Raw genomic sequence first — 72,089 nt, 5'->3', positions numbered from 1 at the left:
AATTGTCGAAAATGACAAAGATATAAACAGTTTGCCAATGCCTTTCCTCTGAAAGTGAAAATGAGGTCGATTCTAAGGGAGTGGGGTACACCGTGTAATTCGGAAATAGATACCTTGTGTTATTATTAGTACTAAGGTTTAAATTTATTTCCGAAACAAAGTGCCTGAATGTGATCTGCGATGAGTAGTTGCTGAGAAAACTGCGACCAAAATTTGTTGCGGACAGACATATAGACATATGGACAGACACACAAGGGTAAGACAGTATACCCCCTCTCCTTCGTAGCGGAGGTATAAAGAGTCTTGGCGTTAAGTTCCATAATAACTGAAATCATAAACTCCGTATGAAGGTGCATGGAGAAGGTATATTGCTGCATAAGTAAGGGAAGTTTACGATAGAAAAGTTAAAGTCATCACGTTTATCACAGAGCTTGGTTGTTACCATTAACGTCTTTTTCGAGTTCAATATCCAAACATGAAACAGATGTGTCAGACTCTGTAGTATCTTTTATCTCAGGCTCACCGAGATATATTGTATTGACATAATAATGAAAATTACCAGTTGTTAATTTGACAGTACAGTACCGACCAGACACAACCTAACACCAGAGCGAACCCGAAGCGGACCCCGGGTTCTCTTCGCGGGTTCGTTCAGGGTCCGCTTTCAGAAATTTTAGGACCGCTCTGGGTGCGCCATGGGTTCGCTCGGGGTCAGCTCGGGGTCCGCTAGAGCGAACCCTAAATATTTAAATATAAATAAATACAGGAAAAATCAAGACCCAAAAAAGAGATCGTTACCGTAAACTCTATCATTAAACTGGTTTTTAATACTAAAGCCGGATGATTTTCTTGGGGTAAATTTATATGAGTCGTCCTCCCAATTCTGTACTCGAATTTTTTCCATAAACCTGAAGCAGTTATTTTTTTTCAAATAATATATATGCAGGACGATGTACATGCACATGGATTTTTTTCACGCCCAATAAAGAAGATCAATAATTTTGAAGTAAATTTTGATTAATTTGAAGGAAAATGTAAATTGAAACAATGGAAATAAAATAATTGAACAATGGGCACGTACAAGTACGCTCGAAATATTCTTGTACTGTATCTTGAGACAATGAAATTATACAATTTTTAAAGACCAGTTATTTTTCTTTTCTCCTCTTTTTTTAGTGTAAAAATTGAAATGCCAATTATTATTTTCTTTTTTTTTTCTTTTACGCATTGAGTGATATAGTTACCCAATTTATATTAAATTTTATCAACGGACTTTAAATACTGGTATAAAAAAACCTAAAGAAAAAAAAAACGTTATATTGATGTAACATTCTACCTTGAAAAAGCTTTGCTTGTGTGTACAATGTTTGGAATTATATCGAGAAACATCACACATTCGATCTTTTATCCCAATCGACAGATCAATATGCCAATTTGATTGGTCGACGCGCTGATTGGTTAATCGCTCATCCTGACTGACAGCTTCGTAAAGAAATACCGAACGTGCGTTCGCTCTCTGGGTCCGCTATTGAGTTTGGGGTTTGCTTTCTGGGTCCGCTTCGGGTTCGCTACGGGTTTGCTCAGGGTCAGCCCTAAACTATCTAAACCCTACGCGGTCGACTCTGAGAGCGATTACTCCGGGGTTATTTTTGTGAGATTGTGTCCGGTCGGTACTGTACGTCGTCGATATAACTAAATGTCGAGTTAAAAGCCACAGCAGTTGTTTCTTCTTTTCACGCTTAAGATTTTGCACAAATATTGCTCTATATGAATGCAAAAATAGGTCTGCTAATAACGGGACACAATTGGTACCCATGGAAATTCCAATAATTGGAAGACCTGGTCTTCAAAATCAGCATAGATATTGTCATTCAGAAACTCAAGCATCTTTCTGATGTCAACTTCAGAGTACTTGTGTGTACAAGAATGTTTTAACAAAATAATTTTGCAAATGACCAATGTTAAAGTAAGTTCCTTTTTTATTAAAAAGTCAGCTGTCTATGATATCAAAAAGCCTGAACTTTAATTTATCGTTGGGAATGGATGTGTATAAAGATGATAAATCTTAAGTTTTTAAGTTGTCGACTTTGGTAAAATAGATTTCAAATTGTCCAAACGTTCCTTGGAATTTTTAAGTACCCACATCTGATTTACACCAATTGAATATTTTCTCAAAAAGGTTTAATCGAAAGAATTTTACAGTTGAAAATTAATCATTCTTTATTTTCCTTTGAAAAGAAAATCGGGGGAAAAGCTGAGAAATATCCTATTATTTGACAAAAAATTGCAAAAAATATTAAGTTTTCTTTTTATTTTTAAATTTTCATTCAAAGTGATTACGATAAATATGACCATACGTGATTGATTCGAGAATTTTTTCACTTTTTTATAGACTTCAACAAATATTGGTGGAGTTTCAAATTTAGACGGTTGCTCGGCACTCAGACCAGTGAGACTTCTTTATCGTGCCAATGCTTTGGTTTTAAGGTCTATTCCGAAAAACTCAATACTTTCGCCTCAAACTATCTATCCCTTGGCGAAGAAACAATTGCTACCGTTTTTTTTTCGACTTGGGCTAGTCGCGGCCGTGATTCCAACACACGACCTTTCGATCACGGGGCGAGCGCTGTACATGTACCCACTAAGGGACGATTTTTGTTTTTTTTAATCCCTCTAATTTTTGTACAACTTGGAATAAAATGGAATAAAATTCGTAAAGTGAAGCTAACAGGGGCTATATTTTGGCGGAAATTCGGCGTTTATTTTCTTTTCTTTTCTCTGCTTCTTCAAAATACTGCAGAAGAGTGATTTTAGATGCTCTATAAAAAGAAAATTAAAACTTTTTTCTAAAAATAAAGTTATTTTTATGGTTAACGTTTTGAAATAAAACAAATAGATTAAATTTTATAAAATAAACTACAATCTTAACAGCTTTTAAAAGCTTTTAGTTTTGGTCTATTTCAACACACAAGTTTGAGCAAAAATCTGTGTATCGGTTTTTGATTTCGTGAACGGTATTTTTGAAAATCATTTAAAATGTTCTCTCTACAGTTTTAACCCTAAAAAATTTTATTTTGTATATGTGTATTTCATTTTGTATTTTTATACATCTATTTAAACATATGTGAAAATAAAATTAATACAGGAAATTTAAAAGCTTTTAGTCTAAACAGATTTTGACAAAAATCAGAAGGCGTTTTTTTATCAGTTTCAATCTCTTATTTTTTTGAAATCCATTCAAAATGCTAACTAAGTGTTGGTCTTTTTAATTTGTATATGTTTTGTGTTTTGGATTTTGTATTTTTATACAATTTAAATTGAAAAATCAAAATTTTATGGTGAAAATAAAATTTTAATACAGTTGAAATTTATGAAAACAGCTTAATCAAGGATCATTAATCTATTTGTTGCTGTAGCCTGTAAAGTTTTAAGTCCCACCTGCTACTTTTCTCTTTCTTTATTATAAGTACAAACCAATATCTATTTTACATAAAACTTTTAATTTGTATATGTGTTTCATTTTATATCTTTATACATCTATGTAAACATAAGTGAAAATAAAATTAATACAGGAAACACATAAAAAAGCTGTTCTTACGGAAAATTCAGAAAAGCCAGTATCTATTTTACATATATTTTAATAGTATCATTTTAAAATTGGAATACATTGAATCTGATAATTTCAGTAATTTTATAGACTTTATATGAGAAGAATCACTGATAAATAACAATGATTGTATGTCGGTATTAGTAGAAGTCAGCCTTTTCATTTTCTTATTATGGATTTGATCCCCAAGCTATAACTAAATTTCTTTTTGCAGTAGAGAAAATTTTACGAGGAATGCAGTAGTGTGGAGCAAGATTTCATACTATATCCATGTTGATATTAATTGCGTAAAATTTGACTTAAAAGTTTAATTAATGAATTTTTTAGTAATAGAAACCATACTAATTATTTTAAATGCCCTTTTTTCTGGCTTTTTCGAAATTGCATATCTTTATTATCTTACATTGTAACTGAATAGAAAATACGTGTACGTGTGATTTTATGTATATGAGAAATAGCAATAGTTATTAATCATAGTTAATCGCAGTAGTCATGCATTTTGTCACTGTTCCATATCTTTAATATTTGGATTTAATATAATGCACCAAAAGATGCATAAACATAAATCTAATCAAAATTGAAAATTTCCTTTAATAATGTTCAAGTGAATTCATTTTATAGATGTTTAAAACATTTTGCGCCGGAATGCACGTTTTAAAGTTGTTAGGAAAAAAAGCAAACACATTTAAAAAAGTATCTAAAAAATCGTATATCCAAAATTTACGTTTTCTATATTAAAATTTAAATGGCAGCATATTAAATTTGTTTATATCTTAAAAGTTGAAATGGAATAAAACAATTGTAATGTTTTTTCCTTCAAAATCGGGATCATAAAACAGTTATGATGGTAAATCAAACTCGCATTATTTCATAGATGGTTTCAGAGATTTTGGGCGGGTAATAGGTAAATAAATTATCATTTGGGGACAGAAATACATATATGTACCGAAAGATTGGAAACATTCAATGGCGTTGTCGTAAAGGAGATTAGTGGCAGTTTGAGTGATATGAGACACTTTTAAGTTTGTCTTATGCTACTGTTCAAAGAATTTTGATGAAGGATTAAATTATAGATAAAGTGTACAATTGGTGCAAATTGTTTTTAAAGAAAATAAAATATGTGAATGTTTTGTGAATATCATTTTTTTTTAATAAAACGATGGGAAGGCGTTTTTAAAAGTTCGTGACGGCGCATATCCGTTTTATAACGTTATTTAGGTGCGGCGACTACCATAATCGCACTTTGTGTTTAATTCGATATTTTGAAAGTATAAATCATTTTAATTTGAATTTTTCAGGACTGATTTAAAAGAAGTATAGCTTTCATCATATAAATTTTTGTTAATTTACGTCGACTAGGAGAAATTTTATCGAAGTTGTGACATTACATTTGGAATCAACCCTCGTATATGCGTAAGTGCTCAAAGATAGAAGAAAAATGCTTATTTTTCCGATTCAAAAGCATTCAAATACGTTGCATTTTCTTAATATATAAATTTTCTTATCTATCGCAAAAATTAATATTGAATTTACTCAAAATAATTTAATTTCCAAATGATAGCTGGTGCGATGCCAACAATATTCTCTCCAGTCACACGTCTTAATTCATGACTTTCACTTTTTTCTCTTATATTTTTTAATTCTCATTTCATGTTCTTAACTGTTTATTAGATTCATTAGGTAAAATTTATTCCCTACAAATAAGCGCTTTTACAACGAAATAATAAACTTTGAATATTTTTTTGAGCTTCAAATTCATGTTATAGAAATTCTAAAAGATGTAGTAAAAGCATATTTTTATTATAATTTTTAATTATCTTAAAGTCATATACGCTATATGAACGCCGAATTTTGTGTGAAACAAAATGATTAATGATTTAAAACACATGAAGTGTAATGAAAAATAATACTTTCCACAAAATTGTACTACAGATGTCGTAGTAATAACAAAACAATTTAACATATCTAGGAATTAAGAATTCAATCTTTTCATGAATATTGATAAAGGAAGTGCGTAAACCATGTAAACAGTAGGTCTAAATATAGAAACAAATGTCCACGGGAAATCACAGACAACGAGGTATGTTGCATTTTGACAACAATTATTAATATAAGGTCAATATGCGTCATAACAGAAAAGATAATTGATACTGAATACATTAAAAGATAAGTACCATTAAGAGAAAGACGCTTGCCATCCACGTCAAAAGTGAGTAGTATCTCAAACGGCCTACCTTGTTTTCTTTACGCCACGTGTGTTTATCAATCTAAAAGTAGCGACGGTGTCATGTGATGGATTAATTTAAAAATAGCTATTTTTCTTTCCAAATAATTATAATTTGATAACTTTGTAACGCGTTTAATTTATATGGTGTAATTTACAGTATTTTCTTAACTTTTATTGATAAACAAATGATATCAATTTCCAATCGTATTTTAACTGGCGCAAGTTATAGCGTGTATACTTTTAAAAATGTTTTGTTTAAAACAGGATGTATATCAAAATACATCTATTATCCTCACACGATTAATATAAATAACCAATTACTATTTTAATTTCTTTATTTAAAAAAAATGAGAAAGTTTATAAATGTCGTAAATCGGGACCTGTCGTTTGTCAACTGTTGTACTGTTTGTGAGATAGGATATTGGCCGCCTCGTGAACTAACTCTGTAATTGGATTCTGGAAGCTGGACAGCGTCAATGTTTGACCGAAAATGAAGACAAATCGTATTCACTAACTTAAGAAATAGGCATCGATTTGTGTCCATGAAATTAAAAGTGTAGAAAGTGTCTCGTTTAAAAACTCATCACTGGTTTATATATAGAATATCGAAGAAACTCCCACTTGGCTTCGTCAAAAGAGGTGCTATAGTTTTTAAATTAAAACGAGCTTCTATATGATATAAAGAATAATGGTATCTTTTGACGATCGATTCTTATTATCTCTTGTTTAAATTCAGAATTATCAGTTCCTGAAATGATTAATGTCCTAACACTATGCAATGAATATATTTTTATTACACTGTACCACTAGAAAAACAATGTTTAAGTTGTATAGAAAACGTTGACATGCATTTCTTAAATTTATCATGCAGAATGACTGTGAATTTTCTATTGGCAATTAATTAAATTTTGAATGGTTACTTTATGTTATAGAAATGAAACATGGCATAAGATCATCAGTTATACAACCTTCTATCTACTATGTCATTCCGGGTTAGGATACAGTGTCGAGTTACACAGGAGTAACTTGAACATCACCCTGTACAATCGCAAGATTTGTGAGCATTTAAGATCGTCTTAGATCTTTATACCAAACTTGGAAAAAATGAAGTGTTAATTTATGGTTGAAATACTTTAAAACGATTTCGCAGAGGATTGAATATCAAGCGAACTGCAGCGACATTCAATTTTTTGGTTAATATCTTCTGTCAGATTGGGACTGAAAAAAGGAATAACAGGTGCTTAAGGGAAATTGCGTGTTAAATGCCATCTCCGCTCCCTGTTATGACCCCCAAGGACAGGTGAGAGGGTACATCCCATTGAACGCCCAGGGGTCGTGTTTTACTCTTTTCCAGTGTATCACTCGCAGACACGTGTCATCTGCTCTGACAGACGTGAACATTTAACAGAGGCTTACTTTACTAAATAGGACAACAATTTACCAATTTCTTATTAGTAATTTAGAATGTTGCATAATAAACAATCGAAAAAAGATTGTCCTGATTAAAGCTCGATTTACGTTTACCATACTTATATTAATAAGCATTCTGCATCATTTATACAAAAGCTAAATACTATTAGTGTGTTCCCTATGTTACAGTTTAATTTTTGATAACATTCAAAATAAAAAAAAACCCTGAATATTAATTTCTGGAATGTAAGTTGCAAAGTCAACATTTCCAGTTCATGGATAGAGAGCATTTAATTACAGTATATTACAACATGACCATTGGAATTTGGCATGATTGCAAGTTAAATTTCATTAAGCGTAAATTGTTCCAGAACTTACAGAAATTATCTATGAATACTTATTTATTGCATGGTAAATCCATTAGCTGCATGTCTTAATAGCATCATTGAGCATTATACCTCGGTATTAATATCTTGTGGTGTACTGTGCTTTGATAATAACTGATGAATAAATAACTCCCTCTTTATGTATAATTACTTCTGACAAAAGTATCTCAAAAAGAATCTATAAAAATGCCACATTTAATAATTTTAAAATATAGATACTAAATTCGAAACTGATTTAATAAAATAACTACATATATTTCTAATTTAATATACGTGTATTATTACATGTAGCAGTTTGACAGTGATGAAAAATATCTGTATTCTTTAGGTAGCGAAAGAAAAGTAACAAAAGCATAAAGAGTGAAATCTTTACAATATACAGATATACATTACAATATAGCGTTAATAAAACTTCGTTTGTAGGATCTCTTGAAACACGTACACCGCCGATACCCTATACTGACTTAGGAATATAATTACTAGCAATGCAGAAGGCAAAGCAGCTAATTCAAGGTATTTTCTGATCCTCTTGTTGACTTTAACTGATATAAACTTTTTTACTAGGAAAAAAAATAACGTTGAGCGAATTTAAACTTTTTTTGTTTCAATGTGCATGTATGCAAGTAAAGTAAATCTTTGTTGCCTAGTTAACTCTGTTTTTAGACTGTTTTGGAGAGTGGATGAAAAAATTTAAAATGTTTAGTGCTCAGGTACATGTATTATACATGAGAGTTGTAAATCAAATACGAGTTTCATGTGATTTGGTAAATTGTGCATTTATTTTATAATATATTTTACCTTCTAATTTCTTTAAAAAAAAAAACAAGACATAAATTACGTATTTGTTTTGTTTTGCTAATATTAATGGTACAGTTTTTTTCTTTCCTTCGCCCCTCTACTATTTATTTCATTTTGATGTTCGGAGGAAAGGAACACATTAAATTTCACTTGTAGTGAAACACGTACCACATAGTGTTAATTAGAGGGAAATGGATCACCCGAGTCCCTATACTGGACATACATGTAGATAATGTCATCTAACAACTCGCTGTTCTTCTCTTGACAGAGATTAAACCGTACACACAGTTAACTTACAAAAAAATAAATTCTAGAAATCTTTAACTGAAAAAGACAATTTTATAATAAAACATACAATACGCATTATATAAATACATTTTTGTAAACTGTTCATTATAATTAGTTTGTATCCTACTTCGTTAGCCAATAAGCAAGCATATTGTCCTTTTTAGATCTGATGTCATACAAAGTAAATATTTTTGGTGTGATTCACCTAATTTTTTATCAACCGCATTGAATGCTGCTATTAAATTCAACATTGCAAGGTAGCCATTGATGGTGATTCAGATTGATGAATGGCGTTTGGTGTTTTTGGAATTCAAATTCCATTCTTAATTCTCATTTAAATGAGTTTCCTAGATAAGACTCCACAGCAGAGGTAAGAATGTCTCCTTGAAAAAATTATTCTTTCTTCTGTGAGCTGTAAGGTTGATTCTCATGATATCGGGCAAAGCCTACAAAAGTCTTATAGACAAGTGCATTACTTTCCAATTCAATCTTATTCCATTGCATAGAAAATGTAATTGGAGTAAACAAAGTTATCTAAATAGAACTTCTACATCTGTGCATTAAAACATTTAATATTGTTACATCTTGACATACATGTGAAATACAGTTTATTTAGATAAAAGTTTGCTTTTCATATAGATTTCATGTGCTTTTTTTTTAAATATTGCTGATTTACATTTGAATTACACCTCTGATAGAATAAGATGCACCGCAGTATGTCTGGCGTTTCTTTGTTAGTATGTTTGTATTGACAAAAGACAGAGGATTAGTAGAGCTTTTGCTCAATCAAGCAATGCACCTTTGTAAAGGGGTTAAGGAAATTTGGGAATCCAGTAAAAGTATGGTAAACTGATCCATCTGACTGGAATATAAGTACATGTATAAACACTGAAATGTGATTTTTGGAGCATTCCATCCTTCGAAAATTAGCTGCGAGTATAATCATATTGGATTTCCAGACGTCAAATTAAAACCCAAGTTCTTCCAAAATAATATAATAATGAAACTTACGATCAAAGATATTTCAATATTGCTATATACAAGCATAGTTTGCAATATTTATGTTGTCTGTTATACTTGATGAAGGATATCGAGATAACCAACAGTATTTAATATCAAAGTCAGATATCATGGAGGAGTGAGAATCCCCTGCTGACCGGTCACACCCGCCTTGTGCTCCTTGTCATGATAGGGAAATAACGGAAAAATCCGTCGTCAATTCAGTGTATAAATAATGGACTAACAATTAGTATGAAAAATGTATTTGCTGACAAGGTCATTGTATCGACCAAATAACTTACGAAATGATGACTTTAAACGAAACTGTCCGATATTCTTGTTTCATCAACTTGTTTGTCAATAATTTGCCTCGTTGTAGAAATTGTTCATACGTAGAGCATGCTCTTGCTATCGAATCAACTGAGATATATAAACGCTGTATGCAGGTGATGAAGGTATATTGTTGCATTAGTGAGGGAAGTTGACGATAGAAAGTTAAAGTCATCACGTTTATCATATTGCTTGGTTTTTAGTTGCGTGTGCTCCTTGTCATGATAGGGAAATAACAGAAAAATCCGTCGTCAATTCAGTGTATAAATAATGGACTAACAATTAGTATGAAAAACGTATTTGCTGACAAGGTCATTGTATCGACCAAAGAACTTACGAAATGATGACTTTAAACGAAACTGTCCGATATTCTTGTTTCATCAACTTGTTTGTCAATAATTTGCCTCGTTTTAGAAATTGTTCATACGTAGAGCATGCTCTTGCATATCGAATCAACTGAGATATATAAAAGCCGTATGCAGGTGATGAAGGTATATTGTTGCATTAGTGAGGAAAGTTGACGATAGAAAAGTTAGTCATCACGATTATCATATTGCTTGGTTGTTAGTTAACCATTAACGTTTTTTGCAAGTAAAATATCCAAGTATGAAACACATGTGTCAGACTCTGTGATATATTTTATTTCAAGTTCACCAGGATATATCGTATCGACATAGGAATAGAAATTATTAATGTTTATTGACAAAACCTCGTCGATATATCAAAATTTTCAGTTGAAGGCCACAGCAAGTGTTTTCTTCTTTTCACGCATAAGATTTTGCACAAATTCTGCTTTATATGAATACAAAAAAGGTCTGCTAATAACGGAGCGCAATTGGTACCCGTGGGAATTCCAATGTTGATCCAGTCTGAAAGTGTTCAGGTATACCTTTTCTATTAGGCCAAGCTTCTAATATTATCTTCGACAAATTCACACGCGCTCCTTCACAATGGTTGCTCGGTCCTCTTTTTCAAATAGTATATTTTACTAGCAATGACGTGTTAAGAAAGGTTGTACTATAAAGTAGAAGACGAGTGTAAACCTACGAGGACTTTGATTTAGATGTTCATTTCTAGGCACTGTAAGATTTCTTAATCATTCTAAAGTTTAAAGGCAACAGAAAGAAAATACCTGTAAGAAATGCAGGGTGCCCACCTTCAAATAGGGCGAAATGCAAGACATATCGTTTTGATGATGAAGAAGGGTATTACAGTGTACCTAATATAGTTTGCGTAGAATTGATAATCGCGTAACTTCGCGACACGCGACATAAAATTATTTTTATGGTGTTGTCGTCTTTTTATAATATCTTCAACAACCGTCATTTCGCATATTATTACTGTAGATTCCTTATTTTTATCGCGAATGGTCTCTTCAACGTCTAATCGCGAAAATAATAATTAGCAAATGGACGGTTGATCAAGAGATTTTACCTAGATCTCAGCACCATAAAAATAAAGGCGAGTAATTTTATTTCGCGTGTGACGCATCTCGCGAAATTATGCGATACTGTAAATGTATTACATTTAGCGTGTACGACATTTGGCGGAAATTGAATTTTGAATAAGTTAGCGTAGATTTGATTTAGCGCATTTCTTCATATTCTTATTTATGTGTTTAGGAGCGAGACATTTAGCGTTGTACTTGATTTAGCTGTTGTTGCATTCCGCCAAAGTCGCTAAAAAGAATACACCGCCAAATGTAATACGTTTATAGTAATTAATTCCACACCAAATGACATTGAGGAGCCCTTCCACGATAACAGGTACTCGCGAAAATACGGAATCTAAAGTACGTTCACACCTAGCTTGTAAACCGTCAAGGTGACTGGTAAAGCGCATCAGTGGTGGGTTCAATAAAAGCAATGAAAGCCAGTGTTGCCGCTTTACATAGCATGCCTCAGAAAACTTGTACCCCATGGGCCTATTTCACGACAGGTTGTGCGAAGTTAACGAATCCTCATCGCTCAAAAACAGGGGCTTGTGTAGAGAAAATAAATCAGAAAATTGGTACCTTGGAGAAAAAACACAAGGGAAGACGTCATTTTGGATACCACCTCGCTTCATTACAGTCTTGGTCAATTTATAGCGTAAACATCCAATATCGACAACTCCTTGGCTTCTGCAAAAAACGACAGTATGTCATACTATTTAGAGAATATGTCGTACCATTTGCCAGAATCAGTCAAAGAAACCATTTTTTTTCAAACAGAAGAACGATGAAATGAAATACCAGTCATTTATGAAATAAAAGCATCTGAGTATTTCAAATATTTCGGTTTTAGTACTTGTCTGTAACTCATCTACTTTTACCTTCATTAATAGTAAAGCTGAGACAGATACTAAGTCACGTGACATACTTCCGTGTTCTGCAGAAGCCAAGGAGTTGTCGATTTTAAATGTTTACGCGATAAATTTACCAAGACTGTAATCGTAAACAAACATAGATTAAAACTGCAAGTAAGACCTTAAAGAAAAAAAATTTGTTAAAGGATAAAGGCTCCTGAGTGCCGAGTAAATGTCTGAATATGAAGTTCTTCAGCGGCATATGGTGATGTCTCTGTATAAGTAATATTATCGAACAGGACATAAAACAACGTACAATCAATCAATCGTCCATAACAAAATGTCAAGCAAATGAATAAACTTTTGTCCGTATGTGATGTAGACCTAATTTTTTATTGATGAAAGGCAATAGTGAACTAAAAGAGACATATTTTATTGTTTAATCTATGTTTGTGATACGCATACGTTTAGATGTTTCTTTTCTTTAAAAAGTCCCATCGTATTCACATGCGAGTTGTTTGAGCGAATGAACTGATCTCCCATCATTTATGTCGTCTTTGCAACCATAAGTACAGGCCATGCTTATATATACAAATTGAGATCCTGAGTTGGATGAAATATTCCCCCAGTTGCCAAAATAAGTCGTACAAGTCATGTAGATTGGGAGTAAACCAAAAAAATGCGATAAAAATGTCGCTAATAACAGTTGGTTTACAGTATATTTTTCTTAAACCCTAACTGAAAAAAGAGTGGTCAGGAAAATGGAAACACTAATAAAGATGTAATGGTTCTCATTGCTTATGTTGAACATATGCCACAGCAATAAATTCAACGTACATTCGATTCCATACACAACACCTGAAGTTTTACAAAAATTTCGAGTCTATAAATCTTTGAATGTATTAATGAAGCATGTTTTTGTGGGTGACGGTTGAAATTGACATCCATCCAAGGATTATAAAGAATGCCAAAAAAAAAAAATGGAGATCATCGCTGGGTTTACGTCCAGAAAGCTTTTAATAAACCTCTCAGTTCTTTCTAGAAAGCTTCAATTTTTTATAGTTTATGTAATACTAAGGTATTTCATTTTCTATTGTTTTGTTATTTCTGCACATGCTCGCAAGCTACTTTTTTGTTCATTGTTTTCAATCACGCTAAACTGGACACAAGTTTTGATTGACATCAAATTCATACGGTTTCATTCAAACTCAAAAATGACGTTAGAATTCGAATGAAATTGACGAATCGTACGCGCATAATTTAAAAACATGTGACATGATCGTTGTGTACATTCTAAAGTGTGAAAGGAATGCTGAGGGTAAAGCTACTTAATAAGATTTAAATATTCAAAGCGAAACTGTGGCGCACAAACGGGGAAATTGTCAAACAACGAATTTTTGCATGACTCCTTCAAATTTTGGTCAATTTCTAAAAGTATTAAGTTTCCGAAAATTTCAGGTTTCAGAACGTGAAAAATCTACTGTTATGGAGAAATAATATAATAAAAAATTATTGGTGTTTGTCTCAACACGGAAACACTGCTCTTCCTTCCTATTGTACGCGTGCGCAGAAATGTTGAAGTAATAACCGTGGTCTCAAATCAAAGAATGAATGTCGGTAGACCAAGAATGTTGAATCAGATACAATCTTTTTTTATAAAAAGATCATTGGAACATATTTCTCACCTTCGCATACTCCAACTGAATGTTGGAAATGTTGGTTACAAGAATCAAGCTAAAAATAAAGGTGGCGTGACCTTGACATACACGAAAACTATGAAAAAGATACATGTACCTGTATAACCCTTGTCTTTCCTGCACTGATATAATTGTGCAGCATTTTCTTGCTTAAGGTAGGATTCTTCTCACACAAAACTGTATTTCTTGTATTTAAAAATTATTGAAATTTTTACAGAACAAAGAAGACAATATCACTAAGTGATGGTATTAGTTAGATTAGTTTGGACCGTTTTTTATTAGAGTCTAGGTCAGGTCAAGGTCATAACCTTTTCCCTCGTCATTAAGAATTAAAATAACAGCATCCAATCATGATATAGGTCTTCTATTTCAAAATATTAAATGTTTTTCTGTTTGCATAAAAAGATATTACCATATAGGGTCTATAAGATGATATTACCAAATTAACCAAAATAGTTTTAAAAACTGGATTTTGGCTAATCCGAATTTTCTCTGTTTTTCTTTTTAGAACAAGGTTAACGTGGGAGGGAATTATCCAAATGAGGCAGAAGCATGAGATGTCAAAATATTTCCTAAAATGAATACGAAAGTGTACTTATTTCCTCATTGTCAAATATTTGAAGGACTTTTGTGTGTTGACTGAATTAATTTAATTATAATAAATCAAATATGAAGGTCGTTTTGTTCTTCTAACTTCAAGGAACACATCATAAGAAAAGCGTACAGAAATGGACCGATTGTCAATTGTTGTCTAGACCTCATCTTTGACGCAAATGCTGTACTTCTAGTATGCCCTTTCTTCAAAGTAAACAATTATATTATGTTTTTTCATGTACAATATGTACTTGGGAATACCATATGAAAAACATTCCCAAATGTACTGTGATGCAGATTAAAAACACGCCAAAAGCAACGTCCCTTTTCAAAAAATGGGGCTACCTAAAAAGACTAACAAGCAAATAACAAAAGAAACAAAAACAAAAAGCCATAGTTGGAAGCGAAACAGAGTAGACTAAAGAATTGAAAATGGAATCACTTGTTTTTATTTCAAGATGCAAGTTTTCAGGATCCGCACTCGTTCAATGGTCGGAGGGTCGTGAGTTTGATTCACTACCAAGTCGGTTAAAAAAAAGATCGCAACTGTTCGTTCTCCATGCGCTTGGCACTTTTAAGAGTTCACTGTAAGCTGCAGGTCCTTTTTTGGAGACCTTAATGATTGGTAATATTGTCTTTTATTAATTTTTAATCTGAAGTTGAAAATGATTACATGAATCATTTTCAACTTCAGATTGAAAATTAATAAAAGACAACATTTTCAAAGGTTCAAATACACTGTGTATGCCGTTCAGTTATAATTTCATTTTGTTTATTCAAATTTTGAGATAAACTGAATTTTTTTTTAAAAAGTACTAGTACACTGTGAACTTCATAATTATGAATTTACAACATTTAACAAATAAGTACAGAATGGTCTTTTCCTTCGAGAGTTTCAATATATAGTGTAAGTAGCGTTTAATTACATGTATATAACTCTTTGAAATATTTAAGCTATTTAAAAAAATGGAAAGAAACACAGGGGAAAAATAAAGACATGAATAGAAAATTTTGGCTAAAACCAGTTCAACACATTTACCTTCCAACATTGATACAACTGCAGTCCTTGAGGTTGACTGGATAAAACAGTTGTAATATCTTAGGTAATATTGCAAATGAAAACCACCTTAATCATCATTAGCAGTGCTGTCATATCGAAAAAAATATTCAACTGCTTTGTGGTTAAAGGTGGTCTTTTGCAACTATTTGTCATCTTGCAAGATGAATACTTATTGAACAGATTGTTGGTTAGTGCATTTATATTGCAAATTGATAGCTTATAAATTACAAAACAAGTTCTAGTGTAATGTTGATTGACACATTCTTTAGAGTAATGTATAGATTTAGACGTTAAAAATTTCCAGTGATTCGGTTTTTTTTTCTGTTTGCGTGGACACTGAGGTCCACGCAGTAAATATATAAGCGAGGTTAAACCGGATGCCCTGGGCAAACGACAGGCTACGCATGCGCGAGAATGCTAGAAAGTTCGCATCTTAGGTAAGTTGCCCGTAGAATAATTCGCCCTATTCGAATTAAAATATACCATTCATTGGCAAATCGCACTTTTAATTCTGCATATCGCATTTACATATTCACTGGCAGATCCGATTTTCTTTCTTTTACATATACTTTTATATACAAACTAAACATTGATTCTATATGGTACAAGCATTTTAAGAAGTTATATATACGTGTAACTTAACAATCTGAATGAAAAACGTCATTCAAAGAATAGAGATAGCTTTTAAAAGATAGAGCAAGTTTTCGCCAACATTAGGTTTGTGCATCAAGGGTCGCCAAATAATTTAGTGTTTCAGCAAACAAAATATCGTTTGATAAATGTCTGTAACAACGGCTTTTAAGGTAAGTGTTGGGGGGGCTCCGACAAAAAAAAAATCTGCGTACTACAGAGCTGTGCTTCTCGTAAACCATCAGATCTCTATTTTTCATGATAAATTTCTTCCGTATAAATCCAGAATAGATGTCAAGTCCAAGTCTATATGAGTTACACATAGCAAAATAACCCGATTTTTTAAACTGACAAAACTAAAGGTCGCTAATCGGAGATAATTGTAAAATTTCACAATTTTTCCTTTTAGACTACAATCAGTTATAAGTAGGCAGATCATTGTAGAAAAAGTGAGCAAACCTACACGAATATTCCCTACACCTAGAATTTTCTTAATTGAATTTCAGTTAGAAAAAAAACATGCATATGGTCCACGTATTTTTAAAGGACAGCAACTTGTTTGTATTATTTGTTAGTTTGTGCGTCTTTTTTTAATTGGACTTGTAGATATATCGGTATTATTTTCATTCACTGTTTCCCGCTCTTTCTTTTTACTGCGCTTGTAAGTAAAGAAGTGGTTTATCTTCAGACATTTTTTCTCCACCTTTTGATGACTTACGGATCAAGTTAAATTTTCGACTAGGTTGACCCATTTTTGAATGTTATGTCCCTTTGACTTTATTAAGGTCCAATAATTGTTTATTTTTTCTCTATGCGTTCTTTGTAGAAAATGAGCTGCTTTCTGTTATGTCTGATAATATTCATGACTTGAGAATTAAGTTCTAATTACTAACTGATGATAAAGACAACAAATTCTACATGACCCCTAATCTAGACTTTTGAAATTTCCAACATTTCACTATCTTTCTCCAGAATTTTTTGTGCTTTTGCATAAAGTTTTTAGTGATCTTTATATTGATAACAATTAAAATTATTATGAGGTTTGCATTGATTGAACCTTTTTTACCTTAAAGAAATACCCGTAGACTTTGAAAACGTTCAATCATTCATTGTTCTGACCTTTTTAATTAATATAATTGCTTTCCTTATAAGTATCACTGTTATATGCAGCTTGCGAATCGAATGTTTGATACAGATAGTTGATATTTTTTGTAATATGTACTACAATATATTTTTTTTATTCATTTATTTTTCCATCCGTTGTAAATTTCACGTCCTTGAAATTTCACCTATTTCAAAAGACTTTCATGTCAGCTGGGACACGCATGAGGCACAGATACATAAAAATTTGTTTAAGTGGTGAATCCGATATGTACTTCTCAAGAGATATACTAGCTTTATAGTATTGAATTAAATGTTAATTGAATGCAGTATTGCTTGTAAATCATCATGGTGTCTTAGCTTGCTGTAATATACATGTTAATTATATTTCAAATGAAGAACTGTTCTGAGCATGGGCAGTAATAAAACTATCACTTGCATACAGAGTAGGAATAAATGAAAATAGTATTGCTGTATACGTTCCAGAATAAACGATAGCTGATTTCGATAAAGCAAACACCAATGAGAAAAAGAAAAGTACATAATACATTTTAAAAGAATATACATTTTTTAAATCTGTAACGTTTCTTGTAACAACTTAAGTTGTAGCCATAATGGATTTGTTTTAGTAGAACATATTCTTATTAAACTCTCAACGAGAGGGCTTAAATGTATAAAGGCTATGCCTGCTGCCCAGTCCATTTATGTATTTATTACATACATAATAAAATAAGTTCAGATCCAATTTGCAATTGGATTGTGGCTGTGTTTTATGTTCTTTTACCCACCCTTTTTGATAGCAGGCAGCATTGTAGCACATTTATTTTCATGTATGTTTAGAATTTTTTATGTTTAATAGGGGGTCAACTGAAGATATATAATATGTATACTATACATGACAATGTTTTTCCAGGTTTTGATTTCTTAATTAGTCTGCTGGTTGATCCCCCTTTTTTTCTATTGTATATCATTTACAATGACATTATGGTGCTGGGGGTCAGATTGTGCAATATTGTGATAAAGATATGTAATATTTTATATTTAAGTCCCCTTTCCTGACCCCCTTTCTTGTATTGTAAATATTTTTTACTACTTTTACGTCATTTACTTCAATAAATGACATTTTTCACTTCAATGATGTTGTTTGTTTTTGCCTGCTTTAGCCAAAAAAAACAAGCTCAGTTGTCTGGCAGGAGAACTAAGGAACATAAAATAAAATAAGTTGAAATCAGATCAAAGTTGTAGCCAAAGAAGTAGACAATATTAAAGTTTACAGTTTTTTAACATTCCGAATGTTCACAAATGAAGAGATTTCGCGATCGGTTACTGATCTTTAATGGTTAGATACATGTAGTTGATAATGATATTTTTTTTAGTAGAAAATATTCTTATTAAACTGTCAAAGGCCAACTTTATTTGGTAAATAAAACGCATAAAGGTTTGAGTCTCAACTCTCATTGCATTAATTTTTTTTGCCATTTTCAATCACTCAATCGAAATCAAAAAAGACAGACTTTTTATACTTTCGACTTTTTATGATTCGAGGCTATTATTCTAAAACGGCAAAAATTTGCTTTTCTCTTTCGTGATCTTCATAATTTATAAATAAAATTCTGAGAAGTAGGCCAAATTGATACAAAAACTTTAAAAGAAATTATTACATATCATAAAACATTCATTATCCTTTAGTTTTTGAATTTCCAATAATTTTGTTATATATATATAAAAATTCAACACAATTTTTTCCAAACATCTCTCCGCTCAAGCTATAAATCAAAACTGTTAGAAGTGTGTATTAAGTAAAGATAATTAGGAAAGTTATTTGCTAATTTTCACCAACATAAGGCAAATAAATCAACGTCTAATGTTGTAAACGAACGTCTAGTGCCTGTTACCGATTGGTAAGAGCATGAAGGCAGACAAGGCTATGCCGGTACTAGCCTATTTAAATTCAGAAGCTTCATTCACAACAACAATTAACACATCTTTTGATATGTCTGCATCAAAAGTGAAGGTCGTCAAATTTTGGAACATCACAAGATATTACTTAATGAGCGACAGGTCGCAGCCCCGCCAGAATATTATACTTAGCATAATAATTTAATGGCTGTTGTCTAGACCCAAGCGTGGCCAGGGTTATCTTTTATAGGTGATAGATCGATATAAAGTAATATGCTGTAAAACAATCAGGAAATGAAAAAATATCTATATTAAATTGTAAATAAATTTATTGTAACAAAGGTTGTCGTCACTGTACAGGCTCGATTGAAGCGGCACAATTTAACCGAATCCCATTGAGTATCCGAGGATTCGCCATTTCTGCGTCTTCGGTCAGGGGGCCCTTGAAAAGAAAGTAACGTAGTAAAATGTGAAATATATTGTTATCTCTAAACTTAACTTTGCTTCTACTAAAGACAAACAGATTTAAAAATTAATAATTATAAAATGGATCTATAGGCAATCTTGAAAGGGAAGAGAGTGTACAGTTTTGTTTTGTTTGAATGTTCTGTACATTCTAGGAAGTTATTTGAATCACTTAGAATTTCAATCAAAGCCTATACGCAATAATTGACAAAGTATAAGACATGACGAAATTTTAAGAGTTTTCATGCGGGGAAAAATGAAAATTAAAATCGACTAGGCAAAGGAGACGTAAACAATAGAAAATCCAATGCACCTGATTCTTTATTATCCTATATTTACATTTGCAAATGTTTTCCTTTATATAACACTACTGAAGGCAAGCGTTTTTATAACTGTATAAATACAGGTATGGGGTCAAGAGGTCATAGATGTGCGTTTGGATAAACGTTCGACGTAATTTCTCTGTGACGTCATAAAGGGTCGACGCGCGTTTAGTGGATTACATACATGCCGTTGGGTTTGAAAAATTAACGCATTTCGCACGTTAAAAGTAACAATCAGGCAAATATAAAGTATGAATAAGTCACAAATGTAAATATAAGTAATAAGGTATCATTTTTTGAGTTTTATTGAGATGTAAAACGGGTTGGCACATGATCAAATCTTCCATAAAGCCCTTCGGGCTTTATGGGATTTGATCACGTGACCAACCCGTTTTACATCTCAATAAAACTCAAAAAATGATACCTTATTTCTTAATTAAACAATATTTTGATCACTTTAGTCATCACAATTATAAAAACGACTTTTACCTGCATAATTGATGATTCAACTGCGTTAAGCCTTCAACTGCATAACTACCTTCCGTAACTCATCTACAATTCATTTCTCTTTTTTCTTAATCTAAGTACGTGTTTGTCTTTAAATTTCTTAAGTATTTATCAAGCTGCTTAACAATGAGATTTTACTTACTAAAGCCAAAGCAGCATCTTTAAAAGATTTATCTCTGAAACAAAACTGTGATTAAAAAAGCTGATATTAAGGTAAGTCACTCGTCAGGTTTTTAGAAAAGTTCACGCAGAAGCTTTTACTTCAAAACTACTTATTAAAATTCAATTTTTATAACATATTCAAATTCAACAATGGAAATTTTTTAACATTTAAGGAATGACTCTAATTCTTGGCCAGATTATCGAGTATAATATGGTTTGGGTAGTTTACGCTTTATAAAAAAGCGTAAACTGACCTGAAACCATATTATACTCGATAATCTGGCCAAGAATTAGAGTCATTCCTTATAATTTAATTTTAAAATAATTAAACAACTGGGGATGTAAAATTGTGTTGTTTTTATTAGTTCAAATTTACCGCGCAATAATACAACCGTAGTAACGGAAGTGATGGGAAGCAAGGGGAGGTAAAAACTGATACATAGATCTAGCAGCCATGATGCTTGTTTACATGAGGTAAGATCGAGCAACTGTTTGAAGTTAAAGGTACATTCATTAAATCTGGAATTTTTCATGAATCCGAAGGACTGGAAATGAGGGGATTGATGGATACAGATGATTCAGCTGGTTGTCAAGGGGGTGTGTCCCCATATCAAACCAGATTATACAAAATGTTATGCGTTCCTTTTTGGAAATCAACCAATGAGAGACAAGAATACAAACAGAATTAAATTATTCAATGAAAAAACTGCTCAAAATTCTACAAAGAAGCAAGATTTATGAGGGACTATTTCTTTTGGTGGAAGGATATTTAGCAGATAATTCTGCAAATCTGCACATTTATAAAATTTAATGTAATGGAAATTTAGCCTCACATAATTTTACTCGGAGAATATTTTCCGTTTTGATATTGCTAAAAATATTTAATATAGGTCTTAATTTATATTTTTAGACCAAGTTTTATACCTTCCCTCAACAAACTTTTCCAAAAAATGAAAATATATTAAAGAAGTCAAGATCAAATTTACACCATTTTTTGCCTGAAAATCACATATTTTGACAAATATTTCAAAATTAACATCACTGACCCCACCTTTTTCTTTCATTATTTTAAACTACTCGATACTTGTGACTGATCAGCACTTACGTCGTAAAATGTATGATATAAGAAATTTTTTTATTCACGGCGGGGAATCTACGTCATCGTACGGGATTAGGACACACAAAAATGGAGGACAAATGCTCCGCTTCGATGTAAGAAATTGATATTTTTGCACTTATAAAGAATGGATATTAAATCAGTATCCTGCCTAAAGTATGCCAAAGAACGTCAACTACAATATATGTTGTACGTTTGTTCGTGATAGGATCTTATTGCTCCAAACACTTCGACACAGTTTGAAAACATGTGAGAAAAAACCGGGATGTGGGGCACACTTTTTTAAAATTCGACCTATTATTCGCATGTCCAGTTGTACTAGACATTTTATTCTTCCGCGTTTACACTAGAACTAATATTTTAAAAAATCCAGATTTGTTTAATAATTTATTATGCTTTAAGTATCCAAGAAAAAAGTATAGATCATTTTGTTTTCAGAAATGATGTAGGGCACACCAACACTGAAACGGTTATGGGACACACAATAAGTTACTTTCAAATTGAAACATCGAGCATTCATATCTTAATGTATTATTAGAAATATTTTATAAACCAATGGTATAGAGAAAATAGGCAGCAAAATGATGGTAAACTAAGAACTTATTCCATCTTCAAAACCAATTTTGGAAGAGAACACTATCTCCAGATTGTCAATAACTATGATCAGAGGGAAAATATAACTAAACTTCGCATATCTGCACATCAATTAAATATTGAAAGGGGAAGATATGCAGGACTTCCCCCTGAATCTAAAAAGTGTTCTCAATGTAATATACAGGAAGTTGAAGATGAACAACATTTTTTGCTAATTTGTCCAAAATACAGCAATGAAAGGTTGTAATGAATGGAAACAATATCAAAAATCAACCCAAACTTCTCTTCTTTGACACTTGCTGAAAAACTTATATGGATATTGAATAATGAAAATAAAGAAATTTTAAGCTTACTTGGAAAATTTATTTCTGAAAATGGTAAAAGAACCAATGTATAAATACATAGATTGAATTAGATTCTGTCATCTTGTTTATGCATGCTAAGCCTTTTAAATTTATACATGTATAGCATCACATTTTGTATTATTTTGTGATCATTGACATTCGTCTGGACACTTGTATTATGTGTGATCATTGACACTGAGAACAATATTATCAATATTATTATGTAACTTATCATTTATATAACTGTTTAAAAAAATTATATTGTTAAAAAAAAGAATGTTTAAATTGTACATTTGTGTATGTTGAAATGCCCCTCGGGGCCCTTGATTGGTAAATAAAATATCTTGCATCTTGTTTCTTGTACAACACATATTTGTATAATACTCATCCAAATATTTAATTTTCCCTTGGTTTGCTTGTATCCATACAAAAATTCAGATATATGTTGAAATGGCCTGCCTGATCCTCAACAAAAGCTGCCAAAATGAATTTCAAATTTTGACTTTTATTAAATATCATATTACTAGTATATACATGTGCGGATCTAAAAGGAGGGTTGAAGTCCGGAGTCTACGTATATTTTACGTACTCTACGATATTTCTGTGTTGAGTAACACGACCCAGACCCTATTAAACACACATGAAATAGCTTATTAGGTTGATTGTTTAATTTCTTTGCTTGTAAAAATATTTTGGAGTCAGAATTTTTTTTAATTTGTGTGGAACCCCCCCCCCCTCGAAAAGTTTCTGTATTCGTATATTCAGTGTTTGTATTTATTAGATCTTTGTCGGCAAGACTCTAGTATGTCAGCTGATAGGAGCAGAGATTAAGGAACTTTTCTTATGTTCAAATATTTGCAACAGCAGACAAACTTGTGTCAAAATTCTAATAGTTTATCACCGACTCCATATTTGAGAAAAAAAAGACAAAGTTGAATATTGTACTTGGAAGGTGGCTAAACCATCGTATTGATTGAAAAAAAAACAATTATTGTTTTATTATACATGTATGAATAAGTGATTAAATATTACGTACTCATAAAGCAGTTCATGCCATCTTATTTACATTTGCTGGAATATTAGCCAAAAGCAATGATAGGAGCAGGGTTAAATAAATAATACTCTGGCAGTATAAATAGGGATTGTTTGTAAAAAGTACTTTAGTAGCTATACTAAAAAAAGAAATAATGTCAAGCTCTTTTATAGGATAAGTTTGGAGGGGGGGGGGCATTATCAGAGAAAAATGACAGCTGAAAACCTTTGATTGGCAACAACGAAAAGACAATTTTTGTTTTGGCCCTCCCCATCACTGGCAACCACTTTCATACATTCAATTACTAATTTTATGTTCACCTGAGTGCAAGTTAGGAGCAAATAAAATAACTTTCCGAGCATGTGTAGGGAAAAAAATTCTTATATTCACCTTGAGGGTCAGTTGTTGCAAATATTTGAGCATAAGAAAAGTTCTTGATCTCTTTCCCATATCAAAAGACATGCTAGTGCCGAAGATTTTATGAATTATTTATACCAATATGCAGATTAAGGAACTTTTTCGGGATGGAAGGGGGGGGGGGGGGGCACACAAACTCCAAAGAATTTTCTGACTCCAAACTATTCTGACAAGCAATAAAGTAAACAACCAACCTAAAAAGAACTTATTTCGTGAGTGTGTATGTGTATGTGTGTTTTAAACTAGTTTTTTTTTGGGGGGGGGGGGCGGATGTCGTGTAACTTAAAATAGAAATATCATAAAATAAACACAATCTCCGGACTTTGTTCCACTTTTCTCTGTAGTATAGATCTGCACAAGTGAACACCGGTAAATTTCTACATGAAATTTAATAAAAGTCAAAATTTAAAATTCATGTTGGAAGCTTTTGTTGAGGAATAGACCAGCATTTTTAATTATAATTTTTGTTTGGATACAAGCAAACCAAGGGAATCAAGTATGTGGATGAGTATTACAAAGATTAGTTTTACAGGTTATTGTTTATATACTATCTAACAGCAGTCATTTACATGTAAATGGAAACATTAAGATATGAATGCTCGATGTTTCAATTTGAAAGTAACTTATTGTGTGTCCCATATCCGTTTTAGTGTTGGTGTGCCCTACATCATTTCTGAAAACAAAATGATTTATACTTTTTTCTTGGATACTTAAAGCATAATAAATTATTAAACAAATCTGGATTTTTTAAAATATTAGTTCTAGTGTAAACGCGGAAGAATAAAATGTCTAGTACAACTGGACATGCGAATAATAGGTCGAATTTTAAAAAAGTGTGCCCCACATCCCGGTTTTTTCTCACATGTTTTCAAACTGTGTCGAAGTGTTTGGAGCAATAAGATCCTATCACGAACAAACGTACAACATATATTGTAGTTGACGTTCTTTGGCATACTTTAGGCAGGATACTGATTTAATATCCATTCTTTATAGGTGCAAAAATATCAATTTCTTACATCGAAGCGGAGCATTTGTCCTCCATTTTTGTGTGTCCTAATCCCATACGATGACGTAGATTCCCCGCCGTGTTATTGCCTATTAAGTTTTTTAATACAACAAATATGTTATTTTTTAGTGCAAAAAGGTCACACAATAACTTATGCGCAATAATTTGCAAGATTTGTTTAATGATAAATATTATTCAAACTATTTTACGTAAAATAAGATTATATTTATTGCCATGCTTACATCTGATCAAATATAATAAGGGTTAAAGTAATTAACCAAAGAGATGAAATTTAAGTGCAAAAAGGTCAACTTAAATGTACCGTAGATCAGTAGGATGCACACTGACCCCCTATTTTCTTTGCGATTTTGAGTTACACTTTATGAATACTTATCCAAAATATACTTCTCAAAAAATCCTTGATTTAACAAATTTCAGGAGTGACTTACCTTAAAGCTGATATTCAAGTATCCACATAACAAATAAATGTGTATTTAAAAATATCAAAATAAAGAACCAGTCTTTCTAAAAATATATTAATTGTCCATTTCGAACACATCATTAACTAGATCAAAAAGCGAAATATATCTAGATAACGAACAGTATTCAAGCTTAAAAAGATATCAAGCAAAACGAAGTTATAGCAGAGCAAACACGGACTTTAAAAGCATCCGAGTTGGGATCATTTACCATGGAGGAGTAAACATCCGCTGCCGACCGGTCACATCCGCCGTTTGCTGATTTTCATGATCGGAAAATAATGGAAAAATCCGTCAATAATTCAGTGCTTATATGCGTATCTAATCAACTGAGAGATGAAAACCCCGTATGGATGTGATGAAGCTAAGTATATTGCCACATAAGAAGTGGAAGTTGACCAAAGAAAAGTTAGTCATCAAGTTAATCATAAAGTTTGGTTGTTAGATTACCATTAACAGATGTGTCAGACTCTGTGGTATCTTTTATTTCAAGCTCACCCGGATACATCGTATCAACACAGGAGTGGAAATAACCATTGTTAATTGACAATACGTCGTCGATAAAACTAATTGTCGAGTTGAAGCTAGGTCACAACTAGCGTTTTCTTCTTTTACGTAAAAGATTTTAAACAAATTATGTTTCCTATGAAAACAAAATTAGGTCTGCTCGAATGGGGCGCAATTGGTACCCATTTGATTTCCAATATATTGTTAAAAGACCTGGTCTCCAAAAACATACAGATATTGTCATTGAGAAACTCAAGAAACTTTTCAATAAGAATGCAAAAGACCAATGACAAGGTGAGTAATTTTACGGGTTCTATTTTAATTGAAAAAGCAGCTGTCAATAATATCGAAAACCTGGACTGTTATTTTTCGTAGGGAATGGTTGTACATATGTATATTAAGTTGAAAAGTCGCACGTATTATGCTGCTTATTTACATAAAATTTTGTGATTTTAACTTTTTCGAAAGTTCCTTGGAATTACTTCTAGTCTTTTCTATTCTCGCAAAAGAAATATGCAAATATATATTTGCCGACTAGCCGAGGAAGCATATCGGGGAGCCGGAAGTTTATTACATACATAAATTCAAACACAATATATATGTAAACACACATCCTACTTGCCTGATGTCCAATCCAATTATGTAATCTAATATAATAAAATATTGATTGAATTCACTAAACACATCCTACAACAAATGAATAAATGAAATAACACCTAATTTAATGCGTATTGATGCAAAACTTGAATGACCAGGATGAAAACCAGAGATAAAAAAACTTTTGACGTTTTCAAAGTAAAAAAAACCTCAGGAAACATTTTGTCCTATGATACACGACAGCCTTATATATGATGAACAATTATCTAGCATATAATTATTTTAAAATAAGTTTTGACGTGTTTTCTACGGAAGACGGGCTAGAACTAATTCCTCGTGCTACTCGAACACTTTTTATAGACTCACACCACGTGACTTTAACAACTTTCCGAATCAATATGACAATTATTTTCCGCGGAGATCTGAACATCACAGAGAGAACGATTGGTCTTTTGAGCTTGAGCATTTTTAGTCATATAATATATATTGTATTTTGAATACGAACAAAGGTACATAAAGAATTAAAAACATGAACTCGCACTTGGCAATGCTTACCTGTCTTCCTGGAAATCAATGTCAGTAGTTCGGGTTTGTCTTGACCTAGACTTAACATGTAAGTTTGGTCATTCCCATAAGTTGAAGGTCAATGGGCAGAAAAATCTATATACAAGTTTTTTCCTGACTTTAAATTTGTAATTCATAATTATTAGAAGGTCACACTTGGTACAAAGATTGTTTTTGACCTGAGGTTGTGTCCTAACCCTTATCAGGTCCTTCTAGCAAGTTCATGGCTTTTGGAATAAAAATTGTAAAATTCGCAAAAGGTTTATAATTTTCTAGAGGAATACCATTCTATTTCCACAAAGAAAACCCGGATTGGTGTCACATTGAATTTAGTTACTTTTGAGTCTATATTTGACTGAAAACTTCTCGAATGGGACGTAAAACAAGATAAAATCAATCAATGTATTTACTTATATCAGCAAAATCCTGTTTGTAGGATCGAATTTTATATCTATTCCCGTTTGATTAAGATACTTTTGAAAATGGGTTTCAAAAATATGTCGAAAATTACATTTGTAAATGTCCACTTCAAATTGCTTAAACCTAACACATGCAGTTAGATAGAACTGATTATATTTTGCATATTTCTTCCTAAATGATGGTTGTGATGTCGTGAACGTGAGTTTTACCTGCGTTTTCTCAGTACTGTAGAATTTTTTTCCAGACAATACATGTTTAGACCATAAAGCCCACAGAAATAATGAAAAATCAATTAATCTACATGTTTAAGTCCCGTCAAGCTGCATATTTTTTTTTTTTTGAAAAATTATATAACTCAGAAAAAAATGTCCTTTGGTGAAAAGGGTCAATCAACTAGAAACTTATATCAATTTGTAAATTATCCATATGGGATAAGAAATAGATATGAAAGAAAGCCATAAATTTCAAAAAACACGACAAAATGGGTTTAGAAAAATAGTAAATTAAGTGAGTGGGGATTACTTTCAAAAGGTTCAGTCAACATTAAAGCCATTTGGAAAACGTAGCCATTCAATCGCCAATGCAAAGACACATTCATTGATAAGCTTATTACAGGTTTTCAGGGAAATATTTTCGTTGTAGTAGCTATGGCCAGAGTAGTGATGTAAACCACGTATGTTCATGACCCTTTTGACAAAAGCATATAAATTTAACCAATGGAAAAGATAAAGAAAACCAACAGTAAATTGATCTCAAAAAATTAGTACAATACACACCTGTAAAGGGGCAGGAAACACGGACCTCAGAAATTTTCAGAGATGGAATAAGGTGCATTGGAGGAATAAGCATCCTCTTTTGACCGGGCTTACCCGAGTCTCACAACGAATGTTTTCTATCTCTTCTTACAAATGTCTAAGACAAAACACGTGTTAAATGGGCCTTTGGTTTATTTAAGTTGACAAAACATAGGAACTCTTTTGTATCCAAATAGAACAAAAATCAAATGTGGAATCAAAAAAGCCGTGCATATATTGTAAAGATATGCAAAAGCTCCATGCAGAATGTCTCCTTTTTTTATCAAGAGGTCTAGTTACATACACCCAAATGAAGGACCATCAATGGTTATTTTTTGCTCAAATTGAACTGAGGAAAGTTTAACAGATTTCCTACAAAGGAAGTTCAAATATCGGAATATATCAAGAGTAATTTTCCTTTACATTAGCTGTCAACGTTGTTGCAAATAAATTCAGTTTTAAGACAAGAAAGTTTACAGAGCTTTGTAATCCATCATATACGCTATCTATCTCAGCCATTGTGAAATGTTTATTTCTTAAAAAGGCAGGAAAACAATCAAAGGAAGATTTACAATAAAATATAATTATATTATAGGAAGTTTTTCCCTCCAGAGCCTTTCGGGCACTCCTAGGAATGAGTATGCTGACCATGGGTACAAAGGCCTAACAATTGTGTAAAAGGTACCTGAGAATGCTTCGAGGGAATGAAAATATTAAGTATATGTAGATGACCTTTTGCATTATTTAAATTCAACGTACCACGGATATAAATTAAGAAGCTTCAAAGATTTCTTAGATTTCTTAAGAATTTTAAATAGATTTTTGACATTTATTTTGTTTCATTTCCAAAATTTTTTTTTTAATTTTCTTTCCTGATATCTATTTTTTTTTTTTATCATTTACGGAAATTGGAAAATAATATTCTTTGACAATTTAATGTATAAAAGAAGGATAATATTTAAAATAATTTTTTTCACATTATCAAATATAAATAAAAAAAACATTTTAGTCTTTCGCCAAGAAGCTTTATTCACAACAATAGATAAAGAAACATTTACTAACTTCAAAATTCCTTTAAAGACAACTTCTGCCCTAGCAACCAAACGGACTTAACTGTACGTCCATTTAACATTGTAATGTAAAATACTATAAATTGGAAGATACCTAAAGCGATATGCTAGTTATGCTGGAGAAATTGAATTTTATTTAAGACATCTTAAATTCAAATGATAAAAGGTCATAAAAAATAAGAGAAATTGTCAGCCTAATTTGTGAGAATTATCTACAGGTATCTGACTGTGAAATAATATAAAATAGTTCTTATGGTGCCTCAATCAGTCTTATTGAAAATGTATTTTAATACTAATTTTTTTCTTTTATTTGTTTATATAATACACAAATCCAACCTACATCTACATACATGTATGTGAGAATAAGAATTGTACCTAAGCTTTAAAATTTATTAAAATTACCTTCAAAAAAGAATTCACGAAAACGAAACAAAGACCGCATATCTCGCATGGTTTGTGGTATTTTTAAAATATAAGTTTAGACATTTGCGTATAAAGAAGAAAACCACAATCAAGGATACATGTCAATTATTTAGACTGATAGAATAGCATTCATCCTCCAATATCTAACAATCGGAAAGAAATATGATTCCTTGACAACGAAAGCTAAAATTATTTTTTTTAAATACGTGTTTTTAATCCATCTATTTTGCAATTTTAAGTTTACATTGATCTGTTGGTATCCCGATGTATTTTCATAATATTTTTAATTTCCGTTTGTTTTTAAATATCTAGCTATAGCGTACAGTTGTAAAGCAAAGTGTTACAAAATTAGTTAATAAATATATAAAATAATAAAAGCGCTAACTATCAAATCCCTGCCTATAAAGTCAAAAACACTCTATACATTTATAGTGAAATGAAATGTTAAAATTCGCAAGTACATAACATATATTGAGATAACAAACAGTATTCAAGATCAAAAGTCCTTAAAACAATACAAAATAGGAACAGAGCAAACAAAGGCCTCCAAAACATCAGAGATGGGATCAGGTGCCATGGAGAAGTGAGCATCCGAGTATGTAGGTTAAAAGATCAAGATCATATAGTCTGTAACGCTAAATAATTTTCATTTTTGTGGCAAACAGTGCAATTACCAAATAAGTGAAATAAACTTACCTCTTATATGTTAAAAATAAACTTTAAATCGTAATAATGAAATTAAACTGTATGTGGAAAAGCAGGTCAAAGATCAAATTATAGGTTCAAACACAAAAATAGTAAGCAATGTACATGTTTGTGCAAAATATCCAATATATACCATATACAGTTCTCAAAATACATATATATGGTGTGGTAGTGGTACAGACGGACGCCGGTTCAATTGATTCATATGTTAAATCAATTTAACATATGATTCATTTTGTTAAATATATTGATTTATATAACATTTTTGAAGATGTTTTCCTATTATATCACAAATAGAATATTCTTATCCATTTGCCCTGAAAAACTGCTGAATCACGCCAGATATGGTTATATTTCACCGGAAACAGTTGTACATGCTATATACGCTATTCCCTGCAAAATCTAGATATTAATTAAGTTTAAATTCCATGCAATAAAAATGAAAATTAAAATGTCCGGAGTCTGCGATTTGTTCACTTGAATTCAGAGGATATATATTGAGGAGTAAATTCTGGTTATCAACACAAGTGTCAGCATACTGAAAACATTCTGCCATGAAACATGCAAATATTTTTTAAATTGTACATGTGTACACAGTGTTCAAAAATATGTTCTAAATTTGGGTTCAATAAAAAATAATAATAATAAAATCTTAAATAGACATGTTTACATATTTTCTTAAACACAACCTTTTTCCTCTGCCTTCGGCATCGGGCAACAAAACACTCCAGGGCTTTCCTGTCACCGAGGGGCAAGTATTCTGGTATGCTGCCGTCGAAGCCATGTAATATATGTATAATATATCATATGCTCTGTACGCTCTCGAAGTTTGCCATGCAGTAAAAATGAAGTAAAGCTGCGAATGTGAGATTATATTACTGTTGTGAGATGTATATGTTAATGCCAATATTAAATTCTTGTAAAGCAAAAACAAAAATAAATAAAATATTGAATAGAAATGTATATATTATTTTCTGAAATACAACACTTTCAAAAGTTGTACGTGGCTGTATTAAATCTAGCGCTGAAAGATCCTCATCTGTTCTAATCAATCTTAACAACTTATTTTGAGACTTGGATTAGGTAAATAAATGTTGGTACATTATTCATTTGAGACCCAATTCAAATATTCAATAGCAAGAAATAAAATAAAGAAAAACTTAATTAAAAATGTCGGTTCAAAAGATTAATGGTATGACATAGGCTCTAAAGCAGCTTCGTTTTCCAGCATACACGGCTTGCTTTGTCCTGGTCAAGCTCAGAGCTTCATAGAGCTGATGTGTAAATATGCCCCTTAATTCTGCAACCTTTGCCATGACAAGATGCAAAATGATAATTTGCACATTTCAAATAAATATTTGTCCCAGTTTTTGATTTATTCGAAAAATATTGAAATGAGACACCCGGCGGCCTATAAATCACAAGACGGGCCATAATCACATGGGGATCGCCGTGTCGAAGAAGGACCAGTAAATACGAACAGCTATAAAACAGAGATCAAACTAAAAGAAACCAAAGTAAGCTTGGGTGAGTAGCGATAAATAAATTGACTAAAATCCTCTCACTGGCTGTACATTCATCAGTGTAGGGCACATTGTCGCTGTGGACTTTCTAACGTTCAAATCAGGCCATCTGACAAATTAAATAAATGATCTCAAGTCCAGCAGGAATTGTTTCTAATTTTCTTCAGCTAGATTACAAATAAATTGGTTTGTAATTTAATCACAGTAGTAAAATTTACAGTAGGTTTAGGAAACTAATAAAGTTTTAGAACATCAACTTCCTACAAATTTAAATATGCATTAAATTTTGGGGGTACTGTAGTAAATTTTGTGTCTAAATTTGTGTGTAATCAAATAGTTTTTTTCAGAACAATTATGTATATTTTAAATCATCTCATGTTATCAAAAACAAGAAAACATTATTTAAAAAAAAAACTATTTGATTTTAATGTCTAGCACACTAGATCCATGAACAATTTAACAGAGAATGAAAATGTTTAAATATCCCGTTTTAAGCTCTGCAATGCTAAATACAATGTACATTGTAATAAAATCTAAATATACATATTGTACAAGTATACATTGTACTTGAATCTAGTGGAAACTTGCACTCTATCTGGAAGTTAACATATATATTTTTTTTAACTTATGGTTGAAATTACATATAACTTAATGTATCCATTTTTGCCCTATCTTTTTTTATCTAATACTCCATTTGCAAAAGCTATTTTAATGTTATTTCTTTATATTAAAATGATAATATTAGATAAGTAAATAATGACACTTACCTGTAGTACATTGCTGGCTAACTTTTCAAATGACGCTGTAGAAGTGGGGTTTTTAAAAAATATTTTTATTTTTTCTTTTATTTATTTTTTTTTTTTGTTCTTGTTTTTGGTCTATATACATGCCAAAAATCTATATTCTGGCTAAAGGAAAGGTAAATGCCATATCAAAGCCTTTTTCCAACTGGGAAACTTTAAACTTTGACAACAACTGCTGTTTGATAAATGGTGAATTTTTTTTTAAATCTTATTAGATAAATTTAACCCATATATTTGAGAAAAAAATAAGAAATTAAGCGTTGAATCTTGACATAATTTTTAAAAAAAATTTTCATCAATAAATCACAAAATTAAAGGTTGGTAAAAGTTGAAAAAAAAAATTAAAAATGAAATTATTTTTGTTTCATCTTGATCCCTACAATTATAAAAAGAGAAAAAAAAAATTCACACTCAAAATGAAAATTCGACTCTTGATTTCTAAAATTCACATTTTTCTTTTTAAATTGGTAAAACAGAAAACGGAAAATTTATTCTTAAAAAATCCCCCAAAAAGCCTAAACAGAAATTAAAAGTTAAAAAAAAAATATTAACTAACTAAAAATACATTTATTATGTGTCAGTCTGTCTATCCTTCGTGAAGTTGTTTTATTGATCTTATTTTATTTCAAATAACTTTGGCGGAAGTAATCAGATGATAATAATTTCCCCTCCAAACTTGTATTGAAAACGAAAGTTAGAAAAAAGAGAGAGAACAAAAATACAGAGTATGTGTATACAAATATGTACACATGTGAATCAAAACTGATTACTTGTCTATGGTAGTACTCACTTGTTTTTGATATATGTCCAGTATCCATTTCTTGTGACCAAAAATTGGACAATTATTTTCATAGTAATTATTAAAGACATTAACGCCCCATAACATATTTTGCATTATGTAATGTTATTGTTTTTTCTAGTCCCATTAATGTACTAGTCCAAGTATTTTTTACTTTTTACTTAAACATATACATTTACATGTTGTACATAACTTATTTAGCAGGCGCAGAATATGTTCATGCAATCTTGTATTTTTCTTAGTAGGACTGTTAGCCTAGTTGCATGCTTTTTGATTGAGCATACTGTGTATTTCATGCAACAGGCTATTGTGTGTATTTTATTTGTTTATTGTCATTTATATTCAATAAATGACCTGTTTTATCTTTATGGAGGAGTTGTTCTATTTCTAATTATGAGTGGTAGGCAGACAGACATAAAGACATATGTACATCAGATGTGTGCATGTGATGAGAAAATAATCGCGGATACTTTACATGTAGAATATGATTTATTTCCGCCTTAAGTTTACTGCGCACAGCGGGGAGTGTAAAATGTACATTATATGTAATATTTTCTCATGGTATTTTTTATAATAAAATTATATTTTGGAGAGTTCTCAGTATCTGAAAGAAAAAAAAACAATTATTCTACAAAATTCAAATATTGAACAAGAATATGGCGGACTGATTCAAACTTCTTGGTAAAGGAAAACACGGTTTATTAACGTACATGAAAGAGGTTCAATCGTATTTTTGAGCCCCTACAATGTAACTCGAAATAAAAAAAAATATTCCACCGGATTATTATTATTTGTTTTTTTTGCAATTTTAAACTTTAATAAATAACTTATATAAGAATATTATATATTTTATTAAATAAAAGTTAAACAATATTGAAAACATTATGTGAGCTGTTTTAAAAAATCAAAACATAAAGCAATATTTGAAATTTTTACGTTTCTTATTTTTATTATTTTTTTTTTATATAAATTAGAATCCAATTCTCGTCAAATTTAATAGTCTTTCTAAATTTTAAACACCTGGCTCTTTATCTTCAAGTACATCAATTTGATTTGGTACGACGAAATAAAATTCTTCTTTTATTAATAAAAAAATAAATTTGTGTCATTACGTTTATCAAAACCGAATTACATTCATCTCAGGTGATTAATTAATGATGTGTTAAAAATCTACGGATACTCGACATTTATACTGTAAATACACTACCGCGTGATAATGAATTATAATTAAATTCATTCACTCAATTTTTTATTTAACATTCTCATCATTTACTGCATTTTCTAGCCTCATAAAGATTACAAACTCCCGATCTGGTAGTTAATAATTATTCCCCGCACGACAGTTACATTTATAATTCCGCAGATAAGCTACCCGAAATAATAACAATAAAAGTCATGTAAAATTTTACATATCTTCTTATTGGATTACACAAGAAGAACACGTGTGATTCTTGACATTTATAACTGATTAACTGTAGAGAAGAGCACGCCACATTAAGTTTTCTGAATTGGGTGTGTAACTAGTGCTGTTTGAGTTATATAGAGCCCCATGAAAAAAATATACTTATGCGGCCTAGCAAATATCAGCATTTCCATTGGTCGGTTCCTTATACATTACGAGATCTCAACAGGAGATTGCGCGAGATCAAATTATTTTTCCTAACCGCCACAGAAAACAATACCTTCATCAAAAGAAGATTTACAGATTTTGGGTAAGTCATATGTTATTTCTCCAAAGTTTCCCTCAATACATTAATTGAAATGATGAGTTTCTTTTATGAGGAAGCCAGTATGATCAGACAGCACCGCCTGAGCTGGTTATTGACGAAAACAATTTATGACCAAAAACAGTTTCTGTCTTCTGTGATTTATGGAGACCTGTTCAAATAGAAAAACGAATTAATTATTCAAATTTCAATTATTGCAACTAAATCATGACAGAACTTGCAAGGCTCTTCGAGTGAAAACCAATGTTTTGCAATTGCGCAAATTGTACTTAATGCAAGCAAAGACACTTAGAATTCATGATTCTACTTCAATCGATTTCGCTTTGTTTCCTGCATGCAACTAAAACACGCGTAAGTGTTAAACCCATTACCAGTACATGTTAAACTTTTGTAATTAGCGAAACAAATTTAGTCCGGATGCAGCAATTCCATCGGTAAAGGATGTAAAGAAAATGGAGCATATCTGAAAAGATTCCGGCAACTTTGCTGTTATGTGATTATTTGTAAACACCTTGTATGGGTTCCTTATGGCTCCCAGAGATCAGTCAGTACTACTATTACAAACGAAGTAGCGCATGAGTAAACTTCAAATTTTAAAAATAAAATCTAAAAGATTCGTCCCCTGATACTGCGATATAGCTTTGATCTTTTTAAAACAATCGGGCATATAATACTGCCAGCAATAAACAATCTAGATAATGTTACGTCGAACAGACAAAAGCATCGTGCTCATCTTCACGAAATAAACAAAGTCCCTCACTGGATCGTTAACAATAAAATGCTAATCACACGATGATGTAGATCCGAGCGTAAGACCTACATCAGTTATTAATTCTGATCTCAAATTATGATTAATTAAAACTTTAAAACCAGGAAAAAGATTTAAAGAGATTTTCGGTGATGAGATGACAATTAAAACAATCTGATTAATTATTAATTTGTATATAATTTCTTCATGTGCGGCAAATAAAACTGTACTCATCGCCATAAACAAACCTTGCTATTTTATCCCCTTATCGCCAACACGTTTTTTCTCCTGTCGCATAAATCTCGTGATCTTTAGTATTGTTACCATGTGTCACTTATTTATTCAAGATAGCCGAGGAGCAGAGCTATAAATTTACCCGTCCTATCGCGGCATACCGACCACAAGAAAAATGTTTATAAGAACGACTCTGCATCCGATGAGAGACAGGCAGATAGGCTGGAGAAGACAATGATGGAGTTCTTTCTGGAGGGTCAATCCAGACGGTAGCCGAGGTCTCCCCCGCTCCATCCAAGTCGAGACTCCTCGTGTCTTATCCTCGATCAGATATCAACCTCTGGTGCTTCTAATATAGCTGTCAGTCCCTCCGTTTTCTTTTCCTTAAATTATTTACACATCTTTTTTTCTGTGAATTTAACTTATTTGATGTCTTTCTTGACACACAAAGATCCAGCAAAAAAAAAAGTTTTTTTTCAGTTTTGATTATCAGTCTTTGATTGCTCAATTCTTGCAGATGAATGCGGTGCTTCTCAATTTCGTTCGTTTGAAATTTCTTTGTAGAAAAAGGTTGATATTGAAGTTGTATTTGTGAAATATCTTCTGAAAAAAAAAAAAATAATACACGTCTAAATATGCCGAATCAAAACAAATTAAGATTTGACTGTAAACAATTGTTCAGATGCATTTTTTTTTTTTTTAATTATTTTATTTTCAATTATTTATTTTGTTGATTTTTCATTATAATTATTATTAAATTTTAAAAACTATGCATAAATTTTAAAACATTATAAATTTCTCCCGACCTCGATCGGGAAATTTATTGTTTTTAAATGCAAAATCAGCCCAGAAGTTCTGTTTCCTGACTTTGTTTTGTTTCTGTATGTCTAGGATTCAGGAGGGTTTTATGAAAATGAATCTGATTCCTTCGTGAGTTTAACAACTGTGCTGAGCATCAATGAGATCCCACTAAGTCCTGATTAAAACTTAATTCTCTTTTATTTGTCGCATCAATCAAATCGATATACTGGCTCCTTATCTAGAATTAAGACTAATCTATTTTCTTCACAAAAAAGGATCTAGCACTAAAGTTGCAGGTTAAAATGTAGAACAGATACATGAGATATACACTCGTATAGAGAATGAAAATAAATATTTTTAAAAAAAATCAAAAAAAAAATTCAAAGGCTTCATACACAGTGATTTCTTCATTTACCATTAGAAATTACAGTTCTTTGAATTTTGTATACTTACAATCTAAGTTTTGAATAACATAAATTTGTTTGAAAATTAAAAGTTGGAGATGATTTTGTTCCAACAATACCTTTCTATATAGGTCCAGTACCTAATTGTTTCTTTTTCCTCATAATTTTGAATATTCCGTGCAGGTAAATCATTATCACTCGCTTCCAACCTCTTAATTGAATAATTTGATATTTATTTTGAAACTCAGCTTTAGACACCGTGAATTTCTTAATCCAGTTTTGTGATTACCGGTTTTCTACCTGATTTATTTTACACGGGAAGGAAAAATGAAATCATTGTTTTAAACTCCATAACATTCTTTACACATTGTAACCTTCCCTCTTAATGCAGTAATCGATGACAATTTATTGACAATATACGAAGGAATGTATCCTGAAGAAGTTTCATATTATTTTTACTTGTAAAAAATAACATTTTGGATATTATATCAACGCAGTTTTAACACTTAAAACGACGCATGATGTTGAAATAGTCTGAATTTTGATTGAACGATCATGCATCTAAATACTCAAATTGTTATTTTTTAATAATTTTCTTAGACACATTTCTACACATTTTACAATGTACCTTTTTCTCATATTTTTTCTAAAATATTTTTTTTTTATCTAAAATCGTTATCAAACGTTCATGCACAAAAATCATTGTACATGCAGCTGTACCATATTTACACACTGGGAATAAGAAATTAAGTTCAAAACTACGTTATTTATACATTATCTAAAAATCTAAAAGAAAGCTTTTTTTTTTAATTCGAGATTTACAATATCTTTTTTAAGCTTTCAACCTTACTATTCATCAAAGATTTTATCATACAGTTTAATATTTTTACGTTTTAAATAATTCGATTTTTTTCTGATTTTTCACAAAACCTGAATTTCTACGCACAGTTCCAACTAAACCTCTCGGTGATTATTTTCTTTGTCTCCTTGATAAAAAAAATCTCGAATGGCAGAATTACGAATTTGTCAACTTGGATGTGATTATTTTATTTATAAAGTGAGTGCAATCGCATTTTTGCAGAGGAAAATAAAGAACAAATATAGTACTCACAATGTCATTTTATTCTTTTGCATATTCTATTAACATTTTGCAACATAGCATAATTTAGCCATGCATACAAAAACCAAAGAATCTTTAATTTTTCTTAAATGTCGATTTGATCGATTGCAATGTCTCTCATACATTGTAAGTAAAACAGTGTATGTGCACTTATTGAAAAAAAATGATTTATTTCATAAGAGCAATATGATTTTGTAAGGAATAATAACAATACTCGAGAACAAACGAAGTATTACACAACGAAATCAATGCACCATTACAAAATAGATGACGACTATGCGATTCTCAATAATCTGACCTAAGTATAGCTTCCTATCAATTTTATGCACAGTTTTCCGGAATGTCATAAATAAGAGAAAACCAAATAATTCATGATATTTAATCCCAGACCTTCAGCAGGAGTTCCAGACGTATTCATTTTCTTCTCTGAACAGAATCAGACCAAAGCCAGAATAAAGAATCCTCAAAAGGGCTGCTCTGTTTTCGTCTTGTTTCTTAATACTTCTTTTGAGAAACGTTTTGTATATATCTACTTTTGCAATGATATTCGCAACCCGATTGCAATGTAACTACGATATATATCATTTGTTGGGCAATGTAGGCTATTTGGTTTTATATTACTGTGCATTGTTAATGGTGACACACAAAAGCACAGAAATAGAAACTAGATATATCTATTGTGTCAGTACTAACCATCCTGACCAAAACGATTAAGTTTTAAGCTTTCTTTTTTACACCCTCTGGTGTATTCTGATCTGCAGTTTATGGTGACAACACAAAGTCAATTTTGAATTTGGTATAAAGACATCTATCATATTATATAAGAGTACCGATTTTATAAACACAATGCTAATACACACGTCACAGAATTTATCCTCCTCAATTTTCATATAAAAGTGATTCAAATATTTAACGATTCGGTGGTTTATTGAAGTATTATGTCATGTCAATACAGGAGGTCATAATGAAGTTCTGCTCATTAGTCTCAAATCAGTGCTTTTCATTTAGGAGGGGTATGATTTCATTTTTGTTTTCGGAAGAAACACGTACACATGCATTACAATTTATTTAGGTGAATTTTTTGTTAAATGTTAAGTTAGCTTAAAAAAAGTACACATTTATAATTTTGATTTTATTTTTTAAAAATCATAATGTACACAAAATTTAAATTACTTGATAAAAGTTTTAAAATTCTATTGTATTTCACTTCTAAAACCAAGAATAAACTAAGTAGTCCGACGAAAAATGGCTGATATATTGCCAGCACGACGTTAAACAATAAACCATCAATGAATCTATTGTTATGTTACTTGGAAATAATTTAATTCTGGTTGTAACGCTGTATTTGATTGGATAAAAAAATTACTTTATATCATATAAAATGGGTTGCCTACGTCACAATGACTTTCGTCAAAAACGTATCAATCCGCCTGACGTTACATTCAAATTTTGTATAAATTGAAGTCATTTTGTTAGAACAATCATCTTTTTTTTTTACATCGAATGATTGAAAATTAAATTATAAGGAATGAATTTAATAACTACCCATTTTATACGGTATAAACTCGCGGTTTATAAAAAAGCGTAAACTGTTCCAACCCAGTTTATACCGTATAAAATGGGTAGTTATTAAATTCATTCCTTAAATAATTAAAAATTATGGTCATTCTGTCAGTTATGCTTTAAAATATCCACTGCATGTGCAACTGGGTATCAAACCTGGAAAAAAGTTGATGATACAGACGTTCAGTTGTACTTCGCCGAAAGTATGAACTAAGGTGGATGGTTGCGTCCTCCTGATCACGTGACACTGACTGGTTATAGTGAATGAGATCCATACACTGTAAGTCAAAGCGCTATCGATGAAAATGTTCTAAGTTTGTTTAGCTCGCCCGGTAACACCGTCTGAAAGTCCTTTTATAACACATACATGTATTGAGATTCGAATTCAGAACCATTGACATTAATTTCCGTGCTTTTTCTGTTATAAATAAGAATTTTGAAGAAAAACTTACTTCGGTCAAATTTTGAGGCAAACATTTTATTAAACTGAATGAATAAGGATACAACAATTTATAATTCGTACATGTATATCAGAGAGCAGATTATAAGTTGAAAAGAATTCCATATAAGTTATATAATTTTAATCTCTATTGCCTGAACATGAGATTTATTTTAGAACTCTTTAACTTAACTTATAGATTTGTACCAAATTAAACTTCTCTAAGATATTTTAATTGCAATGTAAGGAATTAATTGCTAAATTTACATTTTATGTGAAAAACTATTTATCAAACTCTTGAACTAAAGATTACATTTATATCTTTTTTTAATGCGCTTATAGGCCGAGAAACTTTACCTTTCGTCTGATAAGAAGAAAAAAAAGCAAACGCGAAAAAAGCAGTCATCGCTTAAAAAAACAAATTTTGTTTGTTTCCACGAATAAGTAATATTAATTAGCGTCGTAGGAATTTTGTCAATAGACTTCACGAGAACTGTACATGGCAATTTAGAAATTAAACTATTTCATAACCGCCTTCAACCGTTCATGTCAGCTATACAAAATTTCAAATAGAAACCATTTCATAATTGCCTTATTTTGTTTACGTCAGTTATACAAGATTTAAAACAGAAAAAAATGTACATTTAAAATCATTTATCGTGCAATAACTAATGACAGACACTAGAAGACGGAATTGGACCACAGATGCTTCTCTATATTTTTCATTTTTTAACAGTTCCATCATGCCAATACTTCGCTTTCTAATTTGAAATATTGTTCGCAGCTGACGGACTACTAATTGTCCGTACTCTCGTTAGCATTCGGAGAGTCTTGAAATATTTGCACGATTTCCTCTTCCAAAAAATAAGATCAGACTGTTCTGGCAAACCTGCGGAGGCTTCCGTCTGTCACATAGATACATGGAGTTTGTCAGAGCTTAGATTTGGGGAAACCGTTCTCGATAAACCTGAGTGTTCCGTCAGTGGGAACAACATACCCGATTAATTAAAACCAAAATTCCTCAGTATTTGGATCAAGATTTATTTGACAAAAAAAAAAAAAAAAAAAAACAGGAAGAAAAATAAAAAATTGTGCATATAAATGTATTTTCGTACTTTTATAGAAATATAGAAAAAACACGATCGATGATTTTCATGTAAGTGTTACATGTATTGTACATGTTTGTTAGTATTGTTTTGGTTTTCCTTTATTGTCATATATAATTGAGTTTTCGATCGAAGCAATATAAAAGTATTCTAAGAATTATAAAGGGCATATCTTTTCGAGCTTTTTTTTTTAATTCCCGACACTTCAATGTTTCCAGGCTTCCAGGGTACTTCTCTGTACTATAGAACTTGCAATTATATGCTCATATCATTTTCAGAGAGCGCAATTACTTATCAATTAAAAAAAATTAGAAAGTAGAATCAGTGATTTTCTAAGCAAGCTTTCTTTAGAATAAAACAAACATAACGACAAAAATAAGTTTTTCCTGTTTTGGAAATGTTATATGCTTCATCTTTCAGCACCGAGAATACTTCGCGTTAGAAATTGGTGATTTATCGCTGTTTATCGATCACTTGCTTTTTGTTGACTAAACTATGAAAAGTTTTTGAAGTTACTAGCTAAACAAGAATGGTTAACCACATCTTCCGCGGCCTGTACCGGCATCTAATTATTGTGCGGGTGGTTAATTGTACATTTTCTTTGAAAAATGAAATCTAAAGGTGAACATTGATAACCCTTCTGAAAACAAGCATTTGCTGGAAATCGAAAGTATTCTTAATACATTTTGATGTAGGTGGAGGTACAGTCGATTTCTTTCCAACTTTCTCGCTTTTCTCTAAGCTAAGCCGATACCGTTATTAAAAATTATACTTCTAAGTAGTGCATATATTCATATTTGATATCAATATCCGCAAGGACATGACGTTTAACTTTGATTCGAGTGACACGATTTAGTTTGGAAATGGTCAAATTGGACTCTGATTTGAAGTGCTTATAATGTGATATCCTATAATTTTTTTTGTTTGTTATTTAAGAATTTGTGCGGCTATTTTCTTTAATTGTAATACAAACCCTTATACTATTTTTCTTGTTATTATGATATATTAAGTTTTGATTACCTATTGCTTATCAGACAAGTCATTTTAACACTGACATATTGAGGACACCAGTCACAACTGGCTAAATTAAGAGAATAAAAAAGATTCAGACCTTTGAAGTTTGGCAATTACAGAGGTGTCTTCATAGTATAATGAGGGGTACTTTGGAAGCGTGAATCTGTGAACAACGAGTCGTCGTCTGAAAACTATCTACTGTGCCCCGGCTTAACCAAGCAATGGTTGGAAAGCTATTGGGTTTGACCCTGTCACGGAGGGCAGGTCTTGTATAGTTTATAGTCTTTGACGGTCTTTCGTCACTAAATTCAAACAGTTTAAACCTGGGGTGTTCCATTTCAAGGTAGTAAATTAAAAAAACTTTGTTTCAAATATACCCCAATACATGTGCAAGATTTATCTATGGTGACAACTGCACAATAAGAAGAGGAACTTATCGTCAAAAAACATCTCCACGAACTTTTCTTCTTCAGTAATTCGGAATATACGCCGACCAATTATCGAGCAAAGTTAATGGTAGAAATCAACAGCTTGTAAAGATATGGAAATAGCGTAAAAATACTAAAGTAATATATCATTTTGGTAAGCTTCACACTTGTGTCTTTATTGAAACGTTTGCGTAAAATTTGCAAACTTAGCGTGTTATTGGAAACCCTACTGTTGTGTTTTCCTGTTTTTCTTACCCTGGCCTTTGATGGGAATTTAAGTGTTAACATAACACTTAGAATACACTGGCCTGCCTGTTTCAACTTTTTTCTGTAAATCAGTAGGATTTATTTAAACGTTTATGGCCGCTTCAATCTCACTGTTGGCAATATGGTTTTCATGTAGCAATCAAACTATCTAATAAAGAATACAGATATTTCTTAATGACGAAGCATCTATAGCTTATTATAAATTATACTAGTTAATTTTTCTTTATTTATTCCTATATTTTTGCAAATTTTTACATTTTTTTTCTCTTTCTTAATTTTCGTATTATTCGTAATTTTTTGTCGTTTACTGACAAATCATTTAAATTTTCTGACCATATGTTCTTATTTTTTGATATTGAAAATTTGGAAAAATTAAAACTTGTTAAATATAAATTGTCCAAAAACTATCTATTTTATATACATATTTAAACTGATATGCACACACACATACACAAAAAAATTACCAAAAAATATTCAATGTAAATAAATTTTGCAAGACTTTGTAGATTACATGTTCATAAATACAAACTTACAATTATTATATTCAACAAAAAAATTTTTTTTAAGAAATCGCATTACAGACTGACTATCATTGGCTTCAAAGAATTGAAGTTTGGTAGGTTTTATGAGATTCGTCGCTCTTCATTTTTTTCATTGCAAACAAAATAACGCTTGCTCTTATTTTCTTTAAAACTTTTATTAAGTAAAATTGTTGTATTCATCACAGAAACTTTGCAAGTTTAGAAAAATGTTACAAGTTAGTGTTGACGTGAAAATCCTTCGAAATAATATTGAAGCAATTGAAAAAAAAATTCATTTCACAAATAATGCTGCTAGCTCTTATATTTGTAGGCAAAATGACTAGATTGAGCTAAAACAAATATTTGATAGAACAATTGATTTCATATAATTTGCTATGATCATAGATCGAGAATGAAAAATATATAACTATTTTTTTTCAAACTGGTACACACGTACTGCCCTCGTTTTAATAATGATCAGAATATATCAGGCTTAGTGTTTCGAGTTGTTGAAAATTTTGTCGATCTCGGGTGAATAAAGTTTCGTTGACAACCGAGACAACAAAAAGAGATCCACTCAGAGCCAGGCTACTGTAAGGCTTTATTAAGATAACAGTTTGTCGGCTATAAATAAATGATGACGAGCAAATAAAATGTAATGTGAGTTTTAGGGGCAAATAATGGCCATAAACTAAAATAATGGCGCATTAGGATCACACGGCCATAAAATATGTTACTTTCGAACCCCCGAGACCGGATTGGGGATATTCACTTGCTATATCGCTGTATGCATTGAAATCATCTTCGAATGTTGAATAATTAGATGGACTAACGATAATCTCATCCAATTTTAACCATGTTTTCGTTTCATTGAGGAGAAAAAGGAACATTTTACTCGATGTTGGAATCAGTTGTGGCAGGGTTCAGCCACCATGGAAACAACAAATGTCTTCATATACACGGACGAAGGATCAGTGAAGGTTTTGTTCTAAATGAAGAAAAGTGCCGTTTGTTTCAGCAATAATGTCAGGGATAGAACAGTTTGGCTTCGATCTGTTTGTGTCAGTCCTGATTTAACGGTAATTAAATAATCCAAGGGTAAAACTCTTCGGAATTCGTTCCCCGGGTTGAGCGGTTTTGTACCCATCATCCAGTCCTTTGAATTTAGGATCCACTGCCATATTCCTGTTTCTCTGAAATAGATGGGAAATGTCCATCCACGAATTCTGCCAGACGTGAAATTATATGAAAGACAAGAACTTCTGAGTTCACGCCGTAAATAATATGATCCTACACGTTCTACAAACCCCACCCATAGCTAGTTGAGAAGTGTGTTAATAGATGACATAAGGGGCAGGTTAGTGTTCAAGATTCATGTTTTTTGAATGGGCGATATGTGGAGTTTGCTCTCGGCATAATTACAGTAAGTGCTTATGGCCAAGTCAGCTAATTACTGCATGATATATTGTTTAACCTTTAAAAATGTATTAATAATTTCTAAGATCCACAGTTTCTGATTGGTAATTTTTAAAAACATCATGTTAAAGTATGGACGTTCTACCCATGTCTGTATTTTGTTTCTCTTGGGAAGGAACTTATTAAACTAATCCTAATTTCAACAGGTCATAAAAATTCCATATTGATGAGAAACTGGCATTGAACCCAGTATTTGTTCAGTAATAACATGTTAAAGTTGCAAGGATAAAATTTGGATTTTCGTTGAATTGTTGACACTGGTTTTCAGGAATTCCTTGCATGTTCCCTATATGTGCATGGGAATATGGTTTACTTGTAGACATTGAACTCTGACATCGTCATATTTTTTTTAACTTGTATAATTAAATGTGCGATGTGGTCAATTAAATGTTCTTCTGCTGAAAATAACGACACCAAAGCCAATCGCTTGCAAAATACTAACAGGTAAAGTTATAATTTTACATACCTTTTTGGATTGCATTAGATACGGAGACTTTGCTCTGAACATTTTGAATTTTGGCAAGTGAAATACAAGTGTTCAACAAGTTCATGTCCATATAGGAGGTAAATTTATAAATATACGTTGCATTGGAAGCATATTTCATTTAAGGAATATATTCTTAAACATATATGTAGTTGTCTAAGTATTTTTTTCCATTATATCAATTTAATATAATTGATGTGAGTGCAAAAATATTAATGTGCAAAAATCTCATGTATTTGTAAAGGAAATTTTATTTTAATATTTGCTTTAGATGAGCTTTCTTACCTTTCTGTTTATTCTTGTTCCTCTCACATACAATCGATTCTAAAAAAAAATATATTTTAAAAAATATATATAAAATTAAAGGGAATATTGAATTGAAAAATCAGAGAAAAAGGAATTTCGATTTTTTTTTTTACTAAGGTATTCATGAATGATGAAAAATGAGAAATAAAAAAATTATCGCAATCCAATGAAATTTTAATAAATATTTTTTTATTAAAAGCCTTTTTGTAATTGAAAGTACTGTACCTGTGTATATGTAAAATACAAAAATTCTCCGAACAGTAATACCTTTTAAGATGGTGGAATTTGGATGTTTTTTCACTGTACAATCTATTTTTACCGATGTATTTTACTGAAATACTTCTTTACATGATTTTACAAATGTAAGCAAAATTTAAGAATTTTTTTTTTTAATCTATTAAATAATTAATAAAACATTTTTAGAAAGAACTGAAAATATCGTTAAATGATAAAACTAAAATAATTATTTTAGAGATGTAGTATTTCCGTTGAAAATAAGGAAGGACACTGTAATTGAATTATTGATTGAGCTTCTCTTAAATGGGAATTTCTTGTAAATGAAGCGACATGATCAGTCTTGGTGGACGCTATACAATTAGGTAACTAATGGCAGCACGGACACAGGAGCCTGGACCACAAATCCTAAATGTTTTTTCATGGACCTTGACTGCCAAGGAAATAAATGTCTTTTTGGTGGCGAAAATGTTAATTTTCAACCATATAACGAAAACCATTGTCCATCCAAGAAACTAACAAGTTCCTCCTGGAAGACTTTTTCCTGGGAGAAATATAATTTAGTTGCTGCACGAGAAAATAGATTTGTTCATTCCAGAAAGTAATAAAGAAGAAGGTATTATTAGGAACAATTTTTCAAACTCAAGCGGACATTTCTTCAAACCAAATTCGACAAATCTGGCAAAATACATTCATCACTGAAATTCAGGCCGCTGGATGCGGAATGGCCAAGTTGGAACATGATTTAATCATTATTTTTGGAAGAAAATAACTGTTTCTAATTTGTGTACAGAATGAAAAATGTATTCTCTCGACGACTAGACAAACATAGAAAATTTAAATGAATTGCAGCAAGATGTCCTAGAAAAAAAACTTGCAGTAAATTATTTTCTGAAACAAATTTTCCTTTGAATAAATTCCAGAAAAAGGCGCCAATGAATATGGCACATCAGCTTTCCTTCTTCTTCCTAGTTCTCTATCCAACAAAATACACATCTATTTTTCTCTAAGTGAAGAAAAATCACACCATAAACATCCTGGAATGGGTTTTCCGACGTTCTACGTATTATGTCCCACTTGCAAAAGCGTTAAACTGATTCAGTTGAATTGGCGGGGATCATGGTCTAGCACATATTTTATAATGGGGGTATTTATTAAGTGAGGGTATTTATTATCCGAAGTATTGTTAGAAATAGATTTATAGGTGCTACAATTACAAAATCTGTCTGATCATGGGAGTTGGTGTGGAGGGTTGTGTGATTTAATAGAATACCAAAGGTCTGAAAAATTACAAGCACGAAATCAAAAATTTTACCCCCATTTAAACTTTGTTTCTGGTTTTAAAAATAATAGTACTAAGAATATTTTAAATACTTAAATTTAGCAGATAATTCCAAATTATTTTCACGCAGTTCTATTTGATTAGTACATTGAAGTTAAAAAAAATTGTTTCCCATATAAATTTCAAGGTAAACTGAAACTCTTATAATCTTAATTCATTAAATATTTGCCCTACAATTCTAGTTATGTTCCCTAGTAAATTAAATTAATCGAAAAATCGTTCATGATGATACCAAGGTCATAAAACTCAGAAGGTAATTTATTTTCTCGTTAATTGTCTCTCATTTAAAATTTTGTCGATCGATTTGCTTCTATCATATGCATAACATTTAATAAATTATTCTACTTAAAAAAAAAAAAACAGGAACAAAAATTAAGTCAAAGCATCATGAGCACTGATGATAACTTATTTTGATTATTGAAATAGCATGACGCTCACTGAATAGTTTTGAAAAACAAAATTAATTATTCAAAATGTTTGATAACAAATAATTCTTTATAATAAATTGCAGTTATATTTTCCCCCATCTTAATGTAAATAATTCATACGGAGACATGCGTTGGGGGTTGTCGTGCAGAACTTTTGCTTCTGATACGTTACATACGATGCTCCATGCTTCATTACGCGTCACTACCTGACTTCAGGTCATTGAATAAATAAGTGGCCTCCGCTAAAAAAGTAACGGTCTCTCTCGTCCGCGATGATTTAAGGAACAAGCTGTACGATTTTTCTACAAGTTAATATAATATTTTTTCGCACTTTTGTACACAAGATAAAACGGTGTTCAAACAACAGGGTCGAAAACAAATATACGTGTTATGAAAGAACAAGCTTACTCCGCCCGACATGACTAATGAGGTTATGGTCTGGATATAATATACACTTTTTAACGTTTTTTTTTTCAGTGTCTGTGTATCTAAATGGTCCACCATAGGACTTTGAATTTTGCCGTCGTCTTGAGACATGTGTGTTTACAAACTGGAATCAGTTCCTGAAAAAGCTTCTGATCAACTTTAACTTTGTGGTAAGTTTTAAACACGTTGATATGTTATCATCACATGTGAGCAATCGATTGGACTACTCTTTTCTATCAGGTCTTAATAAAAGTACACTAATGATATATCTATTTACTCATTAAGGAACAATGTACACATGTATAATTTTTAGAAAATGCTTAATATTATTTTTGTTTTAATCTTTTTTTTTCTTTATGAATAAATATATTTATTCATATAAATTCAGTCAGGAATATTAAATGTGCAAAATATTAAAATCTTAAGTGCATAAGACATAATGTAAAGACGTGGGCGGAGACTCAATATTTGTGCACAAATATTCTCTGCAGTATAAAAAAGGTATAAAATATTAAATATCTACTATTTTTCAACGTGTTAACTATAAATGACAACTTCAAACATTGTCTAGATGAAACGATAACTTCCAATTCATTGGGCCATTTAAGTTAATTTTACAATACCCACGTGGTTCACGATTAATAACCCCAGCTCTAAAAAACATTCAAACCATATTACAAGAGCAACCGGATGTATAGTTTTTATGACTGATTATATATTGCGTGTGAAAACTGATATTTTTTTACCAGTGCGATATTGTAGACTTCATTTTTTTTAAACCTTGCGCATCATTGCTAAACATAAGTTTGTTTACATTTAAAGGTATTTGAAAATAACTTTCAACCTTTCATGACATTTATCACACTTACGATTGGATTTTCTACTCACGTGACCATCAATGGCTTCGTTTCAGTGGAGAGTGCAGTTGCCGAGTACCAAGTTTCCTCTGTTCTGCATCACCATATTTCATTGTCAAGGCGGCTATAACTGACGTCAACGACATTTTTACGATCTCAAATTATCCAGGCCAAATGAGTTCTTATTTTGTAAATTCTCTATCAGCATGTTACGGTCAAACTATGGGAATCGATTGTTCAGATGGAAGTTTTCATAGAAATGGAAATTACCAACACACGGGTGCTTTTTATCCTGGATTTCCTAGTGCTCGATACCCATACCCATCAAAAGAGGAAAGACTGGACGATAACGATTATTATGGAGGCCCCAGGCTCAGTCATTTACCCCCGTCAAGCCCTTGTGGCTCCCCACATAGCCTCAATACGGGGACACCTAATTTACCAAATGTGCACCCAATGCACGAACGTCCCTCGTGTAATATCCGGACTGGCTCCAGTAACAATTCATACTATCACAATGAACACATAGGAGAGAGGAATCGCTCCTCACCCTCCCAACAACCCCCCTCAACCTCACCCTCTTCCCAGCAGCCCCCGGGTCAGGGCTCTGGACCCACCTCTCCCACCTCCCCCCGGTCTCATTCGGACCAGCAGTATAACAGCCCGCAGATTTATCCCTGGATGAGGAGAATGCAGTACACACAAGGTTAGTTTATTCCTCGTTTTATTTTATCTTAAGTTTTTTTTTTTATTTTATGCAACTGTTTTTTTGTTGTTGTTGTTCTTTTGAATGTGCTTCTTTTTTAAATGTAAACAATGGACTAATACTTCTTAAATATATTTTTTAAAAAATGTTTATTACATTAAACAAATGATGTCTCTATTGCTTCTATGTGGGAATTATGGCTTGATAATTTAAAAATGTAAATAAAAACTAAAATCGACCCTTAAAAGATCTCTTCTATTCAAATTAGTATCCTCTATCAAAACAAGATTTATCCTGCACATTTGGAGATATTTTCAGTGGATAATTGATGGGTTCATTGGCAATTTTGTGTTGTTTTATTCAGAAGACAAGTTATCCACAACTGCTGAAAAATGTAGATTTAACAAAAATATTCTTCTTCAGGGGGGAAATTACAAAACGAAGAATCACGTTTGTTTGAATGTTGAATATTTCATAATATTGGAAAATATTTTATTCCAAACTCTAAAACATAATTTACGGCGTAATCAAACTAAAAAAATATGCATAATTTACAAAGTAAACAAAAAAAAAAACAACTTAATTTTGAAGATATAAATATTATATAGGGACGGAAACATTATCAGAAAAATTTTGAAACAAAGACCGTATTGAATTACGTTGCTGAAATGCTATGTACTAAATCCATTCAAATGTGAATGCTTTTAAAAAAATCGAATATAATTAATTTTAATGACTCTCTATTAAACTGATAGTTTTTTTAATGTCAAGTTTGTTTACTTGTATTGCTGATTTATAGCTTTTAAAATTCAGATAGTAAAATAAAAACCTATTTCATTGGAATAATATTAAATTTAGTTCAAAAATACAATTTGCCATTTACTTGTTCTTTCATCAGTGCAATTAGCCTAAATGGTTGGAAAAAAAAAATTAATAAATTTGAAAAAAAAATTGTTAATTTATTCATTTGCACGTTTAATTAATGCAGTCGGCGATTATTGCATCCAAATTTTTGTTAATGTAAATAAATCTGAAGTTCTGGTGGAAATAATATAAAGTAATAATGTTCTTCTCTGATGTATTTAATCGGTCATTTGACTCATTTCTGGGTGAACACTTGTAAATACAATTGTACATTTCATACTGTTACACTCCGAGAAGCTGGGCTCTACATCACTTAGGAAAACGCGCCATATTTCATTTTTATGTATCTTTAATTGCACGAATGACTGTTACTCCCGGGGAACACCACATAAAATAGATTCTCCAATACATTTTTTCCCTGAAGAGCTTTCGTTGAAGGCAAATGTGTTGTTTAACATGCTGGGATTATCGGGATCTTTGTTTATAAATCAGAATTTTAAAAATACATATATAAAGAAATGCATGTCATCTAGATTAGAACATTAGAGTTTAAACGCAATATATCAATAGCATTTCCTTCCGTTTCTCTGATAAATTTGGTGATTTGATGTAAGAATGTATAATATATTGTTATTTTTGTCAGAGTTAAATGTAACCGTGATATAACTGGGTGAGCACTGTTCCATATTTATTAATTCCTGAGAAATAAGATTCATGTGACCACAAAATGCACCCTGCATTATAAACAATTTGTTATGGTGTAAAGAAAAGATACAGCTTCTGTTTTTCTCTCATAAAAAATCGGCTAAGTTGACTAATAAAAAATCTCCCCCTGCTTGTTAGGGGCTGCGGGTACTCTGTCTGTTTAATAAGATTTATTGTAGAGTAGGCGCCGTTCTTTAAACTTAAAGCTTTTCACATTCGAAGATGACCATGTGAAAAGAGGAATTTGAAGAAATTCCGATATAAGAAGTAAAGGTTTAATTCTTATTTATGGTCTGACATCTGTAACATGAGAGTTAACTTAAAACACTGATCCGAGAGGAGATCGACTGGATGTGCAGCCATATTTTCTGTTTCACTTTGTGATTTATATTTTGTGTAAGCCGTAAATCTGGCAGTTTTCTCTTGGCTATCTTCACGACCCATAAATTTTACTGGAGAAAAAAGATCCTGCAATATGATTCTCCTGCAACTCATATTTACGAGAATCGGGAACAAAATACTTCGCCATCAGCTGTAAATTTCAACTTTACTAAGAAAAAGTATGTAGAATAATGTGTCAAATACATGTATATAATTTTAAAAAACACTACAATGATTAAGCTTCCTTAAAATCATTTTTTTCTGCGTCTTTCAGTTATAAAAATAATTAAAAAAGAAAACTTTAAAGAAGGAGATACACAGGAATTTTGTCGTTCTCAAATACTTTTATTTTTTTATTTTCAAGAGGCCAACAAATAAATTTGAAAACACTGCTAAATTAATTAAGGTTTGTCTTATAAATAATAGGGAATGTATAAAACTGCATGTTTTTAAAATAATAAAGTATTTTACCATATGTAAGATTTTTGAATGAACATGTATACTCTAAATAAACATCGTTCTTTATTTTAAATATTACAAAAATGTTAAAAAATAAATGCACAACGAAAATGTTGAAAATGTATGACATAGTGATGAGTATACAAATCAAAGTATGAGATCTCAAGCTCATTAAAAGGTAATAATTCAATTTTTTTTAAACTAAGACAAAATTTAGATTATTTAGATTTAGGAAATAAGGGGGAAAACGCTAACAAATGAATTACTTGATTTCACCTCGTAAAGATGACCTTATATCTCACAATGCCAACAGTCGTTTCTGTTTCATCATTAATATATTATGAATTTTACTTTTCCAGAAAATGGGAGGTTGGGGTTCTCCGTTATATTCCAGTGGCATTGCAGCATTAAATGTCGTAGAACGCAAAATTTTATAAATTCAAAAACTAGACATTTAAGCATTGTAAACAGTAATAATTCTTCTATTTAAAAAATCGCATCAAGTACACTGTGGTCATGTATTTGATACTTCGAATATTATTTTTTATTTGCTGGAGAGTATTCAATTTGAAAAAAAAAATCTCTCTTCATCAAATCTAGCACAGGAGTATTCTTATAAATTACCCATTTACTTTTATATTCTGTGAAATTCATTATATTGTAAAAATTGGTGCATGCTGCTAAGGATCCATCTCAAAGGGAGATAATCCGGGACAGTTATGGGCCATTTATCGCAAAACATATTCCATCATGAACGTTGGTTTGTCGTTTTTAATCCAGGCTATTTCATCATTGTGTCATTTATGTTTTTCCAAATTACGTGCGCCCAAGGTATTTGTAAAAAAGTGGATACTTTTTTCCCTTTATAATCTATTGAGTCTACTTTGAAGATAGTCGTTGTGCGCTTTACAGTATAATCCAAAGTATGAAAAATTTCAGCTACCCGCGGCTGCTTTTTAAGTCGGCAGATAATGGAAACATACAATCTGATTTCTTCTTAGAGATCAAAGAACGCGATCTGCTCAGAACTTATCGTCATGAATCACTGTATTACAATATGTCTTGAAAGACTTTTAAGGGCTTAATTAAAGGCACAAAAGGCATTAATTACGCGTCGTCTTCCTTTTTACATAGTCCTTTATGCAATATTTGCTAATTTTTCTCTCTGTATAGGAATTGCGATATAGTTTTGTGCAGATTTGGCCACCATATAGAGAAAAGAAGGCCACACAAATGAAATAGATAATAATTACCTGTCTACAATTGAAATTGATATTCGGAGGGCCGTCTATCTAAAAATCTAAACACAAAACCCCTGTGATCTGTATTTGGACTGAAAACTAAACTGGAGACTATAAAATGCCGATTACAGCAATTTACGGTAAAAATGACTCCCTCGTATTATATCAAATTAGTGCATAAATCTTGGGCAGGTTCTTTATGATAAATGGTCTTGGACAAGGTGAGATCCGATGGCTCATATTATTAAACCGTTGATCAGAGTGGATCACATTTCGTCGTACAGAATTACATAGGAAAACAATTAATTGTATACAACATTACATGCATAAGTAGACAACGACTCTCTATACAATCGTGTTCAAAACCAAAGTCTGTTAAGCCACTTTTGAATACAAGGTATTCTGGACTCGACAAGGAAGGGTCGGGAAGCCAGGGTCAAGTTTCTTTAGAACCCCATGCGTGTTATCAGGGGAACTTTAACGTTCATCTCTAAATTTTAAGAATTTATAATTCCTTTAATATAAAAATATTTGATTGCAATGATCATTATTTTCCTATTAAATACAAACATAAATCTTCCGTGGTCCTGCACAGAAACAAAGCCCGTCTCTCATTGAATAAGAGTACAGCGACTCCATTCCGCATATGAAAAGAAACTCGGAACAAAAAGTGAATCAAATTATTCCACAGATTAAGAGCAGTGTCAAATGTCCAACAGCCTCCCCCAAAGTAAATTGTATTGGGGCAGTCTATTTTGATTTTTTCCCCTGACTCAACGCTAGTATTCACAAGTCTCCAAAGACAACTAATCAGAAAATCTAATGTAACCCTTGCACTGACAGAAAATAAGGGATCAGCATTCAACGTTATAGAATTTCAGACTTTACGGTGTTATCTCGTCCACCCAGGGAGAAACTCCTCTAGTATCGCGCAAACACAGATTTATCTCTACATGAACCGAACATTCCTAGGTTAGGACTATTTAAAAGTTTGCTTTTTTACTTTTTATCCTCATCTGACAGTTAAGTGAATTAGAAAAAGGAAAGAAAAGATGCATGTTCTACATCAAACTCACTGGTATAAATGAAAATTCAATTAACCATTTAAGGATAATTAAAAAAAAGGTTTTTTTACTTAACAATGCATTGAGCAACGAATGATGAAAAGGGTTTAATTGATACGAAGGCATTAATTTGTCTATAATAAACAGTTACACGGTGTATATAATAAATGGACTAAAGAATTAGGGCATCCTTCGTGATCGCTAACTTGCCAAATACCTAAAGTAGTTTGCTTCTGACCAGAAAAAATGACGTTTTGACTAAGATTTACTGCTAGGGGAAACATACAGGTGTTTGCTCTGCGCAGTCAAATGGCGATGGAGCTGAACTGGCAGACATTATTAATAATTATACACTAACAGTGAAAACGTTTGCGCAAAAATCTGGTCATACATATAGATGTTTTCCATGTAGATATTGCATAAACAGAAATATTTGTATTCTAAAAAATTAAATTAAAAAATATTGTCATATGTTTTTAGCTTGTTCAAATAAAATTTCAAAAGTTACCGTTTGCAGTTCTTAATTTTAAAACATCAAATTTTAATAGGATTTTCAAATTGTATATCAGTTTGTATGAATGTTTGAACTAAGAAAATTATCATTAGAGTCTTTTACGAGTTAATTAAGAATGTCAATTAATATTCTTCTCTGACACGATTTGATTAATGCGGTTAGGTACGGTGTGGGGAGGCTGAATATATTATAAGCAATTTGGCCCATTTAGCTTAGACAGCCTTTCTTTATTTTGCATTTTTTGTTTTATTAACCGATTAACATGAATATATCTTCCTTAAATTTTTATCATTTAAAGGACATGATGCATCAGAGAGGAATAATAAAGCATGTTGAAGAAGACAATTTACAATATCACAGTGTCCTTAACATTACAAGTAACAAGGGTTTGAAATCAATAACCACTTTAAACAGTTTCAAATTCAGAGACGGTGCTATTTCAGTCGAATGCACATTAAGGAGAATTGTTGGTGGAGGTAGACTATAAATCAGGAGAACTTAGAGAGATGTGACAACGTTATTGTTAAGATGCTTTAATGTGAGGTGCCAAATAAGCCATAACAAATAAATATTCCATAAACAGACACCGTCGATCTAAGTGTGTGATAAAGATTTATATTCTGCCTGTTATAACACACATAACCATGTCCTTAATATAATGGCCCTTAATGATCATTTCTGATTATGTTTGAAGAGCATTTATTGATTGTTTTAAGATTGTCTTATGAAAGTTTTAAGATGATCTATGAATTAGTTTTACTTTAATAATTAAATCTTTAATGAAGTTTTTTAAAAAGGTATTTTATTATTTATATATATATATATAGAAAACACACAATCATACAAATATATCTATCTTTAACTTTAAATGTTATTACCTAAGTTCACTTTATTTATTAGATACACTGACATGAAATTTGAACATATTTTATAGATTTCAGACTATGTTTCTGAAATGTTTTCAGACATTCTTGATTATCAGACCTTATGAGTGAAACGTTTCAGACATTTAAATAATAACATATTCATACATTAAAATTTCTCACACGTTTATAGCCGATATGAATGGAATCTTGATACCGATAGTACCATTTTTATAAACTACATTGCCCTTTAAAAAATGTTGTCAACACTCAAAATAAACAGATACCCGTATTTGTGGCAAAGATATCTGATTGTGAAGCACGAGACTTCGCGCTTTTCAATCAATTATTAAAAATATATTCAAATTTGCTAACACGATAGCCGCCTTAACTGTCAAATTTTAAATGGATATAATAACTTTTATGCACATTAAACACCGTGGTGTTTTGAAATGTTTATCGCTAAAAAGCTTTTGCAGAGTAAAGGACGCAGAGGTACATGTACAAAATTCGCCAGATTAAAAGTTGCTTTGAGATTAGACCTGTGAACTATGTGTTGACAGGGTAAACGAAGCAGATGCTATTGTACTTAAACTTTTTATTGACTTATAAAATATCCGCTTAATTTTTATAACCGTGGCATTTGTTTGCATAATCTGCTTATTGCAGAAAGAGAATAGATTCAACTGCTAGTTCAGGGAAACCTTGTTCTGTAAGAAAAAGATTTGTCATGTCCTATAGGGACCTTATGGATCACCAGACATAATGAAAACATCGGTTAGTTTATGGCGACTTCTTACAGTTTAACGGTTCCTTTGACATCCCCGTAAACCAGACGTTTCTTCCTAACTTGTGTTATGTTTGACGTTTGTGTAGAACTCCTACTGATCTTCTTTTGTAGGAATATGCTAAACTGCTTAACAATTTATGTATTTATGGTTGGTGTAAACATAAAAGCATATTATGTATTCATGCTAATTTTGACGGCCCATCATGAAAGGCGTCAAAATACGTCTCCGTCCTCATAACTCTGACTATACAAGTCAGACCTGGTGTTGTTTGACAGGGACCTGAATCGACAGACAGGACCTAGTACCGACCTCTGGTGGACAACTGCTGTCCAGAAAGGATACAGGTGTCCGGGGCCAGGCAAAGAACTGACCACAGGGGTCCTTGTGTTTTATATTCCCGTGTCATATGTCTATCTTGCGCGTCCAGATGTACATTAAACAAAAATCATCCGGCAATTCGAGAAAAAAAAATCAAATGAGTATTTTTGGCCACTGCTCTGCTTTGATTTCTTACAAATCGCATTGTTGAGTTTTATCATTTACCTTTAACACGATTTTACAAACAAGATAACGTTGGAAATTCTGACCGAAAAGCGATGGTTACTTCCATGGTAGAAGCTGTGGAACAGTTGTAGTTTTGTTGGACCACATACGTTACACTCCTAATGAGCTGTCACATGATTCATTTGCTTGACACATATTGTCACACATACACATTTTATATAAGCTGCCAAAACCAAAAATATATATCACTTAAAAGTTTTTAACATGTTGACACTTTATTAAAACTATTCCTTTTCTGAGCTCATTTAATTTTGTCACGTCTGTCGTTAGCTCTGCGTTTTTTGTCGTTCATTTTCTAATTCATGTTTTTCATATATAGAGTGTAACGTCTACGTTTTTCAATTTTAGATATTCCGTTTAGATAAAATTAAAGATTTAGTCTATATATGTTTATGATTCCATATGTAATTAAATAAAATTTGCCTAAAAGATATGGAAAGATATCAAAAGATATAAAATGATATGAACACCATACTGTTTGGAAAAAAATCCATCAGCTTCTTTATATAATATGTATTTTTTATTATTAAATGTGTTCTTTATAATACTGTTTAAAATGAGTTCTACCTCTTTAACCTGCCCTGTTTCATCTCATATGACATTTCTTAAATAATAAAAAAATACTGTATAGTCCCCTCATTGAATACAGAGTACATCTAGATCATTAATTTAAATATGAAACTTTAAAAAAGTATAAGTCATGTCAAGCTGATTTATATATTTCTGAGAAGACCAATATTTAAAGTTTTACAATTTTTTTTATTTCTGAGAAGAACAATATTAAATGTTTGTACGATATTTTTTTTTTATTTCTGAGAAGACCAAATATTAAAAGTTTGTACGATATTTTTTTTTATTTATGCGGTTTGCATTGACACAAGGGTATATACATGTATTGAATATTAAGTAATTATAGCATGTTCCTAGTATTTTGTAGTTAACGAATGCCTAAAATGTAAGCCCACTTATTAAAATTTTAGTATATTATGTTGTTTAAAAAAAAATTCATTCGATGCAATATTTATTTTATGTTACAGAAGGAAACGATGGAGAATCGAAACGATCTAGGACGTCATATACACGTCATCAGACACTTGAACTGGAAAAGGAATTTCACTACAACAAATACCTCACTAGGAGACGAAGAATTGAGATTGCGCATGCGCTTAACCTTACAGAAAGACAAATAAAAATATGGTTCCAAAATAGACGTATGAAGTGGAAAAAAGAACATAAACTTTCACATATAGCGAAGAATATGAATTTCTGTAATGCTTTGGAAAAGGCCGCTGCTGAGCATGCCCATGAAAACAAAATGGCATTGTGAGATGTCGGACAAATTTAATTTGACAATTCCGACAATCGGTTTGTATCCACGCACTTAGTTGGATTTAACCAAATAAACAGCCAAAGAAAAGTCTGCTGTTACGCCATCACTTCCAAAGACGGCTTCGGTTGTGATGAAAATCAAAAGAACGAGAATACGAATACTCTACAAAAACTCGGTTTATGAACCAGGGTAAATTAAACCACATGCTTGTTTTTCGCCATATACATGTATACATATTTGTATTTCTTTTTAATTACATGTTTGAAACTTTTGAAGTTCGTGCGAGAGGATTCAAATCTTCTGTGAATGTAGTTTTGTGATATTGTGAATTCAAGAAGAATGTCCGCATAATGTTCATAATGTTATTGGCAATTTATTACTGTGCTTTTTCTATCCTTTTTAAGTATATTTAAAAGAAAGGGATAAAAGTTAATAACTTCAACTAATTGGTTCGACACATTGGGTTTGCTAAAGGATCGCCTGAATTCCATTGTGAATAGGACTATCGCGAAATATACACTGTGTCGATAATTAATTATTGGTCATTTCTTTATCGAACTGATCGACTGATACCTCAATAATCAAGCTAAACATATCAAGTTCATTTTTTTTTACTTCTTTCTCGAGTCACTTTGATTATGATTTAGACTGCCAAAGTAGATTTATTATATTATTTGAAATAAAATGCATTATCCAAACGTAAGTGTAAAGTGTTCAGTATTTTTAAAAAACTTTTTGTGAACCGAGTACATTTGCAAGTATTAATTTTATGAATCAACAGCTGAGTTACTGTAAAGATAATTTTTCACTCAAATCTTGGTCTTGGCCATATGGATCGTTACGAAACATTCCAAGAGAGCATGGATATGTCAAGGGTCACATGGTCAAGCTTGAGTATCCGATACACGCAACATAGGGATGTCAAAACGTTATGGCATTAATTACTCATGGAAAATAAAAACAGCTGAAATTGACAGTATAAACTGTCGTTGACTTTGAACAATGTCGTTCTAGAGAGCCCTGGTGCTGGTGATTAGCAGACATGAAGGATGAATTGGGGTATAGCGTTCGAAGTCCGCTTGATTTGGCAGGGAGTAGAGGTATCTAGTTCGGGGGTACATGTGGCAGGAAGCGGGTCGTTGCCAGTAGCACACTAGATAAACTGTCACAATAGTTTTATCACGGAAAGTAATACATGTTAATTTTTAATTAAACACATCATACATGGTAATCCGTTTGAGTTCATGAAATATTTTCAATTCATACATGTATTTCATACAAATTACCAAAATGTGTTAAGAGAATTAAGATGATTTTTTTCTCCAGAGCATTAAACTGCTCAGCAATTAAGTATATAATAAGCGGCAGTTCCCCATTAATGTTGATGAGTTCTAATATTGCATTTGAGGCGGCTGTTGGTACTCTCACAATTCTTGGTACTTTTTGTCCCTCACGTATACTGAAATTATTAAAATACTCTATTCGTCTGTCTGTCAACTTGTCTGTCACACATTGGATTTTGGACGTCCATATCTTGGAAAGCATTTGGGCTTTTGAAATAAAATGTTATTTCATACATTTAGTTCCAAATTCCCATTAGAAGACCCATATTATTTTTAAATTCAAGAGATCATGCTATTTGGGTAATATGTGCATACCTTTAATACAGAAAGAATATGTTTTCATGGAGATTTTTCAATGAAATGAAGTGCTACATCAAACCCGAATTATTCCCAGATCGATTTTTGAGGTCAAAGGTCAATTTCACAACTACGACTAGTACTTGCGTTTCCGGGCAATGTTTAATAAAAAGGAGTGTGTGCATTTACATGTAAAATTTACATCACAAGTGATTTAGGCAAAAAAAAGGAGTCCTGATAATTAAGATGTCAAAAGGTCGAATTCACACACTATTTTCCAGATGATAATTTCTTTAATCTTCTATTTTTATACCACCCTTCGAAGAAGGGAGGGAATATTGCTTTGCTGCTGTCTGTCGGTCCACATAGTTTCCGTTCATTTTCTTCACAACCGTTCCACATACTGAATTGAAATTTGGTATACAGAAATATCAAATAAATATCTGGGCCAAGTTATGTTTTGGTTACGATCGCACCAATTTTGACAGAGTTATGCCCCTTGGACTTAGAAAAAATGCAATTATTTGCAGTTTCCGTTCATTTTCTTCGCAGGTGTTGCAATTACTGAAATAAAATTTACTATACCGATATATCAGATGAATAACTAGAAGAAGTTCTGTTTTGAGTACGATCGCGCCATTTTTGACAGAGTTATGCCCCTTGGACTTAGAAAATTCCCATTATTTGCAGTTTCTGTTCATTTTCTTTGCAGAGGTTGGACATACTGAAATGAAATTTAGTATACAGATTTATCTGATGAATATCTAGGTCAAGTTCTGTTTTGGGTATGATCGCACCCTTTTTGACAGATTATGCCCTTTTAGACTTCAAAAAATTCTAATGATGGGGGAGGGGGCACAAGTGTTTTAAAAACATCTCTTGTCTTGTCACGATGTGTGAGTCGGCAGAGCGCTTGTTGATCGGAAGGTTGTGGGTTCAAATCCTGGTCAGGACTTCCCCAGGCGCTCGGCACTTTGATATGAACTTGTAGGACTTGAGGATGAAGCGTTTAAACCAAGGTCTTGTGCCTCCACAGGCGTTTGAGACTGCTCAATGGCCTGGAGTTCCGAGTAAAGGTCTAAATTAGACCATCTGCTTTTTTTGACGCCTGTCTGGACTATAAATTATATATAATAAGTAAATTTTTATTATCTTTAAAGACTTCCGATTCCTTCTGGTGTTCGATAAACCATTATTTTTGAGGTAAAAAAAAAACCCCAAATACTGAAAAAAGAAATTATTTCACGGCGGTACGTTGTGACCGGTCAACAGGGGGTGCTTAATCCTCAGAGGCACTTAGTCCCTTCTCTGAAATTACCAGTGGTCCATGTTTAATACCCTTTTAACATATTTTGTATATTGTTTTAATTTTTAGCTCACCTGAGCCGAAGGCTCAAGTGAGCTTTTCTGATCAAAATTTGTCCGTTGTCTGTCGTTGTCGTTGTTGTCGTCGTTGTAAACTTTTCACATTTCCATCTTCTCCTCAAGAACCACTGGGCCAATTTCAACCAAACTTGGCACAGAGTATCCTTGGGTGAAGGGGATTCAAGTTTGTTCAAATGAAGGGCCACGCCCTTTTCCAAGGGGAGATAATCATGAATTTGTTAAAAATTAATGGCATTTTAAAAAATCTTCTTCTCCAGAACTGCTAGGCCAGGAAAGATGAAACTCATGTGGAAGCATCCTCAGGTAGTGTAGATTCAAGTTTGTTCAAATCATGACCCCCGGGGAAAGGGTGGGGCCAAAATGGCCGACCCAAGTTTTACATAGGAATATATAGGAAAAATCTTTAAAAATCTTCTCCTCGAGAACCACTGGGCCAGGAAAGATGAAACTCATGTGGAATCATCCTCAGGTAGTGTAGATTCAAGTTTGTTCATATCATGACCCCCGGGGCAAGGGTGGGGCCAAAATGGCCGACCCTTGTTTTACATAGGAATATATAGGAAAAATCTTTAAAAATCTTCTTCTCGAGAACCACTGGGCCAGGAAAGATGAAACTCATGTGGAATCATCCTCAGGTAGTGTAGATTCAAGTTTGTTCATATCATGACCCCCGGGACAAGGGTGGGGCCAAAATGGCCGACCCAAGTTTTACATAGGAAAAATCTTCAAAAATCTTCTTCTCCAGAACCACTGGGCTAGGAAAGATTCATGTGGAATCATCCTCAGGTAGTGTAGATTCAAGTTTGTTCAAATCACCAAAATGGCCTACCCTTGTTTTACATAGGAAAAATCTTTAAAAATCTTCTTCTCCAGAACCACTGGGCCAGGAAAGATGAAACTCATGTGGAATCATCCTCAGGTAGTGTAGATTCAAGTTTGTTCAAATCATGACCCCCGGGACAAGGGTGGGGCCAAAATGGCCGACCCTTGTTTTACATAGGAATATATAGGAAAAATCTTTAAAAATCTTCTTCTCGAGAACCACTGGGCCAGGAAAGATGAAACTAATGTGGAATCATCCTCAGGTAGTGTAGATTCAAGTTTGTTCAAATCATGACCCCCGGGGCAAGGGTAGGGCCAAAATGGCCGACCCAAGTTTTACATAGGGATACTATATAGGGAAACCTTTTAAAATCTTCTTTTCAAGTACTTCAAAGCTATGATTAGTGATATTTATATGGAATCATCCTCAGGTAGTGTAGATTCTAATTTGTTCAAATGATGAACGCCTGGAGGGGGGATAACTTCAAGCCCAATGTGCTCAGGTGAGCGCTGTGGCCCCTGGGCTCTTGTTTAAAGAATTGATCACTGTTCGTTATAATCACATTTTACATTCCAGACGATAGATTTGTTTTTGGTGTTCTTTGAGTGTTTTTTAATTTGTCAATAATTATACCTCTCGGATACTAGAAAATACTATTAATATTTAACTTTTAAGGCCAAGGTCCGAGATGAAAAATGACAAAAATGATTATCATATCCGCATATAATAACTGAAGTTTTCCTTGGTTTCTTTCTATGAAATTTATCACATAACGCCTAATATCTTGCAAATGAATAATTCTATAATGATAACTGCTTCTGAGGTTTTGAATTGAAATTCTGTACCTTCAATCAATATGACTGAACAAAAAAACCTGCTATTAAGGTCAAATACCAAGTGCCAAAAAAATATACATTGTACATAGCTTTCAGATGATAACTTTAGGTCTTTACAATTTAGACCCCTGATGATTTTAGATCAACCCAAAAAGTCAATACTGACCCATTCTTTTCGAAAAGCTGCTTATAATTTTTTTCACCTCTTGTCATGGTATATGTTTCTTAATTGGGACTGGCTCTTTGACCCTGTCCACCTGAGCACGTGCGGGTTGTGACGTATAACAGATTCTCACTACCTCCTGCTGTCGTCTGCTGTCATCTTCACGTCGTCTGCAGCGTAGCCAAACAAGAGAAAAAACATACATTTTCGTGAATGAAACAAAATTCTTTAATTGATAAGGAATGTAATTTTGTTAATAAGTTGAGTTTATTTGTCATCAGAAAGAATGGTTAATTTCATCTTCTGCGGAGCTTGAATCTTTCAGCCGATAACAACTGGTCGACATTCGTGGGCTCAGAAGTCGTTGCTTATTACATAATGTGAGAATTTAAAAATACAGAAGAATTCTATGCAATTTATTTCTATCAATTACTACAGTAACCCTATGAATATTTTCCTGTATTTAATAGGAATTTAATTTTGAAAATATATAGCATGCCAGATTATTTTTATTTTACATGAATTTTATTTTATTTTTTTTTTTAGCATTAGGAAAAAGCTGTGCAGATTATGTGTACCTTTTAAATAAATTTATATTTAACACGAAAATCTGTGCATCTATCAGGTCATTACATTTATTATGCGCCCGAATCGATAGCTTCGTCGCATATTGTTTTTTGTCATGTCTGTCTGTTTGCCCGTGTGTTGTTAACTTTAACCTTCGCCAAAACTTTTGAACGGTGAGAGATAGAGACTTTATGTTTTGTATGCATACTCCACTAAATAAGCACTTTCAACTGACACCAAAGTCAATGACCTTGTGGCCTTGACTGTGACCTATATGCTAAAAATATCTTTTTCGAACTTTTGCCATTACTTTTGAACCATAGGAGATGGAGTTTTCATATTTGGGACGCATACTACGATAATTAAGTTCTTTCAAATATCGTCAAGTTCAATGACATTGTGACCTTGACTGTGACCTATATGCTAAAAATAGCTTTTTCGAACTTTCGCCATTATTTTTTAAGCATACGAGTTAGAGACTTCATATCTGGTATGCATACTCCACAAATTAAGTTCTTTCAAATGCCAACAAGGTCAATGACCTTGTGACCTTGACTGTAACCTTTATGCTAAAAATAGCTTTCTTCGAACTTTGTTGCCACCGGGCGCATAGTGTTTCACAAACACATCTTGTTGATAAAAAAAAACTACTTTAAATTCTGTTGAAGAAAAAAAATTCGACGCACTCATATTTCTAATCGTTCCAATCATTACCTTTAATATTCCCTGAATTGCATAATTGGTGTTTATTGGTATTTTAACCTTTTTGTCTTTATAAGGATAGATATGTATGTCCTGTAGGAATACAAGTTTCAATGTACAAGATATAATGTCAGTGCTCGCACCGCAGACTCCCCGTCCCTTGATCACATACTGAAGCAACATCCGCCCGAGTTTCCTACGACGTAAATATGAATAGGTCCCGGCGCTGGAAAAGAACAGATCTTTTGACTACTAATGCATTTAAAAAGCTGCTTCCGTTTTAAAGAAGGTCATTTCAGCAGGAGTATTGTTTCTCTTCTACGGCTGGTCTGTCTCTATTGATTAAAATTTCCACTAACGCGTAGCAGAATTACAGGACCGCATTTGATGCTTTAAAATTCTGCAGCGAGGAATAGAAATCATGTACAAGAATATAAAAGCGGAACATTTTTCACGGTTAGTCAACCACAAGTTCAATACTGGGACGATATTACACGACATTTTTTAAGGTTATTTGAATACAATATCTCTCTTACGAACGGAAATACCATAAAATTAAAGTCCAACACATTGCTGCAATTGAAGATAATTACTGCATAACTTTCAGAAAAGCTGGACTAGATGTAAGTCGATCGAAATTTATTGCATGAAATTAGGATAAAATGTTATTGAAATGTAATGAAGTTATCTCCTTGATGAGGCAGACGATTACATATTAAACATCCAGTGGCTTTATGGTTTTTAAGATCTAATACACTGTGCATAAGAACAAAGAAAACATTTTCGATGTAATTATTGTTATGCTTTATAAAGCTTGCATCTTAATAACTTATTAAACCGATTTTTTATTTTAAAATGCAATTCTGTCAGCTGGGCTGTGAAAGAACCTTGTTTTTGTCCAAATCAGTAAAGAAGTACAGAAATGACACGAACAGCATTAGCATTAAAAAGTCGATGAGAGTAATTGCAACTATATGCAATAAATGACAAGTCAGTTGGTTGCTGACGATAACATTTCAAACAACTCAGTTTACTAATTGGACCCACTCATCTCTTATAACACAATAGATAGTTCCTATCCTCAGCTTTATATAATAAATAAGACAGTCGCCAGCTGTACACTGGATTGAACATAATTTCTTTGATAACATATCCTATATCACAAAATTACTTACCTTTTGGTTACTGTCAAAAAAAGAAAAGACAGATTTGTTAAAACATGATATCAAATCAAAAGGTTTTATTTACATGCTTTGAATAACCCTATCGTTAGCTGAGAGAACGATATGACAATTGAAAGAGTTTTCCTTATCAGCCGATTCATTTTACATTAGACACATTGCGTGTTTATCAGAAAGGAATCGTGTATTTTTTGCATCTCGTCTCGAGCTGAAGACACATATACAGGGTTCGCTATGTAAGATATGACGTGACACTTGTAAACTTGGAGTAAACAGGTGCTAGCTTTTACCTATTTACACCGAATTGATTACAAATTAGAACCAACTCTGATTGAATTATCGGATCTAGTGATCTAGTAACCCGCCATCCAACTGTATGGAAATAAACAGCTAAAACCCAACTATTCTTTTGTGTTCATTTTCATTATACAAGAGATTTCCGTCAGGATAATTTAACAGAATTCCAAAGGGTGTAAGGTCAAAGGTCACGCCATAACAAAGGCACTGGAAACAGATCCTGGAACACAGAAGAAACCCAAAAAAGTTCACGTGGAAGAAATCTTCAGTCACCCAAGAACGTTGTACACAGAGATACTTAAATTAAAGAATACATGCTCAGATTTTTCAGTGAAGATATCCGTGTGATAACGAAAAAGAATGCGAGAAGAAAGAGGCTTACTAGTAGAAAGGCAGACAGGTGCATCGTCCTATTATCTGTGGTTCATTTAAGAAGTCTTAATAAAGTTTATTCTAATTATTTAAATGTATACATTTACAATGGGAGAGAAATATACAAATAAGCATAATATTAATAGAGTTCTATGTCTTCATTAACTTTCATAAACATTTGTTTAAATTAAATAGTCTGTTAGAGCGAAAGTTTAAATGATTCAAAACTTATTTTTTTTCTTTTTTGAGTAACACTGTCGAAACAGTCATTCGTAGAATATTCATCCAAAAAAATTTAAAACGTTATATACTTAATTAATTGTCTACAAGAAAAAAAAAGCTTTCTTGCAATGTTTAAACTAAATAATAATGTATTTATTTATTGATAAAGCAAATAAAAATTAAATATAATTACTTCTGCAATATTCAAAAGTTGTGTGATGAACTTAACTGACGCTAAAGCATGATGTGATACCTTTGAAAAGTCTGAATGACATAAAGTACAGAAATTTATTAAATTTCAAACAGGCGAACGTTTAATTGTTGGTAGATATTGGTATTTTATCATTAACTACTGATTTATTTGTTAAAGTGGAAGATGGGTTTATTTATCCCATGTATGCCCCTTTATCCGGTGGATATCCCACATTAGATTCTTTTATATAAATATCCCAAATGACGTCACAATGGGTAATGAAGTAAACTAAAATGGATTCCTGTCATAAAACACGTGATAGAAAGAAATGCCCTTGAACTGTGGTTGGATATGATTTTATCCAACTCGTTATGCATTTTCTATCCCCTCCGCAAGGCTCGGGTCTAAAAACACAACTCGCTGGATAAAAAGTTATATCCAATCGCAAATTATGGGAGATACTTTATGTATCCTTTATATTTGGAGGTTTCATTTTTACATACTAAACTATACATAAACAGAATGGAGCGTAAGCACAATAAAGAACAACTCTCCATTTCTGTCCGTTGTGAGACCATGCATATCTGAAAAAAAATAATGATATCGTACATGTAAAGTACGATTGGTGTAAAGTTGATCAGTTATCAGCTGCTTACTCGACTATTCTATGTGTATCTAGTAACATACATCAAAAAGTGTTAACCTTCTATCGGACATCCGATCAGCGCCGTTGTTTATGATGTGTTCCTAAGTTAAATTTACGACCGATAAGGTGACTAATTATTTGTTTTTAAATTTTACCTGCCTAATTAATTTTATTGTGTGGTTTACGTTTATCTTCGAAAGCACGCATCCGCCTCTAAGGCAGAAACACATTATCAAAAAGGGTTCAATTTCAGTCACTATTTTGCACCTAATAAATCCTTAACTCTATAGAGTCAATGAACAAAACACTTGCATTACAAGTGACTAAATTTGTAACAAAGTCCGCGATTATTCCAACAATTTTGTATAATCCATTTTGGATGCTTGACTTCATTCTTTAGGAAAGCTGAGCATCGACTCGATCGTCCACCGGTCGTTCTAATTGCGTCCCGCGTACTGACATCAGAGGGTACCTATAACTGTTGTCACGCACACCGGCAATAAGTCTGTCCGTGTCATCGCATGGAGCGAAACAATGCCCCGATAACCATAATCCTTGTTTCGACCATTTATGGTAACTCTATACTTGTCCTAATCTTACACGTATCACCCTTTAAAGTTAAGTTCTGCACTGCTTTATAGATATTGGTTAATTCAAACTTGCATGAAAATTTTTCGCGGGCATCTTAACAAGTCACCAGGTGCAATCGTGTTATGTAGCTATAATGATTGTATGTAAACAAATAATAATAGAAGGGCATTTTTGTTCTGTATTTTGGAATAATTTGATAAAATGAAATTTTCCAAATTTTTTACGCCCAAAATTTTAAAATCACATGCATAAAATCAATATTGTAATTAAGTTACGTTTTGAAAAAAAGAAAAATCAATAACAAAATGATTAAAAAAATCTTTAAAAATTAAAATTACATTCAATAAATACAAAACCAAAGACAATATATTTCAATAAAACCAGAATAAATATTGTTTACAATTTTATACCACGTATTACCTTAAGGAAAAAAGATTCTTTAAATGTTTTATCATTTCTATCTCATTCCTAAATTAAAATAAGATATAAGGAAAGCCATTGTTTGGTTTTCAGAAATGAGTTAAGAGTATGAACTTTCAAGAATTAATGAATTACAAAGATAAACATCTTTGTGTACTGATGTAAAGTACAGCATTATACAATGTTGTTATTTTATGATTCCAATAGACAGTAAATTAAGTTCAATGAATTCAAGTCAAATGCTCTTTAATGTGACACCTGCTATTAACGAACAAAGTGTCTGGCATTCTAATAAGTTTTTAGGAAGTTTCAATAAAAATGTTGTTTTTAATATAACTTCCTTTACTCTGCAATGCTGCATATTTAAACATTTACAATGTAAACATCGTTCCTGGTTATGTGTGGTATTGATAATTTAATAGGCATTAGTTCGCGGTGTTTTGAATCAATTGCGAATCGATAGATTGTATTCACATATAAATAAAAATGTGGGTTTTTTTTTCCTTTTTAGAAATGATGTTCCAGATTCTACAGATAAACATTTAAGCTTACCTTGTAATGTGCACTCTTAAGTCGGCAGATGATTGTACAAAAGCAGGAATGTCAAAATATTTCTTAAATTGAAGACTACATGTATTCATGTACTACATGTTGTTCGCACTAATTTTTTTTTCTTTGACACTTAAATTGTGTTAAAATGTTATCATGTTACTAACTATCCCAGTGTAAATTTTCCCATTAAATTTTTATTTTTAAAGTCACTTTGTTAACATGTTGTGTGTCCAGGCCTTAATGACTGGTGATTTTAAAAAAATTGTTTTAATCTGGAAAAATAGAGGTATTGTATAAATATACCTCTGAGGTTAAATTTCTGGATTAACAACAAACATTCCAAATATTTCTAAATTTCTCGGATGAGTCTTTGTCCTACATGTTGTCAGAGATTGATGCAGTTTTGAATATCGTTCCGCGGTGCTATAAATATAACACTATAAAGTTACGGATGGGTACGACTTGATAAACTATATATCACCTTTTAAATACTGATATAAAAATGTTTATTGCTTAACTTTATGAGTTTGGGATCAGCAAGTCGTGCATATCTTAAAATGAGAGAAATCTGCCAGGTGATATTGCACGGAAAAAAATGGTATTGATGCTCAGGGGCAATGACATCGGATATCGGAAACAGTAAACAAGTTTAACATGACACTTTGTTGAAAACTTCCTGAAATTACCAAGTGTATATAATACATTCGCTGACCAAGTTTCTAAAAAAAATTGATTGGAATGCATTTTATTTCTTCAAATAACGAAAAGAAAGTTGCGAAATGAGCACATGGAAAAACGGACAGAACTTTAATTTAAAAGTACGCTTGTACGCTTATATATATCCAAAGCAACATGTACCTATCAGAAAGTGGAATGCCTGCATAATATTAAGAGGGTAAATATATTTGATTTCATCTGCAGGAATATCGCATTACTCTGACCTATAAATCGAAGGTCACAATTCAGGATTAGTTTGCATAATATCCAACAGTCCTTCCATTTACGCATCTTTTGATTTGAAAGAAAAACATCTTTTTGTCAGATACTGAATTTTAAAGCGTGAAACACAATTCTCAATGTGTGAAAAACGCAAAAGAAATATTTTTCTGAAAACATAGTTATAAATCTTAAATGCGGGTCTCTCCCTCATAGAAATTAAATGTCCCACTTCAAAGTAAAATTCAAAAAACTGTCGGTGTTACGGTAGAATGCGACATTGTTGAGTTCTCAATTCCACTGGGTACATAAATCTTCTATGAAGTGTCGCATTGATTAATGAGCTTTTCTGAAATCAAATTTTCATTGATGTCATAAATTAAAATGCTGCTTTATGTGTGTGTTTTACTCCGTTTCGTCATCAACGATCGATTTTAAGCTTGTGGGTGAGTCATTCTACGCTACCTCTGTCTGTGGGCGGGCTATATCTCCAAACTTTTTCATTGGTAGTAAATATTTTCTTCCCCTCCCCCTCCTATTTTGAATATTCATGATTTGCTATCAACGTTTCAAACAACGACATAACAACTACTGAATAATAAATACTCAAGCATGAAAAACTTGAATCAATAAAAAAAATGTAAATTTAAAATTAAAAACTTATCTTTTTTTTAATAACGGGGAAAAAACATTTTAAAAGAATACTAAAAATAACTTAAGAAAATATGGGGAACGGAGGACAACTCACGCTTCCTGATCCAATGGATTATTATTATACTATAGTTTTATCCCCTTTGTGCCATTTAAACTCACTTTAAAATAGTACAACTTCAACATACATTTTGGCTTAACGAGTATATTTGTGATATAGACGTCCGGGGGCGATTATCCGGGCACCTGTTGTGAACTTGTCGAACTAGATAAGTAAACACGTTATGTATATGAAACTTTATGTATTGTTAATTATAGAGTAATCAGCTCGGGTTTCAAACCAAGCATCCGTGCCAGGCTGCTGAAGAAGATTGATCGGGCTCGGATTCTGAAGCGGGGCTGGTTTTGGCAGAGAGCGGTTGTGTTTTGCATCATGTAGATTACGTTAGTGCCCAGGAACGTGCCGTACTAATCTGTGTGAATGTATCTGACTTACATGAGCTTGATTAATGAAGGTGGCTTATTTCTGTGTCGTTTGAC

At 32.0% G+C, this 72,089-nt stretch overlaps 1 protein-coding gene across 4 annotated transcripts; it reads left to right on the top strand.

Annotated features, from left to right (window-relative positions):
- The first annotated feature begins 32,343 nt into the window (after positions 1-32,343).
- Positions 32,344-60,074, top strand: LOC134255518 (homeobox protein Hox-C5-like). Of its 4 annotated transcripts, none has more exons than XM_062738050.1 (4): positions 32,344-32,366; positions 49,084-49,202; positions 49,946-50,595; positions 59,079-60,074. In XM_062738050.1, the coding sequence occupies exons 3-4, from the start codon at positions 50,064-50,066 to the stop codon at positions 59,366-59,368; spliced, it is 822 nt and encodes a 273-aa protein (XP_062594034.1). In that variant the 5' UTR covers positions 32,344-32,366; positions 49,084-49,202; positions 49,946-50,063; the 3' UTR covers positions 59,369-60,074. The 4 variants fall into 4 exon arrangements, with proteins under 4 accessions (XP_062594034.1, XP_062594032.1, XP_062594033.1 ...); XM_062738048.1 differs by lacking the exon at positions 32,344-32,366 and adding an exon at positions 35,491-35,676; XM_062738049.1 differs by lacking the exon at positions 32,344-32,366 and adding an exon at positions 45,277-45,693.
- Positions 60,075-72,089: the final 12,015 nt, after the last annotated feature.

This window comes from Saccostrea cucullata, unplaced genomic scaffold, assembly GCF_032062105.1.
Source record: "Saccostrea cucullata isolate Sc308-1 unplaced genomic scaffold, CSIRO_AGI_Scuc_v1 ctg1007, whole genome shotgun sequence".
Taxonomy (NCBI): domain Eukaryota; kingdom Metazoa; phylum Mollusca; class Bivalvia; order Ostreida; family Ostreidae; genus Saccostrea; species Saccostrea cuccullata.
This window is presented reverse-complemented; position numbering and strand designations above follow the sequence as displayed.

Coding starts and splice junctions, on each gene's coding strand:
- LOC134255518 (XM_062738050.1), top strand. CDS start 50,064: ATGAGTTCTTATTTTGTAAATTCTCTATCAGCATGTTACGGTCAAACT. Junction 50,596..59,078: donor GAGAATGCAGTACACACAAG/GTTAGTTTATTC, acceptor TTTATGTTACAG/AAGGAAACGATGGAGAATCG.